Source organism: Henckelia pumila, chromosome 2 (assembly GCF_033568475.1).
Source record: "Henckelia pumila isolate YLH828 chromosome 2, ASM3356847v2, whole genome shotgun sequence".
Lineage (NCBI taxonomy): Eukaryota > Viridiplantae > Streptophyta > Magnoliopsida > Lamiales > Gesneriaceae > Henckelia > Henckelia pumila.
This window is the reverse complement of record NC_133121.1, coordinates 44,381,044-44,453,132: the sequence shown is the minus strand read 5'-3', so window position 1 is coordinate 44,453,132 and position 72,089 is coordinate 44,381,044. Positions and strand designations below refer to the sequence as shown.

Genomic DNA, 72,089 nt, shown 5'->3' with positions numbered 1-72,089 from the left:
AGGCTTCCTTATCTATGCAGTTGATTTGTCCGCTAAGTGTATTGGGATAGAGAGAATTCCTGTTGTGGATGAATTTCCAGATGTGTTTCATGATGAGATTCCAGGTTTTCCTCCTGCTAGGGAAGTCGAGTTTGGCATAGAGTTGATGCCGGGTACTTCGCCTATTTCTAGAGCACCGTATCGTCTGGCTCCGTCAGAGATGCGTGAGTTAAAGAATCAGCTACAGGATCTTTTGGACAAGGGGTACATTCGTCCTAGTGTGTCTCCTTGGGGAGCTCCTGTTCTCTTCGTAAAGAAGAAGGATGGGTCGATGTGGCTGTGCATTGACTATCGGCAGCTGAATCGAGTGACTGTGAAGAACAAGTATCCGTTGCCTCGTATTGATGACTTGTTCGATCAGCTGCAGGGCACGTCAGTTTACTCCAAGATTGAATTGAGATCTGGGTATCATCAGTTGAGAGTCCGTGATCAGGACGTAGCCAAGACTGCATTCCGTACTCGCTATGGGCATTACGAGTTTCTAGTGATGCCATTTGGTTTGACTAATGTGCCGGCTATATTCATGGATTTGATGAACCGTGTCTTCAGGGAGTATTTGGACAAGTTTGTCGTGGTCTTTATTGACGACATCTTGGTGTATTCGCGTAATACGGAAGAGTATGTTTCTCACTTGCGGTTGGTACTGCAGACTCTTCGAGATGAGCAATTGTACGCCAAGCTGAGCAAGTGTGAGTTCTGGATGGATAGAGTGGTTTTTCTTGGCCATATCATATCCAGGGAGGGGATTTCTGTTGATCCAAGCAAGATTGAAGCGGTACTTAATTGGTCGCGTCCGACGACAGTTGCTGAGATCCGTAGTTTTCTGGGTCTAGCAGGGTATTATCGTCGCTTCATTCTGAACTTCTCTCAGTTAGCTCGACCGTTGACGCAGCTTACCCGCAAGGGTGTGGGTTTTGAGTGGTCCTCCGAGTGTGAGGAGAATTTCCGTGAGCTTCGACGGCGGTTGACTTCTGCGCCGGTGTTAGCATTACCGTCAGGATCTGGAGGGTATGTAGTTTACACGGATGCTTCTCTTCAGGGGTTAGGTTGTGTCCTGACTCAGAATGGGCATGTGATCGCATACGCTTCTAGACAGCTGAAGCTTCACGAGGACAACTACCCAGTCCATGATTTGGAATTGGCAGCCATTGTGTTCGCTTTGAAGATCTGGCGTCATTATCTTTATGGCGAGAAATTTGAGATCTTCACCGACCATAAGAGTCTCAAATATTTGTTCACTCAGGCAGAATTAAACATGAGATAGAGACGTTGGATGGACTTGCTTAAAGACTATGATTGCGAGATTAAGTACCATCCGGGAGCTGCTAATCTCACCGCTGATGCTTTGAGTCGCAAGGTGCGACTATCCGCACTTCAGACTTGTTCGATGTCTAGTGCAATCAGTGACTGTTGTACTTCAGGTTTTACCTTCAAGCATAAGAAACGTATGCAGAGTATCCAGATGTTTGCGATATTATCTGAGCCAGCCTTGTATTCGCGGATCCAAGATGCTCAGATGTCTGATTCAAAGACCCAGCGTTTAGCTCGTCTAGCTAACGAGGGTAGCTCGTCTGGATTTCATTATCAGTCAGATGTCTTTCTGTGTTTGTCTGGTAGGCTTGTGATTCCACAGGATGAAGAGTTGCGAGAGGAGATTTTATCTCAGGCACATCGCACTAAGTTGAGTATTCATCCTGGGAGCAACAAGATGTACAAGGATCTACGTACTCGTTTCTGGTGGAAGGGAATGAAACGCAGTGTTTATCAGTTTGTTTCGAGATGCTTGGTGTGTCAACAGGTCAAGGCAGAGCACCGACGACCTGGAGGATTGCTTCACAGTCTGCCTATTCCTGAATGGAAATGGGAGTTTATCACAATGGACTTTGTGACCCATTTGCCGGTATCCCCGAGGAACTGTGATGCTATCTGGGTGGTGGTGGACCGACTCACCAAGTCAGCGCATTTCATTGCCTATAGCCGAGAGTACTCTGTGGATTGCATGGCACGGATGTACATTCAGGAGATCGTCCGACTTCATGGAGTGCCTGTGAGCATTGTCAGCGATCGGGACCCCAGGTTTACTTCTAGATTCTGGGGGAGTGTTCAGCGTGCGATGGGTACTACTCTCAGTTTGAGTACTGCCTATCATCCGGAGACTGATGGTCAGTCAGAGCGCACTATCCGTACGTTAGAAGATATGCTTAGAGCGTGCGTCATGGATTTTGGTTCAGCCTGGCAGGATCATTTGCCGTTGATCGAGTTCGCTTACAACAACAGCTATCACACTAGTATTGGGATGGCACCTTTTGAAGCGTTGTATGAGCGACGTTGTCGTACTCCACTCTTCTGGGAAGAAGTGGGGGAGAGACAGGCTGAAGGACCGTAGTTTATCCAGCAGGCGATAGACATTGTTGATCAGATCAAGAAACGGATTAAGACTGCACAGGATTGTCAGGCCAGTTATGCTAATATCAAGCGTAGGCCTTTGCAGTTCGAGGTCGGGGAGAAAGTGTTTCTGAGAGTGTCACCTTTCCGCAAGATTCTCAGATTTGGCCTTAAGGGCAAGTTGTCTCCCAGATTTATCGGTCCGTTTGAGATCTTGGAGAGCATTGGCGATTTGGCTTATCGACTAGCTTTGCCACCGCATCTGTCCAGTATTCACGACGTGTTCCACGTATCTTTGTTGCGACGGTATGTGGCAGATGAATCTCATATTCTGCAGCGATCTGAGGTTCAGGTAGACAAGGATTTGACTTATGTTGAGAAACCTCTTCGCATCCTTGATTATAAGGATAAGGTTTTATGGAACAAAGTCATTCCTTTGGTTTTAGTTCAGTGGCAGCGCCGAGGCACTGAGGAAGCTACTTGGGAGCTTGAGGATAGGATGCGTAAAGACCATCCTGAGTTGTTTTGATTTCATTCTTTAAGTTGTATTCAGTTGCAAACTCTTTAAACGTTTGATTTGAATAAAGAATGTTTCTGATTTCTGTATTTGCATTCGGTACTTAAGATCTATTTTCGAGGACGAAATATCTTAAGTGGGGGAGAATGTAGTAGCCCGTACCCTAATTGAGTAATTAAAGGATTAATGCTAATTAATTGAATTGGGTATTGGAAGGATCGGAAGCTCCGAAGGCACGATCGGAAGCTCCGAACAGGATCGGAAGCTCCGATGAGCGATCGGAGGTGCCGATGTTATTACGTCAGGCATGACGTGTGGTTGGATCGGAAGCTCCGATCAGGACCGAAAGCTCCGATCACCCCTATCCGGAGTCAACAAGTGATATTTTGACACGTGGCAGATCAGGATCTTCGGAAGCTCCGATGGCAGGATCGGACGTTCCGATCGAGGTTCGGACGTTCCGATCAAGGATCGGAAGTTCCGATCGTTGTCTATAAATAGAAGGCCGAGGCTTCACTTTCATTTGCCAATTCCGAGTTCTCCTTTCCTTTCTAGTCCTTTTGGAACTGTTTTAGTCTTCTTAGGCTTGGTCCGGAGGTCGGCGAGGCGTTCGGTAGTCGTAGCGGAGTTGTGCCCAAGTTCTGGAGGCATCGACATCAAAGGGCTAACGACGGACGAAGGTATAGCTTTTGCTTCCTATAAATATTTAGGAGTATGCAATAGCTTAGTTAAGGCTTTTAGAGCACTTTAATGATAGTAGTATCATTTGGCAGTGTAGAGCAGACTATAGGCGTGGACCTAGAGTTGGTAGAGCTTGCACTGTTTTGAGGTACGAAAGTATTGTTCGAGATATCCTGACTGAGTATACATGTATTATATGACTGCATGATTTATATGCCATGATATTATGCTGCATTCATTTGCATCTTGCTGTATCTCCTTCGAGATGTCTGTAGTAGGGTTGTACCCTATCCTGTTAGTGGATGGACTTCCATCGATTTGGGTCCGGCGTATCCACGGTTACCTCGGTATGGGAGCCACCTCCTGAAGCGACGGCACAGCGTGCTACATACCAGGGCCCGGTCTGTCTCTGTTATCTGATCCTTGACCTCGAGTCTATAGGGAGTTCACTTTGCATGCATGTATACTCATACTCTCGCACTGAGCATTTTATGCTCACGTCTCGTACTCTGTATTTTCTGGACACCCTATTCCATGGGGCAGGTTTGCGTTTGGACGAGGAGGGTGGATCCAGGAGGGGCTAGTCAGCGGTTGGCCGGCTGGAGCTTCGCTTAGGTTTTATTACTGTTGTTTGGGTTTTTACAGCTATTCGATTTGGTTGTTTATTATTGGATAATTACAGATTCCTTTACTTGGGATTGTATATTGTTTATGGATTCCGCAGTTTTATTCTGATATCTGTTTTATTAAGTTAATTGCATGCCTAAGTTCTGTTTAGTAGGTGATCCGGGTAAGGGTCACTACATTATTTGTGTGAGAAAATTTTATTACTAACAATTTTCTTGCAGGTACAATGAATTCTAATAGTCAAAAATTTTCCCAAAGTCAAATGGATTATTTGACTACAATGATGAGGGCAGTGATGAGAGCTGAGTTGGAGACGGTGCATGAAAGAATAAATAAAATTGAATCTAGGAAAAGTGAGGAAGATGAAAGTGTGGGTGAGAATTTGGGAAAGAATAGGCGAGACCAAGAGGGTGAGAGAAATAAGAGGGGAGCAGTGCATGGGAGATACATTGATGGAGGTAGAGAAGATGGAAATATTAGTGGGATTAAGAAGAAGATTCCTTCGTTTCATGGGAAATATGATCCAGAGGCTTATTTGGAGTGGGAGATGAGAGTGGAGTCGGTGTTTGAATGCCACAACTATACTGATTCAAAAAAAATAAAGTTTGCAGTATTTGAGTTTGTGGATTATGAACTTATCTGGTGGGATCAAATGTTTATCTCTAGGAGGAGGAATCGAGAGAGGCCTATTGAGACACGGGATGAGATGAAACAAATCATGAAAAAGAGATTTGTGCATAATTACTATTATCGTGATATGTTTAAGCGATTGTAGAATTTGAAACAAGGTTCAAGGAGTGTAGAAGACTACTTCAAGGAGTTGGAAGTTACTATGATTCGAGTTAATATTGAGGAGGATTGCAAAGCAACCATGGCTCTATTTTCATGTGGTTTGAATAGGGAGATTCAAGACCAAGTGGAACTTCGACATTGTGTGGACCTTGAGAAGATGGTACAGTTGGCCATGAAAGTGAAGCAACAACTCAATAGGAGGAGTGGCGTTCGAATGTCCTCGGGTGGAGGATCTTCTGCTCCTTGGCATCCAAACGTTGATAAACGAGATGATGTCAAGCCAATGTCCAAACCAAAATTCGACACCAAGCAAGAAACACCAAAGCAAGGAGTGCAAGGTAAATCTGAAACTCCTATTAATCGTTCTAGAGATATCAAATTATTTAGATGTCAAAGTGTTGGTCATATTGCTAGTCAGTGTCCTAATAAAAAAATTATGATTATGAATGCTGGTGATGAGATTGAGTCTCAGAGTGAGGAGGAAAATTATGATGATATGCCTGCATTGGAGGATCCCGATGATGAGGGATATAATGCGGTTATTGGTGAATTATTGGTGACTAGGAGAATTCTGAATGTGCAACAAAATGATGAGGAAGAAAATCAAAGGGAAAATTTATTTCATACTAGATTCTTTGTGAATAATAAAGTGTGTAGTGGTATTATTGATGGTGGTAGTTGCACTAATGTAGCGAGTTATGAGCTTGTGGATAAGTTGAGTTTGCCTACTATAAAGCATCCTCAACCATATAAATTGCAATGGTTTAATGATAGTTCGGAGGTGAGAGTGCATAAGCAATTGGTGGTACCGTTTTCCATCGATAAGTATGTAGATGAAGTGTTGTGTGATGTGGTGCCTATGCAAGCTTGTCATATCTTGTTGGGTAGGCCGTGACAATTTGATAGGAAGGTAATATATGATGGTTTTAAAAATCGTTATTCTTTTACTATGAAAAAAGAGTCTGTTGTATTGTTGCCTATGACTCCAAAACAAGTATTGGAGGATCATTTAAAAAAGAAAAAGAGAGAAGACGCCGAAAAAAAGAGTGAACAAAAAAGTGAGGTGGCCTTAGAAAAAAAGATTGAAAGAAAACAAGATGAAAAAAAATTGATAGAAAAGAGGCCGATAAAAAAATATGTATGGCCCAAAAGAGTGAGTTGCGATAGATTTTACATGTGCATACTCCACTTATGTTGATCTTCTATAAGGAGATTCTCCTTAACACAAGTGATATAGCCGAAAATCTTCCGAGCAGTGTTGTTTCTCTCTTGCAGGAATTTGAAGAAATATTTTCGGAGGACCTACCTCAAGGATTACCACCTTTGAGGGGAATTGAGCATCAAATTGATCTTGTGCCCGAAAGTGCATTGCCAAATCGTCCAACTTATAGGAGTAACCCAAAGGAAACAAAAGAGCTACAAAGGCAGGTAAGTGAACTTCTCGATAAGGGGTTTGTGCAAGAATCAATGTCTTCTTGTGTTTTGCCTGTTTTGTTAGTGCCTAAGAAAGACGGTTCATGGAGAATATGTGGGGATTGTAGAGCCATTAATAACATTACCATAAAGTATAGGCATCATATTCCTAGACTAGATGATATGTTAGATGAATTGCATGGTTCTAGCATTTTTAGCAAAATTGATCTTAAAAGTGGTTATCATCAAATTCGGATGAGAGAAGGTGATGAATGGAAAACTGCTTTTAAAACTAAGTATGGATTGTATGATTGGTTGGTTATGCCATTTGGATTAACTAATGCACCTGGTACTTTTATGAGATTGATGAATCATGTTTTGCGTGCTTATATTGGAAAATTTGTTGTGGTATATTTTGATGATATCTTGGTGTATAACAAAAATTTGAATGAGCACACTTGAGAATTGTGTTAATCACACTAAAAGCTGAATACTTGTATGCTAACTTGAAAAAGTATGTGTTTTGTATAAAAGAACTTGTGTTTCTTGGTTTTGTTGTGAGTGCTCAAGGTGTCAAAGTTGATGAGGATAAGGTAAGTGCAATTCGAGATTGGCCAACGCCTACTTCTATTGGTCAAGTTCGAAGTTTGCATGGTTTTGCAAGTTTTTATAGGAGATTTGTTAAGGATTTTAGCACTTTGGCGGCTCCTATGACTGTGGTGATCAAGAAGAACGTTCCATTTCATTGGGGCGAGGATCAAGAGAAGTCTTTTGATATTATTAAGCAAAAATTAATTAATGCTCCTTTACTTGTATTGTCTGATTTTTCTAATTCTTTTGAAATTGAATGTGATGCGTCAGGTGTAGGAATTGGCGGTGTTTTGATGCAAGGTGGACGGCCAATTGCATACTTCAGTGAGAAGCTAAGTGGAGCAGCATTGAATTATCCTACTTACGACAAGAAATTCTATGTCTTGGTTTGTGTGCTTGAAACGTGGCAGCATTATTTGAGGCTAAAGGAATTTGTGTTTCATACGGATCATGAATCTTTGAAGCATCTCAAAGGAAAACAAAGGCTGAACAAGAGACATGCCAAGTAGATGGCGTTTGTAGAGACTTTTCCCTACATTATCAAGTACAAGCAAGGGAAGGAAAACGTGGTGCGGATGCTCTATCATGAAGGTACGCACTTTTATCTATTCTAGATTCTAAGTTTTTGGGATTTGAGTATGTGAAGGAATTGTATGCTAATGATTTTGATTTTGGTGATATTTATGTGTCATGTTTGCATGGTCCAAAGGATAAATTTTTCATGCATGATGGATATTTGTTTAAGGAAGATAAGTTGTGTGTGCCCAAATCAACTATTCGTAAATTACTTGTTATGGAATGACATGAGGGTGGTTTGATGGGACATTTTGGTGTGGCTAAAACTTATGACACTTTGCATGAACATTTTTATTGGCCACATATGAAGCATGATGTTGAGAATATTTGTGAGAGGTGTGTGACTTGTAGGAAAGCTAAGTCTAAGACACAACCACATGGATTGTATACTCCACTTCCTGTTCCTAGTGAACCGTGGGTAGATATTTATATGGATTTTGTTTTAGGACTACCGAGGTCTAAGAAGGGGAGGGATTCTGTGTTTGTAGTGGTTGATAGATTTTCTAAGATGGCTCATTTCATTGCATGTCATAAATCCGACGATGCATCTCATGTTGCGGATTTGTTCTTTAATGAAATTGTAAGATTGTATGGCATGCCTAAGAGCATTGTGTCTAATAGGGATACTAGTTTCTTGAGCTATTTTTGGAAAACATTATGGTGCAAACTTGGTACTAAAATACTGTTTTCGACTAAATGTCATCCTCAAACGGATGGTCAAACTGAGGTTGTTAATAGAACGTTAGGAACTTTGTGGCGTACTATAATAAAAAAGAATTTGAAGAGTTGGGAGGAATGTTTGTCATTTGTTGAGTTTGCATATAATCGTAGTGTACATTCTTATACGAATTTTTCGCCTTTTGAAATTGTGTATGGGTTTAATCCTTTAATCCATTGGATTTGATGTCTTTGCCTATGAGTGAAAGGGTTAATATAGATGGTAAGAAGAAGGCTGAGTTTGTGAGAAATTTTCATGAGAATGTTAAGGCAAACATTGAAAAGAAGAACTTGCAATATACAAAGCAAGCAAAAAAAGATAAAAATAAGGTTGTGTTCAAACCCGGTGATTGGGTGTGGTTGCATTTGAGGAAGAAACGTTTTCCAGGGAAGCGACGTTCTAAGTTGTTACTTAGAGGCGATGGACCTTTCCAAGTCTTGGAGCGGATCAATGACAATGTCTACAAATTAGATTTGTCAGGTAAGTACAATGTGAGTACAAATTTTAATGTTTCTGACTTATCATTGTTTGATGTAGGTGATGATCAAGATTTGAGGATAAATACTTTTCAAGAAGGGGAGAATGATGCAATCATGGATGGTTCGCATGTTGATCATATAGCCAAGGATCCGTTGGAGGTGCCAAGAGGACCAATTACGAGAGGTCGAGCTAAGAGGTTCAAAAATGCACTTCAATCGTTGATGATGAATTATCAAGAAGGCATTGGAATGCTTGAAGATCACTTTGAGGAATGTTATAATATTATTGAAGTCCAAAGAAGTCGAGAAAGTGGATAAAATATGAACGCAAACACAAAAATAAGTGACATAGCCCGTGAAGCATGCGCGTCCGTGTGTCCTTGCAATTTTGAAGATTGAGGACAGAAATTTGTGCGCGCTCGCGTCTGTCCATCGCGCACCCGCGCCTGTTCCGAGTGTTTTTAAGATTTTCAAACAGAACCTTGTGCGTGCCCGCGCCTGCACTCTCTTTCACACAGTTTGGCGTTTTGTGTGTGTGCGAAACTTTTTGATATCTTGGCATTATTTTTCCTATTTTGAGTCTTTTAATCATACTAAGAAACTTTTAGGAGATATCTTTGATATCTTTAGATATGTTTTGAATTATTTCGCGATATATTTTAGTATTTTGTAGTTGTATTATAAATACAACAAAAACATTCATTATTGATATAGGATACAGATTATTGATATTCAAATTAAAATTCTCTCTAGAATTTTGATTAAGGCTTTTAGCTTTAATTCAAATCAAACTTATCAAAGTGTCAAAACTTTGTGGCGTTTGTCAATCAATTTTTACTTGGGTTGTCAAAGACAGGTTCCTTTGAAGGTCTCATTGAATTATTGATTGTTTTTTATCGTGATTCTCTGTTGCTAGTTACGGGTTCAACTAGAGGTGGAGATCCAAATCTGTTACTTGTTTCAAAAGTCGGGACAAAATATTTGATTTTTTTTGTATTCGAATTGAGGGTGCGATTCTCTATAATAGTACTTGTATTTCATTCATAAGAATTCATATCAAATTTGATTATAGCCTAAATAACCATCTAAGAAATAGTAGTAGCAATAACCAGCAAGTCTATCAAGCATTTGATCAATGAAAGGAAGTGGAAAATGATCCTTACGAGTAGCTTTGTTAAACTTCCTATAATCTATACAAACTCGCCAGCCAGTTACTATTCGTGTGGAGATTAACTCATTATTTTCATTTTAAACCACAGTAATCCCACCTTTCTTAGGCACCACTTGAACAGGAGACACCCAACTACTATCAGAAATAGAATAAATCACATCCACATTCAACAATTTTAAAACCTCTTTCTTAACTACTTTCATGGCGGGATTCAACCGCCTCTTATGATCAACATAAGGGGTATATGAATCTTCCATCAAAATTTTATGCATGCATATTGTTGGACTAATACCCTTAATGTCAGATATTGACCATCCTAATCCAGTTTTAAAATTTCTCAATACTCTCAATAACTTATCTTTTTCGACCTCAGACAGATGAGCATAAATAATGACAGGACAAGTAGAATTCTCACCAAGGAATGCATAACATAAATGTGCAAGCAATTCTGTAAGATCGTGAGTTTCAGCAATGTGGGGCCTCGGGTTGCAAATCAAACCTTAGGGCAATTAATCACTAAGCATGATTAACTAACAAAGAATAAAAGATAATAAAACACCAAATGTTTTTTAAAAAATACAGCACCTTGCTCGATCGGGCAAATTCAGCCGATCAAGCGAGCTAGGAATCCAAGCTCTCGGGTCTGCATCATTTTTGGCCTCGCTTGATCGGATGAATTCATCTGATCGAGCGAGCCCAAAAACATGTCTCTCGGGTTTCAATAAATTCAGGCCGCGCTCGATCGGAGGAGTTCACCCGATCGAGCGGGCTCCCTGTCCAAAAAAATTTGCAAAACCATTTTTTTTTTTGCTGTCACAACTTGGAACAAGGCATGATTCATCATCAAACATGGATCATAAACATGTTATAAAATTTGGAAACAAGCATTAAGGAACATAACAAGTTCTAAACATAATCTCATGCATATTTAGACATAACAATAATCATATACAAATTCCTAAAAGTATAATACAACACTTGTACATCTAGTTCAAATCTCAAAGTAGACCAACAACCTTCTACCATGCATTAGCTGAATTCATCAAGTTCTTAACCCGAGTCTCCACTCTAAATCTCTCAATCTCGAGCCATCCAAATCTTGTCCGACTTGCTCCAGCCCTTCCTATTGTCATGCACACATAGAAACAAGTCAATAGCCGAAAACATCCGGTGAGAATATAATTCCCAGTATAAAAGACATAAACATAACAGTTCATATCAATTAAATTCTAAATACTCAAATCAAAGCATCGAATCAATACTTCAAATCAATATATTTATATAGCGCGCTAAGTAATTGATTCATAATCAATCACTGCCATCAAGATTCATATACGATCTTGACATGGATATCCATCTATCGTAGTCGTCTGACTCGAAAATAAGGTCCATCTGACCTTGGCAAAAGAATCAATTCAAATTTCTTCATATCATATATAACTCAAATAAAGATCCACTACCAGAGATGGATCAACAATATCAAATTCTAAATCAAGAATAAAGAGCAATAAGCATGTGGTTTATCGGGACAACTCAAGAAGCTTCATCATTGAGTTTCAAAACCCCTGACTCTCGATGTCATCTTATACCTTTCGTTCTCGATTCTTGCAGTGCTCCAACTCTGGATACATGGTCAATTTTTTCTTGGTTCCAAAGCTGAAATCTCAAGCTCATCAACTTCTTATCATAATTTCTTCAACTCATCATTCAAGCTTCAAAGAATTAACTTCAAAACTTGTCTAATTCTATCCCGGTTTGATTTCTGAATTCTCGAGCTCGATTGCCTTTACTTCTAATCTGAAATATAGTGTTCACAAGCCATTTATATCAGCAAGAACTCATATATAGTCCAGCTCAATCATACTAGACTCGAATACTTGCCAATTCTTGACTCGACGACATAACGGTTAAAATTCGGCGACCGTAACTCATTCCTATCAACTCTATCATTAAAATAAACTTCATAAACCTCTCATATCAGCAATAAAACATCATGTATCAGCTACATCAGTAGGTATAGGATCAAAGACAATTCTGAAAATTCACAACAAGTTCATACGGCATTGGTTCTTCGACCCAGTTTCGATATAACAAAATATATCAATCCTCTTCACTTCAACCCACGCATATCAGCATGTATATCTTCAATAAACCAGCATATCAGAAGCATAAATGTTCGAACATAATCTGGAGGATAATATAACATTCAAACCGATATCCTTCTTCATTCCGACTTCAATACGGTAACACATAGAAACTCAAAACACATATTCATGCTTGCTTATGATTTCTGCCAACATTCACGTTTCAAAATATGCTGGAACAGAAGAAATACTTACAACAAATCGAAGCTCTCTTCGTAAGGATCGCGGCGCTATGTCCGGAATTCAAATCGGACGACCGGATCAAAAGATATCGACGTTTAAAAATGAAATTTACACATGAAGAAATCTGAAATGGTTTCTCTCGGTTTTGACTCTGAACATTCTGAATCATATCTCATTTACACGTAGAAGAAGCAGACTAATCAATTAAAATTGGATATATTCAAGCCAAATTGCAATTCAGCCTCTATAACTTCAAAAATTTCAATTTAGTCCTCGGCCCTCTTTTTAATTCAATTTCAATCCCAAATAATTTAAGAATATTAGAATTTAAATCTAAACTCAAAAATTTTCAAATTAAATATTCTCGGAGTAAAAATTGAAAATTGCATTTTAGTCCTCGAAACTTTGATATTTGCAAAACAGTCCCTGCTCGAGCTTCACCTCCAAATTAAATACTCTTCAATTCCTGGAACATGGAATTTCCATCTTAAATTTCAGAATATTCAATTCAACTATTTTATTCTTTTAATTTAAGAATCCCAAAATTTAAATCTCAAAATCCGTAAATTCTCAAATTAAATATTTTTGACTCGGAAATTAAATCTCTAATTTCCATAAATAATCTAATTGAATATTTTTTAATATTCGGAATTTAAATCTCAAATTCCGTAATTAATACCTTAATATTTTTGGGCCTTACAATTCCTTCCCTCTAAGGAATGATTTCGTCCTCGAAATCTCAACCAATCTTACACTGAGTCTCGTTAGTGTAAAGCTGACTAAAGTAGTACTTACTTCAATTTTGTAAATTCTGGATATCTTTTTGATATCTTTTCGCATTCTTTCTTCTGATCGCTTCTGATCATGTCTTCAATTATTTCAGACTCCTTGAGCTAACGTACATCGAAGCTGCTCTTCCTTATGATCACAATCTGTATCGATCATCCTGATCAGTTTAAATCTTATCAACCTCACCTGATTAAAGTTTACAAGTAAAAGTTTAGCTGAAGTAATTCTTACGTCAAGCATACATCTCTGAATCTCTAATATCACATCTAAATCTATCTCTTCAAGTTCTTTCTTCAAATTGCGTCTATTCTATTGTACTTAGTTAGCTGATCGGAATTTGATTTATCACTGAGCTATTTCTCTTTCAGATTCAGTATCTATTTCGGATACGTGAAGTAACTCAGGCTCTTATCAAATTCTACTTGTGCTGACGACAGTACATCGAAAGAATCTAACTGATTCTTTAGCTTAGACATATAGATCACATCTGATCTTTCTTATTAATTCTGGAAGAAATATATCTGTCAGTAACCTCATTAACTGTATTGAAAATCTCATACAGTACAATTCAGTTTTTGTGACGACTTGTTTCTTTTCCTATATTGTTCTATGCTTGGCAAAGAACATATATCAAGTCTGAACTATCATGCTGATTATCATTTCGAAATCTGTATCTATCATACACTTTTCGTCTTTCATTTTGTACAGAACAATCTTCACAATTCCTGTCTTTTCGCAAATCTGATATGATACTTCAGAAATACATAGATACTATCTCAACACAAGAACTCTAATTTTCTTCTCATCTACTAATCAAAACACTATTTATATATCTGTCAGATAGTTGTCACAGGAATTACAATCAACAAGTGGCAAAATCAATCAATTGGTACTGAATCAGGTACTAGAGTTCTGAGTAACTCCTCAAAGTCTGGATAGTCACCTCAGACGATCCATCGATCAAAGGTTGGTATAATGCAATCACATACAACCAATCACTCAGAATCTCGGATAATCAGTGCCATCATCTATCAAAACAAATCTAAAGTTTTCATCTCAACAATAGATTTCAATAATTCCTGTCTTTTCAACCATTTCTATCTTCTAAATCAAATCTGTATTGTATCTAATACAGTGTTTTCTAGAATTTAACATAATATACCTCAATTCAAATAGCAAATTAATGGCGATCTGAATAGTTTCGGATGACAAATCTGCCAAAACACTATTATTCTTTCAACTCTAAAGTGGCTAAACTGTATCATAGACCACTTCCTCACTTATTTTCTGTTTCATACATTTGAAATCTCGATATAAAACATTCAATTCTATCATATCTGCATTCTTTTCCTTGCAGCAATACTGATTTCCAAAATAGTTCATACATTTTTCGAAAACTAGATGGATATTCAATTTATTGTAGTGTACCTTTGCCAGCCTCTGATATTTTATATCTTGAATATCTGGCATAATCCAGTGATTATTCACTACAAACTCCATCAATTCAAGTTTGTCGTCTTCAATTCATATCTTGATCTGGCATTCTCTATTGAACTCAAATTGCTTTGATCTCAATTCTGTATATCTTTTATCATCTATAAGCAATTCAAGCTCATTATCCATTGAGAATTTCGGATTGAGAACACCTTTGTCTGAAAATTTCAAATCAGAACACATAGAATATATCATCAAATACTCATGTGTCCATCAAATTCTCTATTTCGGTTTCCCAAGTACTGACGAATAATTTAATCAACCCATTATTTCAGATTATACTCTAATCTTTCTATCAGTTACGAGCCAATAATATCAATAAATACTGAAATATCCATCAAAGGATCAATAATTCTCAAAATCCAAAGAAATGAGTCAAGATCGAGAAATCTCTCAATCAGGGTCATCCATAATCAAATCTTCTGGATAACAAACTCTTCTAAGTGAAAACAACTCACCTGCATCATATAACTCAAAACGAGTGAATCAATTCTGGCTCTATGAATAAAGAATGAGAGCCAGTCAATATCGATTGAGGTTGAATAACAAAAACCCCAAAATCGATCTCAAACAATTCAAGAATCATATCTCCAATTGATGTAATATCTTCAGCATAATCAAAGAAAAGACTCAACTGTAACTGATTTCCTTATCAACATCTATTCTATAAACTCTCAATCACCATATTAATTTCGTAATCTTATGCTTCTCTATTGAATTCCAGTTCGTAACTTAATCTAAAGTCTTTTATCTCACCTGGAACTAAATTGCAAACTTGCAAACTTCAACCATTGACATTTCTACCACTTTTGGTTTAGTTCTTAAACATATCTAGTGCATATAATATACCTATTTCTGAACTTTTCTGTAGTCACATACAGAAATGAAAGAAATCTGAATTCTAGATTACATACCATATCATCATATTCATATGCACTTCCTATTTTGGTTATTCCAGTTTAATCATTTCAGAGAAGCAATATTATGTTATTCTATACTTGAGTAATGCATCATCATCTATCTTGCAAACATCAATAATTATCCCAAGTACAAACCAGTTCATGTGCAATCATATCTCGTCAAAATTCTAATTCAACTAGTCAATCAAATCCACAGATTTCCTTCTTATACAGAGATCATAACATAATAAAGCTTTCAGCTATCAAAATATATCTCTTGCACCAAAAACATAAACAGGTTAGCTAACCAAAATCATCTGTTACCTGCAATCTCATTTTCTGGTGCATTTATGTCTGATCCTCTGTATGGCTCTAGGATTAACCTTCATTCTGATTTCGTCTTAATCTGTTTCAATTAAAACACATTCTAGCAACATGTGGCATTTGCTTGCATCAATTACATCTTTCTGAAATTTCTCTGTACTGATTGCTAGGATATCTCCCCCAACAATGAGTACAAACCATCAGCACACTCTGCATTCTAACCTAACTAATCTATTTCGGTCCACTAGAGCTAAAGGAATACTCGCATAACTCTTACATTGTTGACTCTTAAGTTGAGGTTAATCGTTGTTGCTACTGCCACTACCTCAGGCCTCAAATCTACTCGGTTGTGGAAATTCCAGCCGAGGTTGTGATTATCTCACATCTTGTGGCATGTCAAATGTTCTTTCTTCTTCAGAAAACTAGTTTCAACTTCCTTGGCCTTGTCTATGGCTTCCATAAAAACTTCAGTCGCCATCATTTACTCAAATATAAATCTCTGAGTTCAGGCCTTTCATACACAACTCAACTTGAGTTTCTTCATCATCAACTACTCAAGGAACACATAGCAGCAAACTTGAGGATCTAATTTCATATTCCTCAATAATCAAATTGCTTTGCCTCTAATTAGCATATTTTGCTTTCTTGGCTTATTCAATTCCCATCTTTTCTATCTGATACGGAAAGAAATCGCTGATAAAACAAATCTGTTCTCGACATAAGCCAAATAAATAACATACCTCGGCTCTCAGCGGATTTCTTTCTAACAATATCTTTGTAACAATCTACCAAAGTTTTGCCAAATCTTGAAGGTTGTATACAATCAACCTGACTCTACATTCATCTGAATGTTTTAAAGACTCATCAAATGATCAAGCTCTGTAAACCAACTTCCACATGCACTGGCTTCATCTGTATCTTTCATGTTGGCGAATGGTATATCTGAAATCTCTTCAATACTATCTTCATCAAGGTAAGCATAGCAGTCTTTAATTCATTCATAAACAGTTCTGCTCAATCTGAGACGCTTTCTTCATCTGAAGATTACTGTTATGTTGCATCTTGGGTACTGTTCTGTTTCATCTGAGGTATTTACCTTACTCGAAGCAAAGCACTGTTTTGGGGTGCTTACTTCACCCGCGAAAACCTTATAACAAAAGATATAAGAATTTACACAATTCATAACTCAATAAGGCAGGCATTTGTTTCAAACGTAATCATACTCGCATGCAATTCATCAACTCAAAGAAAGCATTAATCATGCTATCCTATCAATGCATACGACTCAATCTACCCCACTCACTCATGTCTATCTTGGTCCAAGAGCAAACCACTGCTTTGATTCCACCTGTTGTGGGGCCTCGGGTTTCTAATCAAATTTTAGAGCAATTAATCACTAAACATGATTAACTAACAAAGGATCAAAGATAATAAAACACCAATTTTTTTTTAAAAAAAAATAAAGCACCTCGCTCGATCGGACAAATTCAGATGATCGAGCGAGCTAGGAATCCAAGCTCTCGGGTCTGCATCATTTTTGGCCTCGCTCAATCGGATGAATTCGTCCGATCGAGCGAGCCCAAAAACATGTCTCTCGGGTTTCAATAAATTCAGGCTGCGCTCGATCGGAGGAGTTGACCCGATCGAGCGGGCTCCCTATCCAGAAAAATCTCCAGAACCTTTTTTTTTTTTTTTTTTTGCTGTCACAACTTGGAACAAGGCATGATTCATCATCAAAGATGGATCATAAACATGTTATAAAATATGGAAACATGCATTGAGGAAAAGAACAAGTTCTAAACATATTCTCATGCATATTTAGACATAACAATAATCATATACAAATTCCTAAAAGTATAATACAACACTTGTACATCTAGTTCAAATCTCAAACTAGACCAACAACCTTCTAACATGCATTAGCTGAATTCATCAACTTCTTAACCCGAGTCTCCACTCTAAATCTCTCAATCTTGAGCCATCCAAATCTCGTCCGACTTGCTCCAGCCTTTCCTATTTTCATGCACACATACAAACATGACAATAGCCGGAAACATCCGGTGAGAATATAATTTCCTGTATAAAAGACATAAACATAACAGTTCATATTAATTCAATTCTAAATATTCAAATCAAAGCGTCGAATCAATACTTCAAATCAATAGATTTATATAGCGTGCTAAGGGATTGATTCATAATCAATCACTGCCATCAAGATTGGTATACGATCTTGAAATGGATATCCATCTATCGTAGTCGTCTGACTCAAAAATAAGGTCCATCTGACCTTGGCAAAAGAATCAATTCAATTTTCTTCATATCATATATAACTCAAATAAATATCCACTACCTGAGATGTATCGACAACATCAAATTCTAAATCAAGAATAAAGAGCAATGAGTATGTGGTTTATCGAGACAACTCAAGAAGCTTCATCCTTGAGTTTCAAAACTCCTAACTCTCGATGTCGTCTTATACCTTTCGTTCTCGATTCTTGCAGTGCTCCAACTCTGGATACATGGTCAATTTTTTATTGGTTCCAAAGCTGAAATCTCAAGCTCATCAAATTCTTATCATAATTTCTTCAACTCATCATTCAAGCTTCAAAGAATTAACTTTAAAACTTGTCTAATTCTATCCTGGTTTGATTTCTGAATTCTCGAGCTCGATTGCATTTACTTCTAATCTGAAATATAGTATTCACAAGCCATTTATATCAGCAAAAACTCATATATAGTCTAGCTCAATCATACTAGACTCAAATACTTGCCAATTCTGGACTCGACGGCGTAACAGTTAAAATTCGGCAACCGTAACTCATTTCTATCAACTCTATAATTCAAATAAACTTCATAAACCTCTCATATCAGAAATAAAACATCATGTATCAGCTACATCAGTAGGTATAGGATCGAAGACAATTCTGAAAATTCATAACAAGTTCATACGGCATTGATTCTTCGACCCGGTTTCGATATAACAAAATATATCAATCCTCTTCACTTCAACCCACACATATCAGCATGTATATCATCAATAAACCAGAATATCAGAAGCATAAATGTTCAAACATAAGATGGAGGATACTATAACATTCAAATCGATATCCTTCTTCATTCCGACTTCGATACGGTAACGCATAAAAACTCAAAACACATATTCATGCTTGCTTAGGATTTCTGCCAGCATTCACGTTTCAAAATATTCTGGAACAGAAGAAAAACTTGCAACAAATTGAAGCTCTCGTCTCAAGGATCGCAGCGCTATGTCCGGAATTGAAATCGGACGACCGGATCAAAAGATATCGATGTTTAAAAATGAAATTTACACATGAAGAAATCTGAAATGGTTTCTCTCGGTTTTGACTCTGAAAATTCTGAATCATATCTCATTTACACGTAGAAGAAGCTGACTAATCAATTAAAATTGGATATATTCAAGCCAAATTGCAATTCAGCCCCTAGAACTTCAAAAATTACAATTCAATCATCGGCCCTCTTTTTAATTCAATTTAATCCCAAATAATTTAAGAATATTAGAATTTAAATCTAAAATCCAAAATTCTCAAATTAAATATTCTCGGAGTAAAAATTGAAAATTGCATTTTAGTCCTCGAAACTTTGATATTTGCAAAACAGTCCCTGCTCGAGCTTCACCTCCGAATTAAATCCTCTTCAATTCCTGGAACATGGAATTTCCATCTTAAATTCCAAATTATTCAATTCAACTATTTTATTCTTTTAATTTAAGAATCCCGGAATTTTAATCTCAAAATCCGTAAATTCTCAAATTAAATATTTTTGACTCAAAAATTAAATCTCTAATTTCCATAAATATTCTAATTGAATATTTTCCAATATTCAGAATTTAAATCTCAATTTTCATAATTAATACCTTATTATTTTTGGGCCTTACAAGCAGACACCTCTTGTGCACTTTTTTCCAATGCTTCAGATTCCTTAGTACTCACCGCTTTTTCTTTCGGAGCTCCCTCTAGGAATGCTTCTTGTTCATGTAGCTCCCAATCTTCTTCCTTATTAAATGCCTTATCCGCCACCAAACATCTTTCTAGTGGATCAGTAATTCCTGCACATGAAAAAGAGTTATGAGATCAATAACTTCAATACTTTTACATGTACTTACCTCGTTTGGTCCCCTCATGGTGTGAAAAATGTTGAAAATCACAGTTTCACCCCCAACTCAAAGTGTGAGCTCGCCCTTGTGAACATCTATTAGTTGTAAGGCCCTGAAATTAATTATTTTGTGATTAGCAGAGTTGATTATTAATTTAATTTTGGAATTAATGGAGATTATTTGAGTCGGGATTGAATCGATTTAATTTGGAGTTTCAGGGACCGGTTTGCAATTAGTCGGTTGACTAGTCAAGTGGGGAGTATTATATTATTATCTATCCTACTCCATCACCATCACTCATTCTATTTCCTTCCTCCCCTATCCTCACGTCGACCGAGAGAGAAGCCATGACCGATTTTTCAAGCTCTTCTTCCGTCCGATTCGCACGATCCGACCGTCAGATTTCCGATTCGAGTTGAGATTCACGATCACCGCAACGAGGGCGTCGTTTTGACGTAAGTTTTGCTACGATCCATGAACTTTTATTTTTGTTGGGTTGTCAGAATTTGATAATTTTCAAGTATGATGTTCTTGAGCTAGCATAGACCGTGTTTTCGAAGTCGGTTTGGAAAAAGAACGAAGTTTGGATTTTATATGATTTTGGAGCATATTTCGAAAATGAGTTTTGGAATTATGGTTGGATTTTGGTTTTTTTGTTGGTTTAGAAGATGGTTTGAGTTGTATTGATGATGAATACTGAGTTGAGATTTTTGGTTTGACCGTTTATATCCGTTATGCCGTCGAAATCGAGTTTTGGATTATGGGTTGTATTGTTTCGGTTTGATTTCCGGGTTTGTTTGAATTAGTAGATTGATATCGAATCCGTATGTTCAACATTTTCAGATTTGAGTTGACGATTCGGGTTTGGAATGAACTTGGGAGTTTGAACCGATTCGAGAGTTGAAGACGGTATAGTATTGAACTTCTTGCATTGATTCGTTTTGATTCGATTCGATATTGATTGAGTTCGTTGTTATTTTCAGATCGAATCCTCGACGAACTTGAAAGGTAAAAGACGACATTGAATGGAATGGGGTTGAATACTCGAGTTCGATTGATTCTCGAGTCCCTAAAATCACATACTTCATGTTTATTTGTCTGTGTGAACTTGATTGATTATTTTGTTTACACTTGCATTCATATTGAGCCGAATATTCGATTCTTTTTGAAATTAGACGATTTAGGGAGCTATATTGAAGTGGCTTTGGATTTTGAGTTTTTCCAAGTGCTAGAATACTTCTTATAGTTGCTCTGAAGTCTAGGGGTTTGAGTTGTGCGACATCCACCCCGAATGGGAGTGTAGGTAAGTTGTTTGTACTGACTTAACCCCGGGATCCCACCCGAGTACCGACTGATATTTCGATTATCTGACTTGATAATCCCGAGTTTTGAAGTCATGCATACATCCACCCTCTTTTGATTTATTGATGATTGATACATTTCAATATGAGGTGTATAATTGACATTGTATGTCTGTCTCTTTTACTTAGAAATTATATTTCTTACCGGTTTATCCGGCTGTTGTTTTGTTTTTATGTGTACTTGACAACAGGAGGATCAAGAGCCGGACCGAGTCATCTGGGTTATCTCGGGGTGAGAAGGATAGAATTGAGACACCGTGTGTCGTAGGGTTGTGCGTTTTGGACTTGTATTATTTTGATTAGTCGAACGAACCCTATCGTCGAACTTGTTATTGTATTTTGGGCAGTACTTAGAATATTGTATGTTCTAATTATTGGCATGTATGTGTTCTTGAGTTTAGAATTGATTGGATTTGATTTTGGAGTTGTTCCCAGGTTTCTGCTCTGTTTCTGCCCGTTTGGCCCGCGAGAAGCTTGGAGGGGCTCGGATATTTTTGCCCCCGCACGCACGAGCACTCCCCTCGCGCGGGCGCAATCATCCCGCGAGGCCTCTGGCCTCTTAGCCTGCGCACGCGCGGGCGCGAGGCTCTTTAAAAAAAAAATTTATTCATTTCCTCTACTCTTTGTGTTTGATTGTAGTTAACTATTCGAGATTAGAAGATTAAAAAAGGGGTCTCACATTAGCGCTCTGGCAGTAGCCAGAAAAGGTATCCCAAAAATCAATGGAGTTTCTTCATCCTCATCCATGTCCAAAATCACGAAGTCTGCTGGAAATATGAACTTGTCGACCTTCACCAAAACATCCTCCACAATACCTAGTGGGTATGTGATACTTCGATTTGCCAACTGTAATGTGATGGTGGTCGCCCTGACTTCCCCAAGCTCCAAAGTCCTGTAAACAGAAAAAGGCATCAAATTTATACTTGCTCCAAGATCACATAAAGCTCTATTTACTTTAAAACCATCAATAAAACAAGGAATAGTAAAACTCCCTGGATCCTTAAGCTTTTGTAAAAACCTTTTCTGTAAGATTGCGCTGCATTCTTCTGTCAGGTTTACCACTTCATTGTCTTGCAATCTTCTCTTCTTCGACATCATATCTTTGATGAACTTGGCATAATTGAGAATTTGTTCCAAGGCATCTGCAAACGGAATATTGATGTGTATCTTCTTGAAGATGTCTAGGAACTTGGAAAACTGCTCATCAAGTGCTTTCTTCTTGAACCGTTGTGGGTAAGGAAGTTGTGGCTTGTACATTGGTTTTGATTCAGATTCTTTCTTGTGCTCTTCAACAATGATTTCTTCAACCACTGGTTCTTCAACTTCTTAAAACTTCTTAACTCCACCGCTTTGCATTGCTCTTTTGGATTCACTTCAGTATTGCTAGGAAACTGTCCTCGATTTTGATCCTTCAAAGCATTTGCAAGCTGCCCAATCTGTGTTTCCATGGATTTTATCATAGCCCCCAAACTGCACATATGTGTCTCCTTGTTGTCCATTCAATTCTCAGTCCTCTACATCCTCTTGCTAGATTCATTGACATATGTAGAGACAACATCCTCCAAAGACGCCTTTTCTTCACCCTTGTTTGTATTGAATCTCGGAGGGGGATTCAACACATTTTTGTTGTTGGCATAGGAAAAATTTTCATGGTTACGTAAACTAGGATGATAAGTATTGGGAGGAGGGTTACCTCGATAATTTCCATAGCCTCTGGGATTTATATGAGCTTCCTCAGGTGGATGAGATTCTTCGATGGCAACTGACACACCTGATGGATCTGTTGCACTCACCTTATTCAACGCAGCAACTTGTGTAGTCAACGCAGATAATTGTGCAGTGATGGAGGTGAGAGGATCAACACTGTACACTCCCTTCTTGACTCCCATGCGTTCAGATGGCCATTGATAACTATTGATGGTCATTTGTTCCAGCATCTCATAGGCCTGAATGGGGTCCTAGAAAAATATGGTACCCCCTGCAGCAGAGTCCACTGACATTCTTGTAGGCGTGTTCAAACCATTTCAGAAAAGCTCAATTTCTTCCCAATCTGCAAAATTATGGTTAGGACAATGCCTCAACAAATATTTATACCTTTCCCATGCCTCATATAGTTGTTCTGAATCATGTTGATGAAAGGTTTTGATCTCAATCTTCAATTGAGTGGATTTGGCCGGTGAAAAATATTTGCTTAAAATTTCACATCCATGTCCTCCCAAGTAGTTATGCTTCCTAGCGGCAATGACTGCAACCAGCTCAGTGCCTTATCCCTGAGAGAAAAAGGGAACAAGCATAAACGTATATTATCCTCAGAAACACCATTCATTTTTACCGTATCTGTAATCTCCAGGAAAGTTTGCAAGTGTAAGTGAGGATCAGCTGTGGTGCTTCCATTGAACTAGTTCTGCTGAACCATGTTGATTAATGTCGGCTTCAACTTGAAGTTGTTGGCATTTATCGTCCCTCGAGCGATTTCAGAATAGTGAGCCTGGATCTTCGGCCTGAAATGATCTCTGATTGGCACCAAGGGAATTTCATTAACATTTTCTTCAGCCATGTTTTGTTGTTTCTCCTCGCTCTTTCTCAAAGCAGGTGCAGTTCGTTCGATCTCTGGATAAAAGAGTAAAGAATTCGCGCTTTGAGATCTTCGCATAAACTGCAGTTAAGAACAACAAAAATTTATTAGTAACTTAAAATAAAATAAATAAAAGATCTAAATTAAAACTTAGACTAATTGGTAACAAGACTAAAAAAAAATCAAAAATTACTCCCCGGCAACGGTGCCAAAAACTTGTTGCGAAATTTATGCTCGCAAGCGCACGGTTGTCAAGTTTTATTAAAGAATGAGTAAAGTGTTGATCCCACAAGGATTAATATGAAAATATTCAATACTTGTAATTAAAATAGTCCTAATTTTATTTAAAAAATTAAACTTTAGAGATTTTCAAACAAATTAAATAAATAATGAAGTTTTTAAAGCACACGCACACACAATCCTTAAGAGATTATCAAGCAAAAAAAATTGGTCTAGAGGTTTTGATTTCACCTGATCTCGACAATATTCATTCTTAATTAACCTTTTTTCATGAATTTATTTTAATTAATAACCAAGAACACATAGATTATACTATTTCCCTCTCCCGAGTGTCAAATAGAATTTATCAATTATAGATCAATTATAATATCCTTATTAAGAATCTACTTGTAGTGATATGTGTAAAAAGATATTCTTTCTAGGCTCTATTAAAGTTATAAACTCACCCGAGACATATAAACAATTAATAGTGTGAATTCTATCGATCCTATTCAAAATCACCTCTCCCGTGTGCCGGATTCTAAATAAATATAACAAATCAGTTTATGGCCAGTAAATTGAAAAGACTTTCAAAACTAGAATCACAATTAATTTAGAGAAACTCAATTCAATAAAATAAAAAATTCATAAACATGTCTTGATCAGGCTACGTCAACCTTTAGACTTAAAATTTTAGTTCATAGCAAAATTCAAACACAACCAAATCATGTTTAAGATGTCAAAAATAATTCAACAAACAAAAGAAATAAATAAAGATGAGATAACAAAGCCGTAGTATTTCTTTCGTATTCGGTTGAAAATCTTCGTCTTCATTCCAAGCAATCTTCAATTCTCGAGCTCTCAAAAATCTCACGAATTGTTCTCTCAAAAGTTTTGTGTGTAAGTGACGGCTAATAGATTTTTCGATGCCTTCAATTCCTTTTTATATCATCCTTATAAGCCAAACAATTAACCCTACGATGCAGACTCGAAACTTTCCAAAACTCCAATTTTTTACATAAAGACGAACAGGCGCAGATGCGCTCATTATCATGCGCAAATGCGCGTGATTTTTTTCTTTAACGATTCGGCATCGGCGCAGATGCGCCTCCCATCCTCCGCACCTGCGCCTCAAGGAAAAATCTCAAGCAGCGGATATGCAGCTCTTTCGTAGCGCATATGCACTTGAATCAAACCAATTTCTCTGTTTTTTAATGCAGACTTCCCTTCCTTGTAATGCAGCTGCGCCACTTCACTTCTTAAAATCTCTGGAATTTCACGCAAACTTCCAATGGATAGAGTAGCTGAGCCATTTTATTTTTCAGCTTTTTTCTCAACTCTGCTTCTATATTAAAAAAATTTCACAATTTTTTCTTTTCTCCAACAAATTATAATTCTCCTACACAAAAATAAACAACAACTAAAACGCATAAATCCGCTCCAAACACATCAAAACTCAGTAAAAATCATGAATAAATTAAGTGCATAAAATACACTTATCATTGTAGTAGATCTATCTTTGTCTCTTTGACTTGGTTGGTTCCCTCGTGGCATATCTCTAATTTGTCTCAAATCTCTTTTGCGTAGTAGCACATCGAGATCCGGTTGTACTCGTTCATATCTAGGGAACAATGCAAAATATTCATAGCTTTAGCATTTTGAGAGATTAATTTTATATCCTCTTTTGAAAAGTCATCCATTCCTTTAGGAACTTCAATCTCATCAACTATTTTCATAGGTGTATAGGGACCTTTCACCGTCACTTTCCAAAGATCATAATCTACGGATTAAATATATAGGGACGTTCGATTTTTTCAATAGCCATAGTTTATGTTGTTGAAAAGAGGAGGACGATTGGTTGATTGTTCTTGAGCATAATCATTCGCTAGATTTGCCATTAGAACCTTTTAAAAAAGTTTCAAAAGTGTGGCTCTGATACCACTTTTTAGAACCTAATGGGGGGGATTTAGGTTCTATTGGCAACTTTAGCATTTAAAGCGATTATGCAAATACGCAAGCAAAAGACTTAAAGCAATCAAAATAAATGTGGTAAAGAAATGCGTAAAGTAAATAAAGCGATAAAAGAGATAGGATATGTTTATAGAAGTTTGACGATAAATCGTCTACGTCTTCCCTTCTTGGTTAAGGTCGATTAACCAAGAATCCACTAGCACTTCAAACGTCTTGGCCTTGATGGCTCCAAGGATAGTCGTACAACAACAACACGATCACCGCACCGATACAACTAGATACACTTGGCCTTAAGGGCTCCAAGGATAGCCTCAACAATAGCACAATACACTTGGCTTCACACCCAAGTATTTACAATGATCGCACAACCAACTCACAAATTATTTTTACAAACAACTCTCGATATTTGAATATATCTCACAAATCTTGATCGAACACTTTGATAGAGAGAAGATTGCTTGCAAAGGAGAGGAGAGTGAATTGGGATGCTTCAAATTTCTTGGAATGACCTCTATTTATAGTTGAAAATTCGGGTCCGTTCGTTGCGCCCGTTCTGGCCTTCGTTGCATCCCTTCAGCGCAAATTCAATTCTTCCGGCGCCAGTGTAGAACGTTGTGTCCGTTCTATGGTTCATTGCGTCCGTTCGGCGCATTGCAGCTTTGTTCGGAAGAATTTTTTCCTTAAATTTTTGATCATGTTTTTTTACTCAGAACGTTGCATCCGTTCATGAGATCGTTGCGTCCGTTTTGCAAAGTGCAAACTGCGCGACAATCTTCAAAAATTTATATCTCACAATCTAACCGTCGGATCGACCTGAAATTTGGACAGCAACTTTAAAACATCCAAAAATTTATTGTGAACGGTTGAGATTTGATTTGAATACATCAAACATTTCCAGTAATTTTCTGAAGTTGCTTCTTCATCTTTTCGCTTCATGTTCTGCGTGACACATTTGAAAAATTCACTTCAAATGATCTAGCCGTTGGATTGAGCTGAAATTTGGACCGTAGCTTTCAAACATCCTATTTATTATGACTGGTGGAGATCAGATTTTAATGAATCGAAAATTCCCAGTAATTTTTGCAAGTTTCTGCTCTATAATTTTGCTTGCTACTTTTACTCAAATCCATTGTTAGAATATTCCGCACATGAATTTATTTGTTCATAAGAATATAATCTGCAAAGTCTCAATATAAACGATTAAAAATAATAACCTAGTTTTGTAATTATCAAAACAAGATAATTTATTGCATTAAAAACATTAATCTCGTCTATGAGATTTGTATGCTTTTAAGGCTTAATACTCTTGCACGTACAGACGTGTCATCCGATCGAAAGTAAAGTCCCGATTATACGGCAGAAAATACTCGGAATTTGTCAATCGATCCACAACAATCCATATTGCATCGCAATTCCTGGAATACATAGGCAAGTGGGTGACAAAATCCATCGTCACATGCTCCCACTTCCACTCAAGAATCTCTAAACTCTGGAGCAATCCTCCAGGTCGTCTGAATTCTGCCTTGACCTGCTGACATACAAGGCATCAAGATACGAACTGATAAATGTTGCGCTTCATTCCTTTCAACCAAAACCTCGTACGTAGATCCTTGTACATTTTCATACTGGATGAACAGAAAATCTACTACAGTGAGCCTGTGTCAGAATTTCCTCTCAGTGTGGAATCATCAGGAACCACCACATGTCCGGAAACGCACAACAGACCATCATTCTGAAAATAAAAACCAGAAGTAATTCCATCCTGAGCCAATCGGGCTAACTTCTGCGTCTTCGGATCAAAGGCCTGTGACTCACGTATACGAGTATAAAAAGCTGGTTCGGAAATTACAGATGAAACGCGAACTCCATGTTGTTCCTTTTTATGACAGAAAGTATAACCCAAGGAACAACACTCCTCTACCACTCGTGCAACTGAGCTGGTACGAAGGGAACTCACATACACCTTGCGGCTTAGAGCATCCGCAACTGGATTAGAAGAGCCTAGATGATACTTGATCTCGCAATCGTAATCCTTTAGTAGATCCATCCAGCGTCGCTGCCTCATGTTCAACTCAGCCTGAGTGAACAAATACTTCAGACTCTTATGGTCAATGAAGATCTCAAACCTCTCACCGTACAAGTAATGACGTCATATCTTGAGAGCAAAGAGAATGGCTGCAAGCTCCAGATCATGTACGAGATAGTTCTTCTCGTGAGTCTTCAACTGCCTAGAGGCATAGGCAATCACTTGACCTCTCTGTGACAACACTCATCCCAAACCCTGGAGAGAAGTTTCGGTGTGGACCACATAACCATTTGGTCCAGACGCTAAAGATAACACTAGATCAGTAGTCAGACGGTGGCGCAACTCGTAAAAATTCTCCTCGCACTCTGACGTCCAAACGAAGGGCACATATTTATTCGTCAACTGCGTCAAAGGCTTAGCAATCTGAGAAAAGTTCTCCATGAATCTTCGATAGTAGCCTTACATCCCAAGAAAATTGCGAATCTCTGAGACTGTCGTCGGACGCGACTAGTTTAGTATGGCTTCCGTCTTACTAGGATCAACAGAAACACCTTCTCGTGAAATCACATGACCAATGAAAACAACTCGGTCAATCCAGAAGCCACACTTGCTCAACTTATCACATAACTACCTCTCTCTCAGTATCTGCAATACAGTATGGAGATGGAAAGCGTTCTCGTCCATACTGCGAGAATATACCAGGATATCATAGATTAACACTACCATGAACTTATCCAAAAAGTCGTGAAAAACCCCATTCATCAAATCCATAAAGACAGCTGGAGCATTCGTCAATCCAAACGGCATCACCAAGAACTCGTAGTGACCATACCTGTGCGAAATGCTGTCTTAGAGATGTCCTCCTCTCTAACCCGCAACTGGTAATATCCCGACCGCAGATCAATCTTTGAGTAAATTGAAGTACTCTACAACAGATCAAACAGATCATCTATCCGCGGAAGAGGATACTTATTCTTCATAGTCACTTGGTTAAGATATCGATAGTCTATACAAAGACGCATCGACCCATCCTTCTTCTTGACAAATAAGACTGGGGCTCCCCATGGCGAAACACTCGGTCGAATGTAGCCCTTATCAAGAAGATCCTGCAGCTGTCTCTGCAACTCTCTCATCTCAAAAGGTGCTAATCGGTACGGAGCTCTTGAAATCGGCGCTGTCCCTGGCTATAACTCAATGCCAAACTCGATCTCCCTCACTTTAGGTAAACCTGGAATCTCCTCCGAAAACACATCGGGAAACTCACAAACTACGGATATTTTCTGGATTTCTGGTCCCTCAAAGGATGCATCGATGGCGTAATAAGGTAGCCTTCCCCGCCAGACTCTAAATCACGTCGGGCTTTCAGAGCAGAAACCACTGGCATCAGGGGTCGTGCTCCCACACCATAGAAGTACCACACCTCGCCATCCTCAGGACGAAACTGAACGAACCTCTGATAGCAATACACTATGGCTCTGTATGTATTCAAGAGGTCAATCCCAATAATGCATTCGAAATCATCCATGGCTAGAATCATCAGGTTAGCACTAAGCTGATGCTCTTCAAAATCCAAAGTGCAACCAACCACTAGACGCTTAGCTAAAACATCTTTACCTGTCGGATTCAATACCACTAGCAACACATCTAAATGGATAAACGATAATCTATACCTTTTAGCAAAGAAGTGCTGAGATAAATGAGTGAGACGCACCAGTATCAATCAAGACATATGTAGGAAAACCACACAAACTAAAGGTACCTGCGATCATCCGATCATTGTTAGCCTCTGCCTGCTCTTGGTTCAGTGCAAAGACTTGCCCCTAAACACGTGGCCATAGAGAAAAATGACCACGGGAAGAAGTCTGAGAGTGCTGCCGTTGCAAATGCTGCAACTGTTGGCGCTGCGGCTGATACTACAGCTGCTGTTGCTGGACAGATGCCTGAGAACCTCCGGAACCACTAGCTCCTCCCATCAGATTAGGGAAATCTCTCTTCATGTGTCCCTCCTGTCTGCATTGGAAACAACCGCTGGTCGTCCGAGCACACTGTCCTGCAGGATGCCTCCGCCTACACTACTGGCAACAATTCAACTTCTGGCCGCTGAAATGGTGCACTCCGCCAGATCCGGAATAAGAAGAAAAAGTGATGCCCTGCTTCTTGAAAGACTGGGATCTCAGAACCAAAGAGCTAGTCGGTCTGGATGAGGAAGAAACCATGGACTTGTTCCTCCGAAGACTGTCCTTCTCTTGGTGACAACGGCTCACCAAACCCTCATAAGTCATGTCGCTGCCCACCGCAACCAGCTGATGAATCTCAGGGTTAAGACCGTAAAGAAAGAGATCATACTTTACCTCGGAACTACTGGCGAACTGAGGACAATAAGGGAGAAGCTCTAAGAACTTCTGTTGGTACTCATCGATAGTCATCGTCCCCTGTCACAAACTCAGCAACTCACTAGCCTTTGGTTGTCGCAGGGCTGGAGTAAAATATAGCCTCTCGAAAGCAGTCCAAAACTCGGCCCAAGTAGCTACTCCTCTGGCAGCTATAAATTGTCCGGAAGTAGATCTCCACCACTTCCTGGAATTACCCTCCAGAAGAAAACCCAACGTCTCCATCTTCTGTTCTCGGTGCACTGGAACTCTCTGAACAATTTTTCATGCGCTCAAGCCAGTCTTCAGCAACTCCAGGAGCCTCACCTCTTACTAATGACTTAGGACTCATCTAAAGGAAATGGAGCATATTGAATCTCATCCGCTCCTCGCGATGTCTATGACTGTCACGTCTACGATCTTCGTGATCGCCCCATCGGCCGCCTCCAGGCCCTCCACTGTCATGACTTTCGTCGTAGTCTGCCATCTGTCAAATAATAACAGATAATGTTTTAATCCGCTTTACTAATTCCAAGTTTCAATGCTCTCTGATAAAAATAAATGTAGCGACCCTACCCGGATCTACCACCTAATCAAAGTAATTAGCGCATGCAGTAATTATTTAAACCGTAAAGAGTGGATAGTTTAAATACAACAAATTTAATCAGCAGAATACAACCGTCGACAGTAAAATAGTGTATAAAAATATGATACAACCCTATCGAAAAGTTTAGGGTATCAAATTCCCTAACAACTACCTCCACTTAGGTACCAGCCTCAACCCTACTGCGAACCGTCGGGACCATCCAACCTCAAACCTGTCTCGCCACAAGGTATCCCAAGAGCACCAAACAGAGGGACGTGAGAGAATACGCTCAATACGAAAGCAATGATATATAAACAAATATGAGCATGCAAATGACTTTAATATCCTGGTTAAAAAAGTCTGCTCAGGGCGCCACTGAATATACAGCACCATGCCAAAGAGCGACTTTGCGGGGGTACTCGTATATTCACCCTATCAACTATAGTGTCTACTCCACCATCGTGGTCGCTCCTAGTGATAGCAAAACCGGGGGCTGAGCCTCCCTAAACCTGACCTGAATCCAAAACAAGATACAAGTATCATATGGAACTGTCAATACCCGACTCGAGTCCAAAATGAGATACATGCTCCCTATGGAAACAGTCAATGACCAACCTCTCACGAGATGTAGTCCAGTATAAAATATGCATGTGCTAAAGTAGTAAAACATGGTAAACATATAGCACATACAAATGCAACATATAAGAACATATATCATGCCGCCTATCTCGGTCAGCACTTACGTACCTCTAACACTCCAGGACAAATCCTAGCACATGGGTCTAGATCTCACGCCTAAAATTCCACACTATTGAGTCTACAATGCAAACACCCGTGAATCACTAATTAAGCTCTAAAATCCTTAACTAAGCTATTCCATACCCCTAAATATTTTTAGGAATCCAAAGCTATACCTGTGTCCGTCGTCAGCTTGCTGATGGCGACGGTCCCAAAACTTAGGCAGAGCTCCACTATTAGCCCCGTAGCGCCTAGCCACTTGCGGCTCGTCAATAGGACTCCTAAAAATCCTAAAACTAGCTAGAAGAAGAAGAGATAAAGGAACTTGGTGCACCTCACAAATGAGCCTCGACACCCCTTATATAGACGGAGATCGGAGCATCCGATCCCACCGTCCGATCTCTCCTAGCCATACACATGTCTAGCTTCCAGAGGACGCCTGCCGTCACTGGTTCGGAGACTCCAATCCACTTCGGAGCGTCCGAAGTCCCCTAATGACTTCACCAATAACGTAATATATCAAACAGCTAGCTGCTAGAGTTCGGAGCCTCCGAACTCTGATCGGATCGTCCGAACTCCTTCGGAGCTTCCGATCCTCCGATCGCAGCTTTCGAACTATTATTCACATTATTATGTGATTAATTTTTATTAATTCCCTTAATCACCTTATATTGGATACGGGTCACTACAATTATACTATGTTTAATGTGTATATTCATGTTGAGATGTGTCTCCTTCGAGATAGCCTTTCAAGTAGGGTCGCTCAACCCTACACCCTTGTTATATTTTCGGACAACGAGAGGCGTCATGATGACAGGGACTGACGCTATGGTGATCTTGACGAGTGTGGGGAAACTAAAATGAGTCGTGTAGAGCTAAAACTGAATTATCAAAGACTAGATAGCCACCTAGACTGATCAGTAGACCAGACTTTGACTAAAGTCATAAGTCTCAGTGATTGCATAAGGTTTTTCGTACAAGACTGACATTGTTGAGCTACATAAGTATCAGTGTACTTTGTGCCAGAGAAGGTACAAGATAGCAGATAAGTCAAACCAACTTCTAGAATTTGAATCAAGTTACAGTTGGAGTTGGAAGCTATAAATAGAAGATCATTCATGCCAACAAGTTGTGACGGGGGGTGAGTGAACAAAACAAAAGACAAGAGATCAATTCAAGATCACTTCCTCATTATAAAGCAGCTCATACCTCAACTGATACAACACACACTTCATATAATATATTTGATCAAGTGTAGGATCAATTTATGCTAAGCTATCGAGTTGTAATACATTTCTAATAGATCATTTGAGGTGATGAAAACCTTATTGTAAGATGAATCAGTCGAGGGTTGTATTCAGTTGAGTCTAGGAGTTTCAATTTAGGCATTGTGGTAAGATCTAAGACTAAATTGAGTCTGTGCTAGTTCTTGTATGGATCAAAGTATTCTCGTGTATTCTTTCATCTGAGGAAGAAGTGGTGAGGGAGGATAAGTTTATTCTCCGAACATCTAGAAACAAACACTCAAGTTCTTACATTTCAGTCGACCTTCTCCACATGGGTTTAAATCATTTTGAGACATTATTCTAATATGTCAATTGGCCTCATTCCATACACTTTTATATACTTGTTGGTCAATTGGCATAGAAAGTCGAGAAATGAGCAATTCAGTTGCCAACCACAACTGAACTCATTTGCAATTGTTGGTGGTCAACTACTTCAGTCTTGTGAAACCACCAGATAAACCGATTCTATCATGTTGTATATTTATTTTTTTGGGTTTTGTGTTATTTTTGGTTGTATTCTACCGGGATGGTATTTGTTTTAAGTTTCCGCATATTACTCTGATTATATTTACCAATTTATGTTAATTGCATGACTATGTTTCTGATTAGTAAGTGTTCTGGGACGGGTCACTGTCTAATTATTAAGTGATCCGAGACGAGTCATTAAAGATCTGCATGTTGCGCCACATTTTCGAACGACAAACTTCGGACGTTCCGCACTCCCTCTTCAGATGGTCCGCTCTCTGCATGCATTGACGTGTCTGCGGCGTCTTGACACCTAAGTGAAAAGCTGAGTTTGTACCTTCCGAACACCATATCGGTGCTTCCGATGAATTGTTGACACCTCACTATCTGCATGGCCTAACCTTGATCGGATGTTACATTTATGTTCGGATCTTCCGCACTCTCCCTTTGCATCCAAAATCAACACTAAACACTTCTGAAGCCTATACTCTTAGTTCTGAACTTGATTAAACATCCGATTTACTTAAATAATAACCTCTTATTCATGTTTAACATTTATTCGATTAAAATGGTACTCGAATCACCACATTTTCCACTTTTACAATTTTGAAATTACCAACTATTAATTTATATTTATTTGACTTTTAAATATTTCATTCGTTATGTCATCCTGAAAAATTTACACGGAAAATTAATTAACACAAATTTATTTATATCGAGACATTTAGAATATAAATACTATAATTCTAAAATCAATATGAAAATATTTATATATATGCACACATGACGACCAAAAAACACTAATATTAATAATGGTAAAAAAGTATATAGTAACTAATTTATTTGTAATTTATATATAATTATTACATCTTATTTGATTTTAAAATTTTTGCAATTACTAAAATTATTTCAATCTAAACTTTGAACATTTAATTTTATCATGTCAATTCTAAAAATAAATTTGATTTTAATATTTTTGTATTTATTAAAATTTTTTATTTCAATCTAAACTTTGAACATTTAACATTAAAATGTCAATTCTAAAAATAATACAAAATTTAATTAGTAGAGAAAAAAATTTATATAATAATAATCATCATTATCTTTCCCTATATATAAAGAATCTTCCCCTTATACATCATCTTTTGTTTAATAAAATTTCCCTTTATTTTTTTATTTTAAATTTTAATATTTTAAATCGCATTTTAGTCTCTCGATAATTTTTATAATTGCAATTTAGTCTCTCAATAATTTTTATATCATATTAATAAAAAAAACAATGTACAAGCACGCATCGCGTGATTCGCATGCACCAATACACTAGTAATAATAATAGTGTCTTGCTTTGTTTGCGTGCATATTAACGTGACAGAAAAGCAAGATATATTAAAATCTATGTTTTCAAAATTGGACCAGTCTATTGGTTCGATTGAAAATTGATAATAAGTCCGATCTAAAATACTTCAAAAAATCGTTTAATGGTCAAACTGACCAGAACTGATCAGGCCGATCAAGAATTGGAAAATTGGTTGAACCGGTTAAACTTATTTTATTTTTTTTGAAAAATTAATTTTGTATTTTTAAAATTTTGTTATACATATACTTGTGTCAAACCCGTAGTTTTGGCTCGAAGCCTTTTCAAAGGTCAAAGGCCTTTTTAATTTCCCAATCCACCCAAAAAAATAAAAAAATAAAAATAAATAAATTCAATCGATGATCTCGAAGGAGGTGAATAATCATGGGAGTATCAAATTATATAAGGTATTCATTCTTCTTGGAAGCTATTTTCGTATATTCTCGTGCTAATCTTTCAAATTTAATACCTCGGATTCGTCCATTTTAATGGATTGATGGCGCGAGCGCAGTGTTAATTGTAGTAATGTAATATTGCAATTTTTCGCCCAGATTCAATGCATTAACTATGAAGTGGTGTATCTGGTTTTATTTATTTTTATTTTTTTGTTAATCTTCAAGTTTGCGTGAATGATTCTGATATATTTGCATGTTGCCCCTTTCATGTAGTAATTTTGGAATGAATTCTTGACCTTTAATGGAAAGAAAGTTGATCATGGTTTTAAGCTATCATCAGCTACATGAAACGCATCTCAGATTATAATGAGAATCAATCACTATTGCGATACAAGTTGATTATTACCGTATTTGATAGTATGCATTCATCCATACATAATTGACGAAACTCGGTAATGGTAATATAATGGTAGTCTTCCTGTAGTAGAGTGTGAAGACAATCTTGCTAATTTTCCGACAAGGGGAATATATCTAATGCTATTATTATTTTGTCTCAGCATAAACTAATGCCGCCATGGTTTTTCACGCTCAAGATAACTCCAAAAATATATTTACAAGCCACCTCAAGTATATCATATATACTCTACCTCATTTGGAAGTTCAGTGTCTTGATGCAGTAAGCATACATGAATGCAAAGAAAACTGCAAAACCAACCAAAACCACCGCTACTGGAGCCTTGAAGTCAGGGTCATATCCGAAATGGTCGTGAATATAATCTTTAATCATCGGTTGTGCCGAAGACCCTGCAACTGTAATGGTATTCTGCACATCTCCATATTGCCCTATGATTAGTCCATAGACTGTCCATGCAACAGGGCAAATCCAGTAGTACCATATCCACCACTTTGGAATTTTCTGAATAAATATAGGAAAAAGGTTTAATAACAAGATCTTTGTTTGGTTTAAATGCTTTAAGTATAGTGCAATAACTTACAGGTCTTGGGATGAAGAAGCCAGAGAATAGATTGAATAGAGCGTAGAATGCTGCTGCAAAAATAGCTGCTACTTGGTGGTTTGGTGTGATGGAAACAGTCATCATTCCATAATATGTGAAGTAGAGAAAGGAAAAGAAGGTGACAAAGTAGAACCAAATGAATTTCGCTGCTGTCCACTCAAAGCTGAGCATGGCATACACTATAATAGTGTAATATGTAGTCTGAACAAGTACATAAGGTACTTCGATTATGACCTGAATATAAGGGAACAAGGAACTCTTAGTTTTATATATGTCACTCTGTCTTTGGATTCTTGGAACTAGAAATTCAATCTTTGCAACTTTTATTTCAATCCTTAGGTTAAGTTGGAAAGATTTCCATAACATTAATAATATGTGTTGGGAAAAGACTGGTTCTTAGTTTTGAATATTCCACAATGTCTGACCATCCCCAAACTAAAATCTAATGCATCATTCATTTCTCTCTTGACAAAACATACCTACCCTCCTTTTTCGCTTCTTATAACATAGTAATTGATTTACTTTATCACTTCCCACAAATATCACATAACTACCTTATCTTCTATCCCAAATACGTTTCCTCAAAAAGCATTGTAAAATATACAACTTATTTTCCTAAAGTATTTCAGAAAAATCATGTTTCCGAAATTATCTCCTCAAGGATGCTAAAAAAAAGTCAACAAGGCGTAAGATTGTGTTTAGTAGAATCTTTACCTGTGCCATGGCATATGGTAATGCTGAGTACATTCCTGCAGCTCTTTCCCTGTAAAAAACGGTTCTTTCTATGGCTACTACAGGCTGCACCGTCGAACAATTATTTATTCCAACAAATAATACCGAAGCATACATAGCTCCAATGATTGTCAAAAGATCAGTGTCGCTGTTCCTGAAGGTATAAGATAAGGAAGGCAGAATCAGACAATAGCCTTAAATCTTTATTATTAAATAACTATGGATAGCCATTGATTAGATACAAACTTTTTTGTGCCGACCCTCCAAAATATTGTCCCAACCATGAGAGCACAAGCCAAAGTGAAGAAATATCTGACAAGATTATAATCTGGACTTCTCCAGTAAGTCCACCATTGCTTCCAGAGGCAGGACTTAAATTGACCCCATGCAGGCTGTGAATACTGGGTGTGGAAGTAAAGATCTTTTGCCCCAGGAGCTGGTGTGCTCAAATCTTTGACTAGAGTGTTGTTTCTCCTAGGAACAGATATAGAAGTGTGTGGGATTAGTTCAAGTAACTTATATGGGTCATTAGATATTTAGAGCTGGGGATTTCTTCACATACTGATATAAGGTTGTTGATTTGTAGTGTTCTGCGAAATCCATTCCAAGTCGGGCTTCTGTAGCCACAGAGCTTACTTCCAGCATCCATGTTGCTGGGTTATACTTCTCTTGGATTTTCGGGATTCCAGGAATTCCCTACATATCATGGGGGGTGCGCGGGGCAGATTTTTTATTTTTTGTTTAAAAAATATTCTTTTGTGATAGATAATGCTTTCAAGATGTGATGTATGAGGTACCTCAAAGTATTCAATGACTTTTGTTGAATGTCGGCCCAATGTTCCCGCATAGATTACTTGGCCTCCTCTTTTCATAAGAAGTAACTAATGCATATTAACATAGAAGATATCAAAATGGAAGAAAATTTAGCCTGATACATAGAGAAAAAGATTGGTAGTGGAGAATTGGCGGACAAAAATGTGGGGTAAGGAATTAAGGGAACACCAGTATTTACCTCATCAAAAGCTTCAAAGATATCAATACTAGGTTGATGAATTGTGCAAACCACAGTTCTCCCTGTGTCCACTGTGTTTCTCACTGTCCTCATGACAATAGCTGCTGCTCTTGCATCTAAACCCGATGTTGGTTCATCCATGAATATAATGGAGGGATTTGCCACAAGTTCAACAGCTATTGTCAATCGTTTTCTCTGTTCTGTTGACAATCCTGTAACACCTGGGATCCCAACGATGGCGTTCTTGAGGTTGTCTAGCTCAACTAGGTCCATCACTTCATCCACAAAAGCCTGGATAGAATAGAAATACATGATTGAATTCATTATATACTTAATTGATTTTCCCCAAAAATATATACGCTATTTTAAGGATTCCAGAAGCACTTACTGTCTTTTGCTCACTGCTAACTTCTTTAGGAAGCCGAAGAAAAGCAGAGTAAATCAAAGATTCGCGGATAGTTACTTGAGGTGAGTGGATATCAGTTTGTTCACAATATCCAGAAATTCTGGCAAAGGTCTCTTGATTTTTTGGGAATCCAGATATTCTGATATCACCTTCAATATAACCACCTGTTTTTCGTCCTGCTAAAACATCCATAAGTGTAGTTTTTCCTGCTCCACTAACACCCATCAATGCAGTCAAAACTCCTGGCCTAAAGGCACCAGTTACTTCACGAAGCAATTGGAGTTTGTCCTCTGTGACTCCTTGGGCCTTCATTTCCTGAGGTAAATTAACACATTTGTCGGAAATAGATCAGTTAATATGTCAGCTGAGTTTTTGGCCAGTATTGTGGTGATATAGAGACTGTTAATCATCTGTGAGAATAATGTGTAAGTTCTTACTGGCGGCATGTCCACAAAGTAGTTTACACTGTCAAAGGACATGGCAAGAGGTGTGAAGGGCAGAACCATTCCTCGCTTTGGGGCAACACCTCTTACTGTTTCAAGGCTTGAATCTTCATTTCTTGTTAGTCCATATGTGGTGGAACGACCACTCATGCGTCGGATTCCCATTTCCACTGGTGAAACAAGGATAAAAAAATCTGCATTAGTATATGATATCACTCTCTAATTAAATCATTTTATGTTGATGTATGGTTGGGAAACAGTACTCGTGTTGTTTCCATCAGATGCAGATAAAGACCGGGGAAAGGAATCTTTCTTTGACGTTGTTGTTCTAAGTCTTGGTGCATCATCTGTTTCTTCATGGCCTATGTCCATCTCCCTCGCCTGCTCTTTGGATATGATAGCTTGTGGCTTCCCTAGAGCTATTTTATAGATTATAAAATTGGTGAATAATTGTCAGTAATTGTCACTGACATATTTATCTCAAATATTAACTCATTAGAACTTACGGTTAAGATACATGAGGGAAAATGTGAAGAGAACATTAAAGAGTATTGTGAACCCCACTAGGGCAGCAACACCAATCCAATACCAGTTCTTTTCTTGGAAAATATTGAAGTTTCTCAATATGGCCACACCCAGTCTTGTGGTATTGTCTGAGGCCTGCACATGGCATTGAATATCATTATGTGATGTTTGAGCAACTGAAAAAAAAAGTTGCAAGCAATATATAGTTTTACAATACCACTTTGTTCATCCATCTTGGAGAAAACATCTCATTCACTGCAATGGCGTTGTAACCATAGGTTAGGGGTGACACCCAATAACCCCACCCCCACCAGTCTGGAATTTTGTCTGCAATTGGAAGCAAATAGTAGTGTAAGATAATTCTAAGGAACCAGTTTTACTCATATTTATGCTGCATTAAACCAATATACTTCTTCAGATTAGGGCTGGTCACTAACTTTCAGGAAGGATGAAACCACCCAACAGGAACACGAGTAGAAGAGTTAGGGCACCCCCGGTGTTTGCCATAATCATTGTCCTGCATATTCCTGCTATCAGCCTGAACATCCCCGCAGCCATTTGTTGGATAACAAATATCAGTAGAAATTGCTTGAAGAACCTGATAATGGAATACATATCTTCTGAATCAGATGGCCATCTTTTTTCAAATGTGTATCTTTATAATTGATTAGCGTCTACACCGTCTACATATAATGTCTTGAAATGTTCCAACTACGAACACTTTCTGGTTTTGTGCCTCAGCAGTTGAATCTATCGAGTTATTATTTGTTTTCCGGGGTGCATAATTGATGTCTGGTTACTAATTTACATGATTACTGGTTTACATCTACTTCAGTCTGATAATTTACATGATTACTGATTTACATCTACTTCAGTCTGACCTTAAAGAAGTTAAGTAGAAATAAGCTGTTGAAGACTGACATAAATTACCTGTTAGCTTCAGGAGCAAATCCAATAGTGTAGTATGTAGTGACCATCCACACAATAGCCTCAAACACGGATATTGGAATCCTTAGCAAAAACGTTGGCAAAGTGAAAGTCCAAGGAGGGTGGAAAAGAAGGTCCCTGTGTTTGTAAAATACTGGAAGTCTTTGGATCGTCAGGGCGAGTTCTGAGAAACCATTAAAGGTATTGCATATCATGCTAAATAATAGTGCACCAATATAGATAGCACCATCTTGTTCATTCCTCGTGTGTAGCTGAGTTCGAAGAAACAAAGTTGATGTGATAATGGCCACAATGAATATTTGGATCGTCTTGAAAACATAAACAAAAGAATTTCTCTTGATCAAAAGCCATTCTTTGTCGAAGTTGGCTTTGAGAAGCTCTCTTTTGGGGACTGAGTACTTTTTAAACACAAGAGCTGCTTTGTGACTTCGTTTTCTTTCATAAGGGACAGATAGTTCGTTTTCAAGACGTAAGCCTCCATGAAACCGCTTGAATCTTTGTGCAAATTCACCTACTGAAATGTGGCGATACGGTTGGCTTCTGTCTGCCCAGTATTGCTCTTGATCTTTTCTTGATGTCACCTGTAACCAGTTTGGATTATGCATTTGTAAGTCTTGCCATTATATTTTTGTTGTCTGAAACATGCTTGTCAACTAATTGAATAATTTGAAGTTCCATGCATTTGACTCTTAAACTTTTAAAGTTTCCAAATTAAGGTAATACAGGTGAAGGGTAGGACCCAGAAGCAGGCGAGCAGCAAAGTTGCCTTCTTATTAAAAATCCTATACCCATCTCTACTGTCGTGCTTTACCTCTTGCAAGAAATCGGCAATTCCTTTCCTCTCTGGACATCTGAAACCACAACTCTCAAAGAACTCAACTACATTTTCTGTGGGTCCCTGATAAACTATCTGGCCTTCTGATAACAGAATGATATCATCGAAAAGGTCAAATGTTTCAGGAGCTGGCTGAAGAAGGGACATGAAGATTGTAGCTTCTGTGAGATGTACAATTTGTTGCAAACACTTGACAATTTGATAAGTCGTGGAGCTGTCTAGGCCGGTCGATATCTCATCCATGAACAGTGTCTTTGTTGGCCCAACAATCATTTCTCCTGCATCAGGATCAAAACAAAAGCAGTGACTTGTTTACTTAAAGGTGCATTTCCGCGATGCCAGGAACTTTTAGTTTATACAAATTGCCACATTTTTTAATTGCACGATATCTATGTCACAGAACATCAAAGATAGCTTAAAGAAACTCATTTCTGCTATTAGATGTCTAGTTTTGGCGGCAGTTGGATTGACTAAATTGTCATATGCCCCGTGTCATGTCTTATAATCTGTGAAATACATAATTCATTAGTGCCTTGTGCTCAGGTACAAGAGTTTATTGAGCATGAATGTCCCTTCATGATTTATAAAGTCCTGGCGAGAAACCATTTGAGTTTTGAGTATGGTTAAGTGCAACTAATACTATAGATGAGCAGCGCGACTGGTTAGCAATCAACTGTTAGATTTCGACTTATACTCAAACCTTCAGTTACATCTGAGTTTAGCTTTTAATATTCAGTTGAACAGTCTCAATGTTTTCAGAAGTTAGAAAATATTAAATGTTCGTCCAACTCTCAGTAAAATTAACTATAAAAAGTTCAAGTACATTTAAAATTTTCAGCACAGAATTGTAGTCTTTAATCTAATAACAGCAAAAATTAAATAATATCTGAAATACACGGGGTGCATGAGTTGGAACTTGAGTTGAGCTCAGTCAAGCTGAAGCTTTATTTGAGCTCTAATCAAGCTCCTTCTCCCACCCTCTTCCCATCACAACACTTCATTGTTCATATTGAATCAGAAAGGTTGATGGCGACATACTTTTGTGCCTCATTTGTCACATCAGGTGAAATTGGTTTGGAGAGTTGTTTTGTTAGGTTTAATTATTGGAAATGTAAACTCTATTTTTTAGCAATATGATATGATCAGTTCTTTTTAGTGAGTGGACCTATTGGGTTAGGTCTACCTTCGTATATTGACAATATCCACTAGAGGATTTAGTTAGCAGCAACATCATTGATATCTTTACACCTTAATGATAAGAAGAATAACATTGAAGTTTAGGTCATACCGATTTTTCTTTTTGGACCAATTATAGTACTATCTATTTGTAATCGATTGTATTTTTTAAAATTTGTTTACCATTTTTAAGTGTAAACTTTTAGTATTATGCATATGCATTTTGTATTTTAGCTTATGATTCTCCATATTAAATTAGATTTAATGGTTTAAAAATGTGCATTAAACACATAAATCACCTGTTGTAACACGCTTCTTTTGTCCACCCGAAATTCCTCTTATCATTTCATCTCCAACAATGGTGTCCCGGCACACATCTAGCCCCAATAGCTGCATATTCAAATTTTGCCGAGGTAATATTAGCAGAATTCAAAAAGTAAAAATTTCACATTGTTTTCGTAATTTATTTTATTTTATTTTTATTTTTTGTAATGTTTACCACCCAAAACACCTTGTACTTAATCAATGGCCCACTTCACCTAGCACAATTTATGCCTCTAACATAGTCCAATAATAGTTGTCACATAGAGTAGGTGAGGTGAGACTTTTGACCCCAAAATACAAATGATTAAGCTGCGACTTGAAAACAAAAGGCCCAATATAGTCGTTGAAACTGATCATTTGGTCTTCCTAAACATTATTATAAACCTTACCATATGCTAATTAACCATTTATCAAATACATGGACTTTCTTTTTTCATAGTTTCAATTTGATGAACTTAGCAAAACAAAACAAAACAAAACAAAACAAAATGGGATTTACTGAATTTCGATGTCAGTGACTCAGTAGGACGTGACTCAAGACTAAAAAATGAAACAAATGTGTTTTGAAAAATTGCAGTGGTAGGAGTTTTTGTTTTTTCAAAGTACATAAAAGTTCTGCTCTTCCTAACACTGGGGTCCGAACTCCGTCAAATTGTCCGATTAGATATTAGTTTTTATGCTAATTTTTGACAAAAATTTCTTAGTGCGGCAGGCCTACCTCTGCAATGTGCTTAATTGTAGGCAGAAGAAAAATCATGGAAATAATTTTTTATTGTAATATTTGATTTTTCTTACCTTTAGTGTGTAATCTGTGATGAGGCTGCTTTCGACTCCTGGCATTGCAGTTGCCTAATGAAAAATAAAGAAAACACAGAAGTTAATGATATTTAACATATTGTTTGGTCACTCTGTTTGATGTTATTAGATTACCTTCATGAAAAGATCAACTTCTGCCTCAGGAAATATGCCAGCTTCCTTTTCCCTTCTTGCAAGCTCACTCAAAAGGTCTGATTGGAGGCATTCACCCCAAAAAAGAGATTATTTCTGTGATATATCTTTATATCTTTGGGGCTGTGTATATACCTGCGACTGGGTATATCTATTGAGTCCAAAATTCATTTCAGCTTGAAATTATATATACATATTTTTTTTTTTTGAGGTGAAAACACATTTTGTGCTAATTCTGACTGTTGTGTAAAACAAAAAATCCTGAGATGTGGGAAGAGTTGTGTGCTACGAGGAAGTAACTGGAAACTATTGTAAGAGAGCTAATGTTATTTTAGGAAAGGGTTCAAGTGATTGTGTTTGTACCATATCGGGATCCAACCCCTTGGCATCTGGCAGAGAAATCCAGGGTTTCTTTGACAGTCATTTCTCCAACATGAACATCGTTCTGGCTAATGTAGGCTGATGTTTTCTGCGGCACAAATTCATCGAGCATGTGTCCGTTGTATGTGATCTCACCTCTTGTCTGTTCAACAATTTCAATAACAGGAATAATTTCAAAAATAAGCTCATGCCGCAATGTGAACTTGAACTATATATATTTAACTGGGAGACCAACTCAAAAGATTTGTAAAACAAAACTGTTAATATTAAGGTGAAAGAACATGTGCTTCGGAGTCAAATATGTGGTACCACTAACGTTAACTCAGTAGTATTAAATCACTTGTTAGGTTACGACCCGATAGGAAGCGTCAAACCCGATTCTCGAAAGATCTTTTGCTATAAATCATTGACACCAATGTTCAATTGATTTAGGAATCACTCGAATTGTCTTTTCAGAGATATCCATGCACAAAAATCTAATGTCTGCGATTTAGTTATTTTACCAAATGTTTTAATGGTCTAGCTAGTTGTTTTTATTCGTTTGACATAAGCTCAAACCAAGTACACAAAATTAGCATTTATTTTGATGTGACATCATTTGTTAATGTTGGGTTAAATCATAATAACTTCCAGCAGTACGTGTGGTTACTGGCTATGATCACTCCTTCAACCGATGTGCCGCAAAATGATATCAGGTAGAATATATACAGTTGAGTAGCGGAAAATGTGATGAAAGCCGGGCATATATAGTTGTTGTTTTTTTTTTTTTGAGAGTACGCATATATAGTTGTTTGTTTCATTTAGGACCAAGTTTATCTTAAAATACAATATTAATATGCCACGTGTACATTGTTAACCTTAATGGAAATGTATACCATTAATTAAATTTATGATGCTATATGCATTTTTGTTTCTCAGACCTTTAATGTCGGGTCCAATTTTCCTGCCAGAGCCAACAAAAGAGTTGTTTTCCCAGAAGATGGAGGTCCCAACAAAAGGGTCATCCTGTCATATCCAACGGCACAAAAATGAAAAATGATTATAAGAGCAATCAATCAATCAATCCTTGTTCATTTTCGGTGCATACCTCGATGGTTTAATGATGCCCGATGCATCTTTTAGTATGGTAAGTTTTGTTTTCTTGGCCAACTTGATGCCAAAGCAACTCAGCCCTGTCTCGGCCACGTTACGCGCGACATTCGGCAAGGTCGGAAGCGCCCGGTCTCCCACAAAACAGTTGGCCTCCACCGTTAAGTGTTCGAATCTAACTTCCACAGTTGGTAGTGTGATCCCAACTCTGCCATGAATTACAACTCTAAGTAAAATTACCATACACAAATATTTATTTAGGGAAAAGAACCTGGAATTTAGCGACTGAAAATAAATTCGAGCTCATATTCTCTAGTTTACAAAATTACCCTTTAATTTTATTAAAATTAATTTGAAAGGAAAAAACTAACATTAATTTGTTTGTTGGCTTGTCACGCTTGATCAAATAATAACAAGGTATCTAAAAAAGGATCCGTCGCTTAAGTCACAAATTTGGTAATAATTTTCGGTTTGTTCTTTTGCTCCCAGCTATTCTCGCTTAAATTACATGTTATTAGGGATATCAAATTTATGTCGATTATCAACTTTTAGAAATTTTTTAATAAAGTTCATTTTGCTTGAGTCGTTTTCCAAAACAAAACAAAATAAAATAAAAAATAGATCAATATGCGAAAGAAGTATAATATTGATATATGTTATAGATTAATTAAAGATAATTACTATATGGAATTTAGTTGATTTGATGACGTAAAATAGAATATTTGTTACGATTCAACGTATACCAGTAGCGAACCTAAAGCGAAACCAACCCCAACTATGATTGAATTTTGACACGATTCACCAACAAATTCTAAACATAATAAAAAATAAAATTGATATGTAGTAGCACACACGTTAGTGGGTAATGCTACATGTACACGAAGTTTTACATGTTGAGTTACACATCACACTTAAAATTACATGATTATCCTATATGCATTTTTGAAAAATCATGTAAGCATATACGACTATAATAGTTGAGTACGTAGCAAGAAAGCTGGAAGCAAAATAAAGTAATTAATACACATATAATTTTGAACCAAAGATGAAACTTACTTGTCGATACGATTCCTGAGTTTCACCAAGAACTTGTGATTATCATCCTCTGCAATCTTGAAGAATGTGTCGATGAATTGAAGCCTCTCATCCAAACCAAGTTTCCTCACATCAACTTCCCTGTGCACAATTTTCATGTTTCCATGGTTGGGTGTTTCCACAAGGGATTTCAGCACACTTCGCCTCAGCCTGTCGTAGGTCGGTAGCTTCTCCAAAGCAGCCCATCTGAGGGCTTCTTCGTCTTCCTCGGATCGGCTGCTTCGCCTCGCGAAAACCTCCTCCAAAGTCCAGTTTGCAGTCCGCCTCCCCATGCTCCTACTCGTTGTTTGCCTAGTTGAATCCACATCCATCTTTTTTTCTTTCTCTTTCTCGCCTCTGGATTCCGATCGATTTAATTAATCTCCTAACTGTAAATAACTCAATTTCGTTATCTAGTAAGCCCAGATGGTAAACAAATGAAGATCATGTTTAGTACTGGATACAAAGAGCAATTATATGAGCAAGTAGCTAGCTAGATAAATAAAAATTTAAACCATATATATATATATATATCAAATGCTTACTCTTGTTTTTCAATGAAGTTGAAACAGCAATAGATACGAGATTATGTATGGACAATCAAGATCAACAAACGAGTCGAGATGGAACAAAAGGAGTATCTAATCTAAATGGAAATATTTATTTGGTTTTGAAATGATTGAAGGAGTCATGCATTAATTCTTTTGTTTAAAAGAGCATGCAAGAGAGTGGGAATTGTGCTTAAGTGGAGAAATGGATTGGTTGTGTTGCATGAAAAATATAACGATGGATGGCCTTTTTATACGGAGTAAGTAGTGAGAGAGCCGAGGTGGGGGTTGGTTTGGTTTGGTGTGGAATTGGAGGGATTGTTTGGGACCTACAGAAATTAACTGATTGGAAAATCATTTTTAATTTGAGTACCAACTTTGTTTTTGTGGCCATTTCATTTTGTTTCTTTTCCTAGTACGAGTATGTAATAAGATGTAAATCCCGGCCTAATTTTACATATTTTTTTCCCAAATAGGGTACCCCCCAAAAAAAAATATAATATTGATAAATAAGTACTAGTTATTTTTGATATTATAATTTTAATATAAAATATAAATTTAAGTATAATTATATTGTTTGAGAAATATAATTATTATTAATTTTCTCATCGAATGTTATATATAAGCTTATATTTTTTACTCCCAAAATTTTATAACTAATTTACTCCAGCAATATGTTTCCCTGACTAGCCACTCATATACATCAAACATGTTGGGTCAAGTAGTCTTATAATATAATTTCTTCAACAAAGCACACCAATTTATTCAAAAGTGATAAGCTGAAATCAGAAATATGTGATTTCCTACTGTGATCCTTTTGGTTGACTGAGGTCAACTTTAAAGAGAGATGAATTTGTCAGCACATGGACCGTCAAAACGGGTCGGCGGGACGGATCAATATGTAACTCATTAAACATATCAGTTGGTCAGGTTCAGTGGTCCGACATTTAGACGAGTTGGAAAATTAGCAACCCAACACGTCTATTTGGTGGTGTGAGGCTGACTGACCAATTAATTTTTAGTTATATTTGATAGATTCGAATGGGTTGGTCCGCAGTCTACTACAACCCACCATTTAATGGGATGAACCGACCGATCAACCGAACGAACCCAATTCATTTTCACGGCTTTAGTTGTGCTCATATTTCATCTACTTTAACAATTCTATTTTAAAATCGTCATATCATGATAGGCCATAAACTCATAATCAACATTTTCAGTTACTTTACTATTTTTTTTAGGAGTGTTATTTACATTTCAAATTTTGTTAATCACACTCCAACCCAATTTTTAAATTCATAAGATGACCATAATATCATTTATCATTCTAATCAATTCTTTTCCATAAATAAACCAAATAAAAAATCTTGTAAATATCCGTGAAATTTATTCATAAAATTTCATTACATGATTTTTTTTATATATTTCATTTACTTTTTCCCAATGTACTATAACCAAAAATATTTTTTACAACATGCCAATATTTATGTCCATATAATATGTATACTTATTAAATGATAATATTAATATCTGCAATATTATTTAATATTATAAATTTTATTTAAATCTATTTTAATATTTAAATTATTAGATCTTGTGCCATAATTTATCTAATTTTCAATAAAAAGAGAATAATAATTTTAGAATTATAAAATTAAATTAAATTTAATGAATAATAAAAAAATGTCAAAGAAATTCTAAAATTTATTAAATTGAAACTATTTCAGAAGAACTATTAAATGTATGGAGTTTCGATTCAATTCTTTTTATTTTAAATGAAAGAAACTTTGGACTCAAAAAAAATTATGATTTAATAAATCGGAAATAATTTAAAAATATCTTTTTAATCAAAAAGTTGAGAAGTTATGTCACGTTAGCTAATAAAAAAACGAAATAAGAGTTCAATAAAATCTGGAACTCAAATGACGTCATTTTATATTACAATATAAAACAAATACTGAATATGATATCCTGTAATATAATAATTACTCATATTACATACACGTCAAATTAGGAAAAATTGTTATTGATATTAAATTGAAAAAAAGTAATAGAAAGAAAAACGAATTTTCATATTATGCAATTATATTTGTTAAAATGGAAAGTATTTATTGGAGTTTTTTTATAGTTCTATTTATGTCAAAAATTAATTAGAGTGATAAAGAATATTATGGTCACCTTATGAATTTAAAAAGATAAATGAAGTGTGATTAACAAAATTTAGAGTGTAAATAACACTCCCTTTATTTTTTTAATAGCTACTAAAATTCCTTGTGTATTAATTTATACAATAAATTTTGTTTCGTCTTACATGACGTAGTGTATAATTTAATTCCAACAGATAAAGTTATATAGAATTTTCAATTTTAAGATACAAGGACATAGCTAGCATTTTTATGTGAGGGGTGAATTTAGTATTATGCAATTATTGATTATTAAAAATTTTAATATATATATATGAGAAATTTTCAGCTGTCCAATCATGTTTTTCCGCTTGATCCGTGACCTCTAAAACCCGGTAGTGGGTTTTAGTGATGCGAAAAAAAAATACAAAAACCACTAAAACCCACTACCGGATTTTAGTGGTCGCGGACCAAGTAAAAAAACATGGTTGGACAGTTGAAAATTTATATATATATATATATAGAAATTTTCAGCTGTCCAACCATATTTCTCCACTTGGTCTGCGACCACTAAAACCCAGTAGTGAGTTTTAGTGATGCGAAAAAAAAAAAACAAAAACCACTAAAACTCACTACCGGGTTTTAGTGATCGCAGACCAAGTGGAAAAACATGGTTGGACAGCTGAAAATTTCTATATATATATATATATATATATATAAACCAAGAAAGTCTTCCAAAATAGGAAACTTCAAGTTTTAATTTATCTCTCAAAATACTTACTTTAAATAGATTATGTATTTATATAAAAAAAAATTAAAATAAAAACATATAATTTAAATATTTCAAAAATGTGTTGTGTAATAGCATCATCATTACACCTTTTCAATTTTGGTGTCATCCACTAACAAATATATATATATATATATGAACATAAAAACATACTAAAAAATATGCATCTATCATATTAAAAACTTATAAATTATGGGATGTGTTTTGATTTTTTGATAGTATTATCAAAAAACATTAAAAATAATTCAAAAATACATAATTTATTTATTTTTACTATATCTATTAAATCTATATATATATATATATATAAACAAAAATGTATAATAAAAAAACTATCATTTTCCCGATGTTTCTTTCCAAAATATTTAGATATTGAATAAATAAAAATAAATATAGATTGACTTTGAACTTATAAATAAAAATAATATTGAAGATTAAAAAAATAATTCATCCAAAAATTTAAAAATATAGTTAAAAATACGATTGAATTTAAAAAAAAAATTAAAATAGTTTTTTCGTGATAGCTGGTTGTTTCGCCAATAAACAATTATACATATACGCAATATTTTTTTAAAAATGATATTATTTAAAATAGCCGTGATCAAATAAAATTTAATTTTGCTTTAATATTATAGTGACCCAACCCGCATCCACTAATTAATCAGAGTTACGATAAAAGCGCATGCAATTAAAACTTAAAGCGTAAAGAGCGGATAATTAAAATACAACAAATCCAATCGGCAGAATACAACCGACGATATCACAAGTGTATAAGTACTGTTATACAACCAAATCGAAGGTTCAGGGTAAACAAATCCCTACCCTCTACAACCTCGCACTCTCCAAAGCTCAATCCTGCTGAGAGCCGCTTGGATCGTCCAGCCTCAAACCTGCCCCGCCACAAGGTACACCACGATACCCAAACACAGAGGCGTGAGCGAGTACGCTCAATACGAAAGCAATGATATAAATACAAATATGCGCATACAGATGATTTAAAACTCAAGTGAAAACACTTGCTCATGGCGCCGAGAATATACAGTACTGGCTAGAGAGCGACTCCGCGGGGTACTCGTATACTCCATGTCAGGGCTGAGCCAACCCCATCCTGACCCGAATCCAAAACAGGATACAAGTCCCATATGGAAACTGTCATACCTGACTCGAGTCCAAAATGAGATCATAGTTCCCTATGGAGACTGTCAATGACTCACATCTCTCCTGATGCAGTCACACGTAAAATCATGTATGTGCTAAGATGGTAAAACATGCTAAAACATGATAAAACATATAGCACATACTCATGCAACATATATGCAAATATATCATGCCGGCTATCTCGGTCAGTACTTACGTACCTCTAACACTGCTGGACAAACCTAGCTCCACTGGCCTATACTCCAAGCCTACTAGTCCAGTCTACTGCTACTACAATGCAAATATCCATGCATCAACAATAAAGCTCTAAAAGCCTTAACTAAGCTAAAGCATACTCCTAAATATTTTTAGGATGCCAAAGCTATATCTGCGTCCGTCGTTAGCCCTTTGCTGTCGATAGTCTCAAAACTAGGCCATAGCTCCGCGACGACGTCTAGATCACTAAGCCACTTTCGGATTCCCCGAAGGACGCCTAGATCTCCCTATATCTGAGTAAGAAGGCTTAGGAATTGAGAGAGAAGAGAGGAAATGAGCGAGTCACAAATGAACCTCGGCTCCTCTATTTATAGACGGCGTTCGGGCCGTCCGAACTCGGCTTCGGGCCCTCCGAACTGGTTCGGATCCTCCGATTGTGACTTCGGATCGTCCGAACACGATCGGACCATCCGATCCTTACTTCGGGTCCTCCGAAGTCCCATCAGTTATGTCATCCATGACGTCACCTTGCTGACGTAGTTGATGACGTAAGCCCTAACCCTGTTCGGGTCCTTCGATTCCATCGACAGAGCCTCCGATCCTCTTTGGATCCTCCGAACTCCTCTTCGGATCGTCCGAACTCCTCGGGCCTCCGATCCTGACTCCGATCACGTTCGGGTCCTCCGAACACCAGTTCGGAGCGTCCGAACCTCCTGAGCCATGCCCACCATGTTCGAATATCCTGGATCCATTTCTGGAGTCCGTTAGTTCAACAGGACATCCCTAATCATGTATTAAGAACATGATCATGTGATTAATTACTCATTAATCACTAATTCGAGATGCGGGTTACTACATTCTCCCCCACTTAAGAAATTTTGTCCTCGAAATTAGAGTCAGAGGAAAAAGTACGAAACTTAACATGAATGTTCTTTATTACAACTGAACAAGTACAAACTCGATACAAAGAAGTACAAAATCTCAAAATAACTCGGGGTGCTCGGCTAACATCCGGCTCTCCAACTCCCAAGTAGCTTCCTCTGTTCCTCTGCGTTGCCACTGTACCATCACCAATGGTATACGCTTGTTAAAAAGTACCTTGTCCTTCCTGTCAAGAATCCGCAAGGGTTTCTCCACATACGATAGATCCCGATCTACCTTTACCTCGGTCAGATGCAAAATATGCGACTCGTCCGCCACATACTGCCTCAACAAGGACACGTGGAACACATCGTGGATCTCCGAAATATCGGGTGGCAAGGCCAGACGATAAGCCACATCCCCAACCTTCTCGAGAATCTCGAAAGGACCAATAAATCTAGGTGTCAGCTTACCCTTGCGACCAAACCTCATCACCTTTCGGAAAGGTGACACACGCAAGAAAACATACTCCCCTACCTCAAAATAAAGTGGCCTGTGGTGAGTGTTCACGTAGCTAGCCTGTCGATCCTGGGCTGCCTTAATCCTGCGTCGGATCAACTCTAATGCATCAATCATCTGCTGAATCATCTGAGTACCCTCAACCTGATGCTCGCCAACCTCGTCCCAAAACAAAGGTGTATGACAACGACGTCCATAAAGAGCCTCAAATGGTGCCATGCCAATGCTGCGATGGAAACTATTGTTATAAGCAAACTCCACCAAGGGTAAATGATCATGCCACGCTGGACCAAAATCCATCACCGTCGCGCGAAGCATATCCTCTAAAGTGCGAATAGTACGCTCCGACTGTCCGTCCGTCTCTGGATGATAAGCCATACTCAAGCTCAAAGTAGTACCAAGGGCACACTGGATACTATCCCAAAATCTCGAGGTGAATCTCGGATATCTATCGCTGACAATGCTCAACGGAATCCCATGCAATCGAACAATCTCCCGCACATACAATTGCGCCATCCTATCAAAGGTTTAATCGCGGTTATAGGGAAGAAAATGCGCTGACTTTGACAACCGATCCACGATAACCCAAATAGCATCACAATTCCTGAAAGACATAGGCAAGTGGGTGACAAATTCCATCGTCACATGCTCCCACTTCCATTCAGAAATCTCTAAGCTGTGAAGTAACCCTCCGGGTCGTCTAAACTCTGCCTTGACTTGTTGACACACAAGGCATCGGGACACAAATTGATAGACACTGCGCTTCATCCCTTTCCACCAAAATCGAGTGTGAAGATCCTTATACATCTTCATGCTGCCTGGATACAGAGAATCGGTTGCGGTGAGCTTGCGATAAGATCTCATCCCTCAAAGTAGAGTCCTCGGGGACCACAACTCGACCAGAAAGACACAACAGACCGTCTCCCTGCAAATGGAAACCAGAAGTATTACTACCCTCAGCCAAACGGGCCAACTTCTGAGTCTTTAGATCAGAATTTTGAGTTTCCCGGATTTGTGGATACAACGCTGGCTCTGCAAGCACAGAAGAAACACGAATCTCTTGCTGTTCTTTCTTATGACGGAATGTGAATCCCAAATAACAACACTCCTCCACTGCCTTTGAAACTGAACTAGTACGAAGGGAACTAATATAGATCTTGCGACTAAGCGCGTCAGCAACAAGATTAGAAGAACCTGGATGGTACTTGATCTCAGAATCGTAATCCTTCAAAAGATCCATCCAACGACGCTGCCGCATGTTCAACTCAGCCTGAGTGAACAGATAATTCAAACTCTTATGATCGGTGAAGATCTCAAATCGTTCTCCGTACAAATAGTGACGCCATATCTTAAGAGCAAAGACAATGGCTGCTAGCTCCAAATCGTGTACGGGATAGTTCTCCTCATGAGTCTTCAACTGTTGGAAGCATAAGCGATCACGTGGCCATTCTGAGTCAACACACACCCCAAACCCTGGAGAGAAGCATCAGTGAAGACTACAAAACCACCTGATCCAGACGGTAAAGCAAGAACTGGAGCTGTCTTCAGACGACGTCTCAACTCACAAAAACTGTCTTCACAAGCATCAGACCAAACGAAAGAAACATCTTTCTTCGTCAACTGAGTCAAAGGCTTAGCTATCTGAGAGAAATTTTCCACAAAACGACGATAGTATCCTGCTAAACAAAGGAAACTACGAATCTCAAAAGCTATAGTCGGATGTGACCAATTCAAAATAGCCTCTGTCTTGCTAGGATCAACAGATACGCCCTCCTGAGAAATGACATGACCAAGGAACACAAGTCGGTCAATCCAGAAGTCAAACTTTCTCAGATTTGCGTACAACTGTCTCTCCCTCAAGACCTGCAGTACAGTATAGAGATGGTAGGCATGCTCATCCATGCTGCGAGAATACACCAAAATGTCATCGATGAACACCACCATGAACTTATCCAGAAAGTCACGGAAAACTCTGTTAATCAGATCCATAAAAACAGCTGGAGCATTCGTCAGACCAAATGGCATCACTAGAAACTCATAGTGTCCATACCGCGTACGAAATTTTGTCTTAGGAACATCCTCTTGTCGAACTCGCAACTGATGATACCCAGACCGAAGATCAATCTTCAAATAGACAGAAGTACCCTGCAACTGATCAAAGTGATCATCTATCCGCGGAAGAGGATACTTATTCTTCACTATCACCTGATTCAACTGACGGTAGTGAATACACAACCGCATCGAACCATCCTTCTTCTTGACAAACAGTACTGGGGCTCCCCATGGCAAAACACTAGGTAGAATATAACCCTTATCAAGAAGATCTTGCAATTGCTTCTGCAGCTCTTTCATTTCTGACGGTGCCAATCGGTAAGGAGTTCTGGAAATTGGTGTAGTCCCTGGCAATAACTCAATGCCAAACTCAATCTCCCTTGCTGGTGGCAAACCTGGAATCTCCTTCGGAAATACATCTGGAAAGTCACAAACCACTGGTATCTCTCGGATATCTGGCTCTCCTAAGGATGCGTCAATGGCGTAGATAAGGTAGCCTTCCCCGCCAGACTCTAAAGCACGTCGGGCCTTCAGAGCTGAAACCACTGGCATCGGGGGTCGCGCTCCCTCACCATAGAAATACCATGACTCGTCATCCTCTGGACGAAACTGAACAAACCTCTGATAGCAATCCACTATCGCTCGGTAGGTAGTCAATAGATCTATCCCAATGATGCAATCGAAATCTTCCATCGCTAGAATCATCAGGTCAGCACTAAGCTGATGTCCCTCGAAATCCAAAACACAACCCACAACTAGACGCTTGGCTAAAACCTCGCTCCCCATAGGAGTAGAAACCACTAGCAACACGTCTAAAGGAATAAACGACAATCTATACTTCTTAGCAAAACGTGCTGAGACAAAAGAATGCAATGCACCGGTATCAATCAAAACAAATTCAGGAAAACCACACAAACTACAGGTACCTACGATCATCTGATCACTGTCAGCCTCTGCCTGTTCCTGATTAAGCGCAAAGACCTGACCCTGGGTACGTGGCCTCAAAGAAGAATGACCCCGAGAAGGATTCTGAGTAGGCTGTCTTTGAGACTGCTGCGGCTGCTGGCGCTGCTGCGAATACTGCTGCTGAAAAGGTGGCTGAACAGATGCTTGAGAACCTCCGGAACCACTCGCTGCCCCAATCAGCATAGGACAATCTCTCTTCATGTGACCCTCCTGGCCACACTGGAAACATGTAGTGGTTGATCGACCACATTGTCCTGGAGGATGCCTGCGTCTGCACTGACTACATCGGTTCGGTCTCTGTCCACCAAAACGATGCACTCCCCCAGATCTAGAGGAAGAAGAAGAAGTACCTCCTGGCTGTAAGAGTGGGTGCCCAGTGAGCCAACCGTGTGGCTATGGGCTTTGATGACTCTTTGTATAAACAATCTTTTGTTTAATATTATTTACACTTTTATTAATGGCAATGACTTTATATTACTTCATATTGTTATATTGTGATATACTATTGTTGTTTTGATAAAGACCTTGAATATACCATAGTGTATGTAAGATGTGGTAGAACATGGGGATGTCTATCATGAAATACATCTTATAGTCACTGTATATTCTAAAACCGTTCCTAGTCGATTGAGCTGTCCGATAATAAGGATAAGGATCGCTCGAGTTTGAGACTAGCATTTGCGATGCGGAGTACCACGTTTCATTGGTAGGGAACATGGAGATGTTCGAAGCATGTAAATGGATATTCATAGGATGAATAATCGAACTACCCTATCCGGACTTTCCAAGTGGTTATCACTTATCGAGTGGATAAAGTCCGCGGTTTTGGTTGTACACCATTAGTCCTTACGACTTGAAACATCATGGAGACTCTATATGCTAGTGCTGTGCTTTGACTCGTTTACCGACTCTATGGGGGTCATCAGGTGTCGAGATTGGGTACAGTTACGACACATATAGGAGTCAATTCATTGTTGTCAAGGATTCACCACATACTTGCGAGTGTGGATATCCTATGCGATCTGAGGAGATATTAGTGTGACAAATCTCTGGCCAGAGTACTTGATGTGATTTAAGAAATGGTTTCTTAGTAGCACATGCGATGTCACTAATTTGATCTTCAAGATGTATTGCATAGTTATCGAATCTTGAGCGACTCTCGATATACCAATGGTTGTTGATTCGATCGGGATATATGGATGAAGGGACCGTACTGTACGCTAACCAAAATCTACTGGTTCTTGTAGGCACTATCAGTGATACCTAGGGAATCATGGGGCGATGTTGCTAGGCGCTTTACCTTGATTCGTTGGGCAAGTCGGAAAGTGTTGTTCCGAGTCACAAGGAGTTGTGAGCCCACGGCTAGCTGTATCCCTGAACCATTGAGGGTCACACAGTGTATTGGAGTTTTAATCCCCGTTGAGATAGTTAAATTTAAAGAGTTAAATTTAATGAACTAAGGAGTTGGACTTCTTAAATAAGAGTAAGGGAGTAGGATTTCCTAAAATGACATAGGGATGGACATTTTCGGAAACCACTGAATTCGGATTCAGAAAAATTTATTTTGACTTTAAAATGTGCAGAAATGGTTTCTGTGCACATTGGTGAAATTGGTTCATCAATCGGAGTCACGATGAATTTTATATTAATTTCTGAACGTGCGGGCTTTGCTTGTCGGGCCCTAGCTTATGACTAATGGGCCCTAAGGTGTTAGTGGCCTGCATTATAAATAAGTTATTGCAGTACAGAAATTACACAACAACAGCTCATAATTTTTGAGACAGAAAATCGAAACCCTCCTCTCTCTCAAAAGTTTTCGGCCGTCCCCTCCCTGTTCTCTGCCCGAGAAATTTCGGTCTGTGATTTTGAATCGCAGTCAGGAATAACGAATCAGATTCGTTTAATCTCTTCGCAGAAAACTTCTGATAGATTTTCTAGTGCAATCTATCAGAGGGATTTAAACCCCATTCGTGGACCTGATTGAAGGAGTTCATCAGTTCCTGGGAGATACAAGAAGCGCAGAGAAATCTGTGTGGTGTCCAATAATCTCGCTTCGAGATTGAAGGTAAAATTTAATTAATTGTTATTTGAATTTTACACACACAATAATTTAATCGTTGAATGGTTGATACCCACACCATGGAATTGTTCCATGATAAAAATTTTTAAACTTCCGCTGCACCGGGTATCAATCGTGATTGATCTGACCGCCAGTTTTTTCCTACAGTGGTATCAGAGCCAGGTTGCTTAGATCAAACGATTAAATTAATCAATTGTACAAAATTTTTGAATCTCGGTTTTTGGAAAACAAAATAAATATTTTTAAATAAAAATAAAATTTTTCGGGGCAAAACCCGGGCAGCGATTGGATCGCTGCCCGGTGGGGCAGCAATTGTTGCTGCCCCGGGCGGCGCACGGCGCCGCCCAAAGGGGGCGCACGGCGCCGCCCAGGACGGCGCCCGTCGCCGCCCAGGGCAGCGCTATGCGCTGCCCAGCGCAGCGCTGGGCGCTGCGCAGGGCGGCGCTCGGCGCTGCCCAGGGCGGCGTTCGGCGCCGCCCAGGGCGACGCACGGCGCCGCCTAGCGGCGGCGCCAGGCGCCGCCAGGGCAGCGAGAGTCGCTGCCCTAAGGGGGCAGCCGGGCTGCCCCCGGCCCGCGCCCCGGGTGCGGGCCGGCCCGGGAGTGTCCCGGGCGGCCCGCGGGAAAAATTAAATTTTTATTTAAAATTAATTTTAATGTGATAAAATTTTATTTTTGGTCCGGTCAAAAATTGTTTTTGATTGGTTCACGAGATTTCGGATCGAATTGTTCGAGTCCGTAAATTTTAAAATTGATTTTGGATAAATTTGAATTTTTGGAAAATTTTAATGTTTTATCCGTAAATTGAATTTTGAAATCAATTATTTTGGTACAATTGATGATAAGATATGATCTTATGATATATTGAGTAAAATATGATTTTATTTGTAAAATTGGATTTTATAGATAAAATATGATTTTATTTGATATAGAGATAAAATATGATTTTATATGTGAAATGAGATTTTATATATAAAATATGATTTTATCTTGTTTAAATTTGAATTGCCACTGCATGTTATCCAATAAATTAATTTTGAATTAAATGTTATTGGATAAGGATGATCGATTGCCATGACCAATTTTGTAGGTGTATGTTAGGAATTTACATTTTGTTTTTATTGTTGTTGGTTTTATTAATGGGCCTGGTTTATGGCCCGATATGAATGTCATATGCAATAAAAGTGGGCTTGGTTTATAGCCCGTTCCCACCCCTAAAAATGTATCCCCTACTTGTCATTGTTATTTATTGTAAATACATTAGATTTAGTGGGAGATCAAGATTTGAAGACGGTGGGCCCAGCAGACAATAAAGACTGAAGAAATGTAAATTGGAAGCACATGTAATAGGATTGCATTGCATACTGCATATTACCTAGGATTGGACTAAGACCCGTGATTGGCAACCACGGGTCAATTAGAAATGGAATCGATCATCCTATATAATATTTGATATTATGATTGTATGCATGTTTAGACATAATTGCGTGAATCCGGCAAGCATGCAATAAATTAAATATGATGAGACAAATATTTTTATAATTAAAAATCCCTCATTTTAAATATGATTTAAAATTTATATCAAGATAAATAAAGGAAATTTAAATTTGTTTAAATGTTCCTACCTTCCATCAACGGTCAATGTATGTGATGCTACCCGCGGATACGGTCTGGCTCATATTATTGGGGGGGCCCGTCCGTCGGAAAGCTGTACATTGGATCGACAAATGTTGTAAGTTGGGTGGAACTCCCATGGGATCGGCTCATATTATTGGGGGATCCACATGGCGACCGTCCATCACAACTTAATATTGATGTGTCATCTTGACATGTCACTTTAAACGGCGTCATATTATTGGGCCCTTATTGGACATGAGGTAAATACATGGGGGTTGCTTTGGAAGCAATTGGGCTCTACCTTTTGAGAATTATGGTTGGCTGATATTATTCGGGACCATAAGTTTGTCAATTGGACTCCATGTTCTCACTAAGGAAAAAGTTTCCCGTTTTCACTAGAGGGTAGTGAAATCGTTAAAATAGTGGGAGTGAGATTCATAAAATTAAATTCGCCTATTTTATGTCTTAGTAAATTGCTTAAACAATCATCGATAATTGTCTGTTTCATCTCAGTAATCCACATGTTTCTATTCTCCAACAAAACAAACTTATTGGCGCAAACAATACAGAATGATTCCATAAGTTAAGATTGTCCTAAGTTCGGAAAAGATTTTCTAAAGTGTTAGAAAAGGCTTCTCCGAAAACAGCCCCGGCTGATGTAACTGCCGAAAGGTTGGCCGAACTAGAGAAATGGTTGGACCATGATCTCAAGGCCAAATGTTACATGCAAAATTGGACAAGTCTAAACAAGTTTGCCATCATTGCAAGAAACCCGGTCATTGGAAACGTAACTGCAAGGAATACCTCAAGCAGTTGCGAACTGCAAAGGGTATGTTTTACATTAAAATGTTTTCTTAATACTACTTCTTGGGTATTGGATACCAGATGTAGATCTCATATTTGCAATGAGTTGCAAATGATGACAAGAAGTAATAGGCTAAGGATGGATGAGACCCAGTCAAGGCTCGGGAATGGTTCCAGAGATAAATCCAAAGCTATAGGAGACATTTTTGCAGAACGGTTTTAAGTTATTTTTAAGAGATGTTTTATTTGTTCCGGATTTAATTAAAAACATTATTTCTGTTTCTATGCTAGATAGAGATGGTTATTCTTGCAATTTTGTGAATGGGATTTGCAATATTTACAAGAATGAATGTTTGATTGGAAATGGACAACTTGAAAACGATCTATACAACTTAAAACTAAAAGACGTTCCAATAAATTATGTTGATAAACCGGCGACAACAAATAAAAGGAAAATCGATAGTCAAAACCCGGCAAACCTTTGGCACGCTAGACTAGGTCATATTTCCTCAAGGAGGATGAACAAGCTAGTGGGAGAGGACATGTTTGATATGTCTGATATTAACTCTCTACCTACTTGTGAATCCTGCCTAAAAGGGAAAATGACTAAATCTCCTTTTAAGGGGAAACCTGAGCGTAGTCAAAATCTGTTGGATTTGATCCATACAGATGTTTGTGGTCCATTTAGAGTTGGGACTCAACATGGCCACACCTACTTCATTACCTTTACTGATGATTATTCAAGGTATGGGTATTTATATTTAATGAAATATAAGTATGAAGCATTTGAAAAGTTCAAAGAATTCAAGGCTGAAGTAGAAAACAAGCTAGGTAAAAGTATTAAAGCACTTCGATTGGATCGAGGTGGAGAATACTTAAGTACCGAGTTTTTAGACTATCTAAAAGAGAATGAGATTCTCTCTCAGTGGACTCCTCCTATGACACCACAGCTGAATGGTGTATCGGAGCGTCGTAATCGAACTTTGTTGGACATGGTTCGATCCATGATGAGCTTCACTGAGCTTCCACCTTCGTTTTGGGGCTATGCGCTTGAAACGGCGGTATTGTTGTTGAACAACGTCCACACTAAAGCAGTGGACAAAACACCATACGAGTTATGGAATGGCAAAGCTCCTAAGTATTTGTACTTGAGGATTTGGGGATGTCCTGCTTACGTGAAGCGGACAGTGGGAGATAAGTTGGATAGTCGATCCAGCTTATGTTATTTTGTAGGGTATCCGAAGAATTCAATCGGATATTATTTCTATTATCCTGCTGAAACAAAGGTGTTTGTTTCTAGGAATGCCACCTTCTTGGAGAAGGAGTTCTTATTGGATAAGAAAGGCGAGATGATGGAACTCGAAGAAGTTCGAGAAGAACCCGAAATACAAAATAACGATCCTACACCTCAGGAACCATTGCTGGACACGCCTGCACCTAGAAGATCCAAAAGGACTTCTAGACCTCCAGTTCGATATGGTCTTTTTCTTGAAGGGGATCAAGATGAACCCTACATTGGATGTGATCCAAGAAACTTCAAGGAAGAAATTTCTGATGCGGATTCGAATTTATGGCTTGAAGCTATGCAGTCAGAATTGGATTCGATGCATACAAACCAAGTTTGGTCTTTAGTAGATCCTCCCGATGGAATTGTTCCAATAGGGTGTAAATGGATCTACAAGAGAAAGCTTGGGCCTGATGGTAAGGTATTGACCTACAAGGCGCGATTGGTGGCGAAAGGCTATACTCAAAGGCAAGGAGTTGACTATGATGAAACCTTTTCACCAGTTGCAATGTTCAAGTCCATAAGAATCCTGATTGCCATAGCTGCATGGTATGACTATGAGATATGGCAAATGGATGTGAAGACTGCTTTTCTTAATGGAGACATTAAGGAAGAAATCTATATGAAGCAGCCTGAGGGGTACACATCCATGGGAAGCGAGCATAAGGTATGCAAGCTTCAGAGATCAATTTATGGTCTAAAACAAGCATCAAGAAGTTGGAACCAAAAATTTGATGAAACAATAAAAGATTTTGGTTTCATCAAGAACCCGGAGGAACCTTGCGTGTACAAGAAAGTAGTTAAGGATGCGGTGACATTCTTAGTACTTTATGTTGATGACATCCTACTCATTGGGAATGATGTAGGGATGTTGCAGTCAACAAAGATATGGTTATCAGGTAGATTTTCGATGAAGGATTTGGGAGAGGCATCCTACATTCTTGGGATACAGATCTATAGAGATAGGTCTAAGAGAATGATAGGACTCACTCAATCAACCTACATCGATACCATATTGAAACGGTTTTCAATGGATGGGTCCAAAAGAGGACATCTACCCATGTGTCATGGAGTTTCTCTATCCAAGTCTATGTGTCCCAAGACTGATGCAGAGATAGAGAATATGACACATGTACCATATGCGTCAGCTATAGGTAGTATCATGTATGGGATGATATCTACCAGACCAGATGTAGCATTTGCTCTGAGTGTCACGAGCAGATATCAGTCTAATCCTGGTCAAATGCATTGGAAAGCCGTGAAGGACATTCTTAAGTACTTGCGAAGGACTAAGAATATGTTCATGGTGTATGGAGGACGAGATCTCAAATTGGAAGGCTATACCGACTCTAGCTTCCAAAGTGATGTGGATGACTCGAAGTCAACCTCTGGATTTGTGTTCATGCTCAATGGCGGTGCTGTCTCTTGGAAGAGTTCCAAGCAGGACACCACAGCGGATTCCACCACTGAGGCTGAATACATTGCAGCATCAGCTGCTGCTAAAGAGGCCGTTTGGATGAGGAAGTTCGTCCAAGAGTTGGGCGTTATTCCTGAATTTGTTGGTCCAGTCCCGGTGTACTGTGACAACACGGGTGCCGTTGCTCAAGCAAAGGAACCAAGGTCTCATCAAAGATCCAAACACGTACTGAGGAAATACCACATAATCCGGGAGATTGTGGAAAGAGGAGACATCATTGTCGAACGAGTGGCCTCTGCAGACAATATCGCTGATCCGCTTACTAAGCCTTTGCCAGGACCATTGTTTGACAAACATCGCGAAGCAATGGGTCTACGTAGTATGACTAGTTGGCTATAGGGCAAGTGGGAGATTGTAAGAGTGGGTGCCCAGTGAGCCAACCGTGTGGCTATGGGCTTTGATGACTCTTTGTATAAACAATCTTTTGTTTAATATTATTTACACTTTTATTAATGGCAATGACTTTATATTACTTCATATTGTTATATTGTGATATACTATTGTTGTTTTGATAAAGACCTTGAATATACCATAGTGTATGTAAGATGTGGTAGAACATGGGGATGTCTATCATGAAATACATCTTATAGTCACTGTATATTCTAAAACCGTTCCTAGTCGATTGAGCCGTCCGATAATAAGGATAAGGATCGCTCGAGTTTGAGACTAGCATTTGCGATGCGGAGTACCACGTTTCATTGGTAGGGAACATGGAGATGTTCGAAGCATGCAAATGGATATTCATAGGATGAATAATCGAACTACCCTATCCGGACTTTCCAAGTGGTTATCACTTATCGAGTGGATAAAGTCCGCGGTTTTGGTTGTACACCATTAGTCCTTACGACTTGAAACATCATGGAGACTCTATATGCTAGTGCTGTGCTTTGACTCGTTTGCGAGTGTGGATATCCTATGCGATCTGAGGAGATATTAGTGTGACAAATCTCTGGCCAGAGTACTTGATGTGATTTAAGAAATGGTTTCTTAGTAGCACATGCGATGTCACTAATTTGATCTTCAAGATGTATTGCATAGTTATCGAATCTTGAGCGACTCTCGATATACCAATGGTTGTTGATTCGATCGGGATATATGGATGAAGGGACCGTACTGTACGCTAACCAAAATCTACTGGTTCTTGTAGGCACTATCAGTGATACCTAGGGAATCATGGGGCGATGTTGCTAGGCGCTTTACCTTGATTCGTTGGGCAAGTCGGAAAGTGTTGTTCCGAGTCACAAGGAGTTGTGAGCCCACGGCTAGCTGTATCCCTGAACCATTGAGGGTCACACAGTGTAATGGAGTTTTAATCCCCGTTGAGATAGTTAAATTTAAAGAGTTAAATTTAATGAACTAAGGAGTTGGACTTCTTAAATAAGAGTAAGGGAGTAGGATTTCCTAAAATGACATAGGGATGGACATTTTTGGAAACCACTGAATTCGGATTCAGGAAAATTTATTTTGACTTTAAAATGTGCAGAAATGGTTTCTGTGCACATTGGTGAAATTGGTTCATCAATCGGAGTCACGATGAATTTTATATTAATTTCTGAACGTGCGGGCTTTGCTTGTCGGGCCCTAGCTTATGACTAATGGGCCCTAAGGTGTTAGTGGCCTGCATTATAAATAAGTTATTGCAGTACAGAAATTACACAACAACAGCTCATAATTTTTGAGACAGAAAATCGAAACTCTCCTCTCTCTCAAAAGTTTTCGGCCGTCCCCTCCCTGTTCTCTGCCCGAGAAATTTCGGTCTGTGATTTTGAATCGCAGTCAGGAATAACGAATCAGATTCGTTTAATCTCTTCGCAGAAAACTTCTGATAGATTTTCTAGTGCAATCTATCAGAGGGATTTAAACCCCATTCGTGGACCTGATTGAAGGAGTTCATCAGTTCCTGGGAGATACAAGAAGCGCAGAGAAATCTGTGTGGTGTCCAATAATCTCGCTTCGAGATTGAAGGTAAAATTTAATTAATTGTTATTTGAATTTTACACACACAATAATTTAATCGTTGAATGGTTGATACCCACACCATGGAATTGTTCCATGATAAAAATTTTTAAACTTCCGCTGCACCGGGTATCAATCGTGATTGATCTGACCGCCAGTTTTTTCCTACACTGGCTTCTTGAAGGACTGCCCCCTAGGGCCCAAAGCACTAGCACTCGCTGACCTGGAAGAAGAAGAGTAAAGTCCCCTATTCGTCCGAATACTGTCCTCGGCCTGGTGACAACGGTCCACCAAATCCTCGTAAGTCCCATCGCCGCCCACAACAACCATCCGATGAATATCAGGGTTCAACCCTTGAAGGAAATGATCAAACTTCGCCATAGAACTATCAGCAACATGAGGACAAAAAGGTAGCAGATCAAAGAACTTCTGCTGGTATTCCTCGATCGTCATCGTCCCCTGTCGCAAACTCAGCAACTCACTGGCTTTCGCCTGACGAAGATCTGGAGGAAAATACATCCTATGATAAGCAGTACAAAACTCAACCCAAGTAGCTGCACCTCTAGCTGCTATGAACGGTGCGGAAGTAGATCTCCACCACTTCCTCGCTCTGCCCTCAAGCATAAAGGCAAGAATCTCCATCCTATCCTCAGCCATGCAACGGAACTCCTGGAAGCACTGCTCCATCCTCTCAAGCCAATCCTCCGCCTCTTCAGCTGTCTCACCACCCGTCAAAGGCTTCGGGCTAACCTCTTTGAATCTGCGCATACTCACTCGCTTGCGCTCCTCTGGCTGACCACGACGATGTCTACGATCATCTGGATCGCCCCAACGACCGCCGCCTCCGCAATCGTGGCTCTCATCGTAATCTGCCATCTGTTACATAAGAACAGATAATTACTTAATCCGCTTTACGATATTCCCAGTGCAATGCGCTCTGATACCAAAAATGTAGTGACCCAACCCGGATGCACTAATTAATCAGAGTTACGATAAAAGCGCATGCAATTAAAAATTAAAGCATAAAGAGAGGATAATTAAAATACAACAAATCCAATCGGCAGAATACAACCGACGATATCACAAGTGTATAAGTACTGTTATACAACCAAATCAAAGGTTCAGGGTAAACAAATCCCTACCCTCTACAACCTCGCACTCTCCAAAGCTCAATCCTGCTGAGAGCCGCCTGAACCATCTAGCCTCTAACCTGCCCCGCCACAAGGTACACCACGATACCCAAACACAGAGGCGTGAGCGACAACGCTCAATACGAAAGCAATGATATAAATACAAATATGCACATACAAATGATTTAAAACTCAAGTGAAAACACTTGGTCATGGCGCCGAGAATATACAGTACCGGCTAGAGAGCGACTCCGCGGGGTACTTGTATACTCCATGTCAGGGCTAAGCCAACCCCATCCTGACCCGAATCCAAAACAAGATACAAGTCCCATATGGAAACTGTCATACCTGACTCGAGTCCAAAATGAGATCATAGTTCCCTATGGAGACTGTCAATGACTCACATATCTCCGGATGCAGTCACACGTAAAATCATGTATGTGCTAAGACGGTAAAACATGCTAAAACATGATAAAGCATATAGCACATACTCATGCAACATACATGCAAATATATCATGCCGACTATCTCGGTCAGTACTTACGTACCTCTAACACTACTGGACAAACCTAGCTCCACTGGCCTATACTCCAAGCCTACTAGTCCAGTCTACTGCTACTACAATGAAAATATCCATGCATCAACAATAAAGCTCTAAAATCCTTAACTAAGCTAAAACGTACTCCTAAATATTTTTAGGATGCCAAAGCTATACCTGCGTCCGTCATTAGCCCTTTGCTGTCGATAGCCTCAAAACTAGGCCATAGCTCCACGACGATGTCTAGATCACTAAGCCACTTTCGGATTCTCCGTAGGATGCCTAGATCTCCCTAGATCTGAGTTAAAAGGCTTATGAATTGAGAGAGAAGAGAGGAAATGAGCGAGTCATAAATGAACCTCGGCTTCTCTATTTATAGACGGCGTTCGGGCTGTCCGAACTCGGCTTCGGGCCCTTCTAACTGGTTCGGATCCTCCGATCATGACTTCGGATAGTCCAAACACGATCGGACCTTCCGATCCTTACTTCGGGTCCTCCGAAGTCCCATTAGTGATGTCATCCATGACGTCACCTTGCTGACGTAGTTGATGACGTAAGCCCTAACCCTGTTCGGGTCCTCCGATTCCACCGACGGAGCCTCCGATCCTCTTCGGATCGTCCGAACTCCTCGGGCCTTCGATCCTGACTCCGATCACGTTCGGGTCCTCCGAACACCAGTTCGGAGCGTCCGAACCTCCCGAGCCATGCCCACCATGTTCGAGTATCCTGGATCCATTTCTGGAGTCCGTTAGTTCAACAGGACATCCCTAATCATGTATTAAGAACATGATCATGTGATTAATTACTCATTAATCACTAATTCAAGATGCGGGTTACTACAAATATGGTGGTTGTTTTTGAAATAATTAATTGCATTATTATGAGAATGATAAATTTGATAAAATTATTATTTTCATTTTTTTGTAAATTTCAGTTGTTGTTAGAATGTCGAACGTATAAATATTTCATACCACATGCATATACATTAGATATATTATAATTGTTTTTCAATCATACTATGTTGGAAACTAAAATATTCAGGTTTCGGTGTTTGTCAAACTAATCCGATGGAAGTAAACAAAGCAGGAAACACAAAACTGATATGAGCTAAACTGAGTTTACCGTTGACCCAAACTGATGATACATCGAAGGGCCAGAATTTAGTCTTCAAGAGAATAAGAACGCTATTAAAGAAAACGTTAAAACGAGTCTTCAAAGAAAAAGGGCTAAACTGATCACATGAAGACATATGCTAAACTGATATAAGTGTTGTGAAGAAATCCAAGACAGAAGACATCCGGAGGTGTACACGGACCCGTGTCCAGGGTCCGTGTGGTTACTGTTCACAAGATGAAATAAATATCCAGAGGTCGGCACGGAGGTTTTCCAGGGTCCGTGCACTTCGTGGATTTGGAAAAAATATATTGCCGAATTTGGAAATTTCGAGATTCTTTTTATTGAAGGCAATATTGGACATTATTTTGGACTAAAAATAGGGCTTTTTGGAAGGAAAATATAAATATAATCAAGCCCTAATTGGAGAGGACTTTTGACTTTTGAACTTTTGCCAGATTTCAGAACTGTGGCTAGAGCTTGGAGAAGAATAAGCGCAAAACACAAGCACGATTCGGCACCATCGCTGAGAATTTTCTAATTCTTCTTTTTCTATTTTATTTGTTATGAATTCAAACATCAGATTTTGTCTCTTTTTAATATTATGGAGTGGTCGTTTTTTGACTGGGGCCACGATAGGGACAGACTATTGATTTTTGTTCATGGAATGGATTGATTGATGTTTTGATTTATTTTATGTTTATTGATTAATATTTGTGTATAATTCTTGCTTTTAATCTAGCCAATTAATTGCATATATGTTGTTCGATCTGTACTTGAAAAAGAAGATATTGAAATTAGCTTCAAAAATATTAATCAACACATGGTTAAACCGACTAGAAATAGTATTCGGTTTGAGTGTGTGATTTTAGGCAAAATCTGAAATTCCAAAGTTGCGAATGCGTTTTTGTTTAATTAAATTCAATTAAAAATAATTGGACTGTTAAATGAAAATAGGATTGTTAATTCTAGAAACAGATTAATAATTATTCTAGGGAATTTCTTCATGAATATGAATGATTCTTGTGTGGGGACCTCGGGTTGCTAATCTCGTTTTAGGGCAGCTAATGATTAATTAAACAATTAATCAAACAATTAAAGAATAATAAATCAAGAGCAGAATTTTTTTTTTTTTTTTAAAAACCCAAGCCTCGCTCGATCGGTTAAAGTCATCTGATCGAGCGAGCATCAAAACAAAAGTCTCGGGTCTGCAGCACAAATGGCCTCGCTCGATCGGGCAAAAGCTACCGATCGAGCGAGCAATAAAAATCGAATTCTCTGCCCATGAAAAACAGGCCTCGCTCGATCGGTAACTTTTACCCGATCGAGCGAGCCATCTTTTGCTCGAATTCTGCTGCTGATCTATTGCTGTCAAAACTTTAGTACAAGGTATATATTCTCATCCAAATCAATTCTAAGCATGTTATAAAATCTGAGAACATGCATACATTAATATACCAAGTTCCTATCAACAAATCATTCAATTTAATATATCCGATGAATAGCATAAAAGACCTAAATCAACAAGCTACACTAACTCTCAAAAGTGAGCTTCTAAACAAGATTTCAATGTCAAGTTCAATGCTATTTAACTACCATTCTTCAACTTAACCCGAGTCCACACTTGCTACATCTCTCTCCCGAGCTATCAATGTTCTCTCAACCAAGCTCCTGTCCCACCTGTTGCAATGCACACATACAAAACAAAGCAACAGCCGGATAAACTCCGGTGAGAAATCATTCTCAGTATAATCGACATATAAATGCGTTAAATAAATTCATATCAACTCTAAACATATCAACTCAAGAATAGAGTAAAAATAATGCATATATCGACTCAAACTTCAAATCAAGACTCAATTTATATAGCGCGCTTATCTCAAGAATTGATTCTTATCACTTCATTGCCATCAAGATTCGTAACCGATCTTGACATGGATATCCATCTAACGAGTTCGTAAACGACTCGCAAATAAGGTTAACCGCAACCTTGGCATAGAATCAACTCAATATACAATCATATCAAAAGCAATAAAGATCCATTACCTGTGATGGATCGACAATAACATAAGTTCTACCTTAAGAACAAGTACTTAAACAAGTATGTGATTTGTTCGGGATAACTCAAGAATAGTCGTTCTTGAGTTTCACAGTCCCTGACTCGCGATGTCGTCATTATACCTTTCATTCTCGAGTTGACGATGTTCCACATCTGGATAGGAAGTACAAAAACTCCTACAAGAATCTCATCATTCAAACCTCAATCCATCTTCAATCAAATTCACTTCAATCTTGATCACTTCTTCTTCGGTTTCAAGTTGAGGTTCTTGAGTCAATAGTCTCCTATTAAACTCTGAAACATATCATCAAAACATACATATCAAACTTCATTCTATTCAATCATTTCTGAATTGAATCAAAATCATCAATATAGATTCAATCAACATCATTTCAATCTTCAACTTCTTCTTATTCGGTATAACTCGGAGTCTTGCATCGTTCGTCTTTCAAACGTGACTGAAACTGAGAAATAAAAATGCTATATCATCGCTAACATTTCACTAACATGTCAATTCAATCTTTGGTTATCAAAACTGATCCTAAAACAACAACCGGCGGCGTAGCGATTGAAAATCGGGAACTGACTCGGTATCGAATTCCTTTCTAATCAATTCAGTCATTCGTATCACTTATATCAGCTGAATTCAACATTCAATTTATCATATCAGCAGCTAAATATATCAAATGTAAGCTGGACATCATAACAAGTTCATTCCTTAGATCATTTTCATTTCAGCTTCGATATCTAACGGCATACGAACTCAAGAACACAAACATCAAGTCATAATATGATCTTTGCCAAATTTTGTTCTTCAAAACATGCCAAGATAACAAAATACTTACATCAAATCAAAGCCCTCGTCACAAGGATTCCAGAACATCTTTCGGAATTAAAATCGGACGAGCGGATAAAAAGTTACGGGGTTTCAAACAAATCGAATTCAAAAGAAAAGGAGGAGAAGCTCGGCTCCTGTTCTCAATTCTGAATTCCTTCACAAACATACACGTGACATGCTGATAATCTGATATGTATGGCATAAATTGCAATTTAGTCCCTCAAATCTTCAGTAATTGCAATTCAGTCCTCGGTCTTCTTTTTAATTCAATTTCAATCCAAAATAATTTAAGAATATTTGAATTAAAATCGAAACTCTAAATATTCCCAAATTAAATATACTTGGATTAAAATAAATTAAATTCGGATTAATTAAATAATCCCGGCCGTTTGCACTTTATCCCTTGCAATTTCGATATTTGCAAATCAGTCCCTGATCGGGTTGTATCTTCAAAAATTAATCTTCTTTAATTCCCGAAGCATGGAATTTAATCTTAAATTCCATAAATATTCAAATCGAATATTTATTCTTTTAATTTAAGAATTCTCGGAATTTAATTCTCAAAATCCATAAATTCTCAAATTAAATATTTTAGGCTCGAAAATTAAATATATAATTTCTTTCACTTCTCAAATCGATATTAACCTATAATATGGAATTTAATTCTCAAATCCCATAATTAATAATTTAATATTTTCGGGTCTTACAATTCCTCCCCTCTAAGAAATGATTTCGTCCTCGAAATCGTATTCATCCAGAATATCAAATCTAATAGACTGAATGATTATCTGAAGTGATTCTCACTTCAATCATCCACTCTGCATTTCGTATCTCATTTCATCTTTCAATCTCTTGTCATATTATTACTTCGAATCTGCTTCTATTATCTTGTAATCAGTATCTATTCAGTTGTACTTTAAGTCATTGAAACGACTTTGTTCTGAGCTGTTTCTTTCTTCAATCAAGGATTTGTTGAATAATCGACTTAACTCAGAATCTCGTCAATATCTATATCATCTGAATAAAGTACATACGAAAAATCTACTGATACTTCTTTCACTTAGATACTGAACTTATCCAGCTGAAAAAAATACATTCGTTCAATGAAATCATCAATTCTGTCTGACATTTCATTCAGTGAAATTCATCCTTTGGGACGACTTGATTCTTTCTCTATATCATTCTATACAGAGTATAGAAATAAATCAAGTCTACACTGTTATTCAGTTCATCGCTTCAAGATTAGTATTCAACTTTATATTCTGAATCTGTAAATTAAACTCTGCCCTTTCTCTATTCTGAATTAAATGATGTTTCAAGAATAACTTTTCAACTTAACTAATCAATTTCAGCTTCAAAAGTTATATCTATCATTCAATTACTAATTCTGGTTCATCTTCTCTGCTTTCATTCCATACAGATTCATATTCATCATCCTTGTGTTCCTCAAATCACATCTGATCTGCTGACAACAAATCATGTCTGATCTGATATCATATACTTCAGTAGTATCATTCCAATACAAAGAAATCTGATTTCTTTTCATCATATCATTATCTCAAAATCGATTCATTAGCTGTTACAGGAATTATAATCATCAAGTGGCAACACATCAAGACAAGTAATACCGAATCATGTATCAAAGTTCTGAGAATATTCTCAATATCCGGAAAATCAACTCAGATAATCCATCAATCGACAAATGGTATAATGCAATCACATATAACCAACTCTCAGAACATCAATAAATCAATCGATGCCACATCTGTTG

At 38.1% G+C, this 72,089-nt stretch overlaps 1 protein-coding gene and 1 long non-coding RNA gene across 4 annotated transcripts; one reads left to right on the top strand and one right to left on the bottom strand.

The window, feature by feature from the left end:
• Positions 1 to 35,192: 35,192 nt before the first annotated feature.
• LOC140880105 (uncharacterized) lies at positions 35,193 to 41,238 on the top strand. 3 transcript variants are annotated; one of them, XR_012149589.1, is made up of 6 exons: positions 35,261 to 35,314; positions 38,480 to 38,530; positions 38,702 to 38,788; positions 40,374 to 40,564; positions 40,836 to 40,991; positions 41,101 to 41,238. It is a non-coding gene; the product is annotated as an uncharacterized lncRNA (long non-coding RNA). The 3 variants fall into 3 exon arrangements; XR_012149588.1 differs by lacking the exon at positions 35,261 to 35,314 and having other exon boundaries at positions 38,264 to 38,530; XR_012149587.1 differs by lacking the exons at positions 38,480 to 38,530; positions 38,702 to 38,788 and having other exon boundaries at positions 35,193 to 35,314.
• On the bottom strand, positions 35,322 to 46,888 carry LOC140880104 (ABC transporter G family member 29-like). The gene is made up of 23 exons (XM_073284216.1): positions 46,757 to 46,888; positions 46,194 to 46,600; positions 45,136 to 45,345; positions 44,969 to 45,053; positions 44,031 to 44,190; positions 43,650 to 43,726; positions 43,515 to 43,568; positions 42,695 to 42,785; positions 41,196 to 41,497; positions 40,367 to 40,965; positions 39,874 to 40,034; positions 39,654 to 39,763; positions 39,418 to 39,571; positions 39,175 to 39,330; positions 38,906 to 39,081; positions 38,451 to 38,783; positions 38,063 to 38,353; positions 37,848 to 37,931; positions 37,613 to 37,746; positions 37,297 to 37,524; positions 37,033 to 37,204; positions 36,298 to 36,552; positions 35,322 to 36,218 (listed from the first exon to the last, which is right to left on the bottom strand). Exons 2-23 carry the CDS (start codon positions 46,541 to 46,543, stop codon positions 35,946 to 35,948), a joined length of 4,455 nt encoding a protein of 1,484 aa, XP_073140317.1. The 5' UTR covers positions 46,544 to 46,600; positions 46,757 to 46,888; the 3' UTR covers positions 35,322 to 35,945.
• Between the last annotated feature and the right edge of the window lie 25,201 nt (positions 46,889 to 72,089).

Bases quoted from the DNA above. Each gene is read 5' to 3' on its own strand.
- LOC140880104 (XM_073284216.1), bottom strand. From the start codon at position 46,543: ATGGATGTGGATTCAACTAGGCAAACAACGAGTAGGAGCATGGGGAGG. The intron at 45,346-46,193 runs GTAAGTTTCATC...AATTCATGGCAG, and splicing joins CTCAGGAATCGTATCGACAA to AGTTGGGATCACACTACCAA. The intron at 39,572-39,653 runs GTATTGTAAAAC...TGCCATGTGCAG, and splicing joins CAAGATGGATGAACAAAGTG to GCCTCAGACAATACCACAAG.